Source organism: Ambystoma mexicanum, chromosome 8 (genome assembly GCF_040938575.1).
Source record: "Ambystoma mexicanum isolate Mex_15411 chromosome 8, UKY_AmexF1_1, whole genome shotgun sequence".
NCBI classification, from domain to species: domain Eukaryota; kingdom Metazoa; phylum Chordata; class Amphibia; order Caudata; family Ambystomatidae; genus Ambystoma; species Ambystoma mexicanum.
The window spans coordinates 479,846,902-479,918,990 of record NC_090929.1 but is presented as its reverse complement, the minus strand read 5'-3'; positions in this window follow the sequence as shown (position 1 = coordinate 479,918,990).

Sequence of the window (72,089 nt, the reverse complement as noted above, 5' to 3'; positions counted from 1 at the left end):
CAAACAACCCCATTTGAAAGGGGCCATGTGTTGATTACCAACATGCACTTTGTTGGTTAAGTGATTTTGCTATGTTGAGAAGATATTTTATCTTGTGATTTTATTCTATATATTTACACTTACATCTTTTTTTAGAAAGCTGTAATCTCTCTGATTTTAAGAGTGTACTCTTATTTCTTTAATTGAGATTGTGTTTTAGCTCTCAGGCCTAAATGCACAACCAGCTCAACCTCTATGGCTGATAACAGAGGGAGACATATTGTTTAAGTAGACACTCTTATACATCTGTAGTGTCACATTTAATCAACCACATGGGCACAATTGGATCCAGACCAGTGGTTCCTAATGGATCAATTCCATGGAGCCCCATTCATCATGTATTTCACCCCAGAAACCTTCTTACCTCTTCGCCCAAAGAAAGGGACTCTCCTCAGGGCATGGATATAAAAAATGTAAGTTTACCGGGGGCTTTCCATTCTGATATTCACCCTTTGTAACCTCTCTGAAAACATTAGTTTACGGTAAGCCCCTTGATGGATAAATGCAAAATGTTGCCAAATCTTTGACAAAAAATAGAAAAGAATGAGCCAGAGATATATTGCTTTTCACCACTACTTACTCAAGCCATGCATTTTAATATGTCATGATCTCTTCTACTCTCTTCTCTGTGAATGTCGAGTATGTGCTTAAATGGGTCTTTTATGAATACAATGTCTACTGTACATTTATTGATAACAAAAGATAATATTAATTTCTACTCCTTGGACCAGGCAATGGACCCTTGGAAGCTTGAAGAATAAAGAAATTGGTTTATTTGTTTAAGGATTAACCGATCATTTGCATGAGTGTTCTATAATCACCCATGATTCATGAAAACAATGCATGGCAATGATGTGTTATCTACATCAATGATTTCAATCCATACTTACTTAAAATGAACATGTATTGGCTTTCAGAAATACCAAACACTAATCCAACTTTGTAATGGTAATTCAAATGATTTAAATTTAGTTTAAACCGTTCTGCTTGTTGCATCTAGTTGCAAAATCAAGATATTAATTGGTACTTTTAAAAGCAATGTTCTATTTGTCTGTTCTCACTTTGTCAATCACTCTAATAAGAATTGTTGCTAAAATCAACTGTGTCTCAAGGCTTAAGGCTTATTAAGGGTGTAGATTAATCTCTGTCATGTTTCATGTTACGTATTGCCAAATTCTTGCTGCTTTAGATGACTGATGGCCTCAATCCTTTAATTAAAAAATCAAGGTTTAAGACAAGTTGTTTCAACACAACGTATGCAGACAAACTTCCCGATATCCTTTCAAAACTCAAACTTTAGGGAAAACAGAAACAAAAACGGTAGGCCCATATTTCCTATAATTTAACACCAAGACATGCAGACTCAAAATTCTAGACACGTAATATGTAGGATATGTAGAATTGAAATGCTAGGCCCCTGTGACTTTTCAAATGGAAAGGCAATGCTACTTTATGCACATTGCAGCAATTCCGTGCTTCAAAGCGACTTAACATGGCACACCTGACCTCCATCTAGGCCTTCATCTCTGGCTGAGTTCTTAATCAGTTTCTTGTTGTCATCTCCTGTACAACCCGTCATTTGCTCGGTGTCACAAGATTGCGTCGTGTCTAGACCGTGAATTCTACCAAAGACTCCTTTCTCTTATATACACTGGCGTAACAGGGGCCGCCACAGCCCCCGCGGTGTCGGGGGGCCTGCAAACACATGTTCTGGGAGGGGGCCCCACTTAGAGTTAAAAAAAAAGTATTTTTTCCAATTTCTTTTTTTTTTACATTTTCTTTTTGAATTCCCTCTGCATTCATAAAGAAATGATTTCTGTAACAGAAATAATTTCTTTATGAAGGCAGAGTGACTACAAAAAAGAACAATTTATTTTTGAAGTATTATGGCTGCCCTCAACCCCAGGATGTGTGCGTGTGTGAGTGTATGGTGAAATAGTGCACACAAATGTATGGGTGGCTGGGTGTGCGTGTACGGTGAAAGGATTCACACTTAAATGTATGGGTAGGTGCCTGGGTGTGTGTGCCTGTATGGTGAATGGTTGCACACTTAAATGTACGGGTGGCTGCCTGGGTGCGCCTCTATGGTGAAAGGGTGCACTCTTAAATATATGGATGGCTGGGTGTGCATGTGTATATATGGTGAATGGTGTGTGTGTGCTTGTGTTCAGGGGCGCAACAAAACCTACATTTCAGGGGGGCTAACCCATTAAATGTTGGCAGAGGCGCTAACTTCATGTGTGGTGGGGAGGAGCAAACTCATTTGTGTGGGGGCATGTAACTTCTTTACGCATTTTAATGACACTATGCTACTGCTGCTTCAATGTTACAAGCAGTTCACTCTCTCCTTGAAGTCTGAAAGCACCCACTTATGGGCTGCTGTGAGAATGACTGGTCTCCTATTCCCTCTCTACTCTTCCGATCACTCCCCTGGCATGCAAGTACTAAACCCACACCACAATTTCAATTGCTTAAAAAATTGGGCATTTGAATGCAGGTACATAGCCCACAATTTCAGTGGGGGGGGGGTGCAGGGGGGGAGTGCTGAAGCCCATTAAGCTCAATGGCGTTGCACCACTACTTGTGTTTAATGCCTTGATTACTTATTGGTAATCTTCATTACACCTAGCCCTATTCTTCCTCATTCCAGTACTTGTGTATGAAGCAGTACTTGTGTATGAGGCAGTATGCCTCATACACAAGTACTGGGATAAGGTAGAGGTACATGAAGGTAATGTCTGACTTAGCTACATGTAATCTTCATTACTCCTAGTCCCACTCTTCCTCATCCCAGTACTTACCAGTGAGGCAAGGAGCCTCATACGTAAGCACTGGGACAAGGAAGAGGATGTGGAGGTAATTCTGGGCCAATTAGCTGATTTTGGAAGTTGGGGTATGGAATGGGAGGGGGAAGGGAAGTGTGGGGGGGGTGGGGTTGTGCAATAAATCATAATGGTCATCCATGTCCATGCTAAGCAGGCGTGATATTTGGTATTAGTGGCTAGAGAGGCATTTGGGTGCAGCCAGTCTAGTCATTCCTCAGTTTGGTATGCCTTTTTTTAACTGGGCATTTCTGATAAAGCAGTCCTGCTAAGTGTAATTACCTGGCTACACTGGCATTTGGCTTCTGCCAGTCTAGCCGTGTCTTACTGCAGCACTGTATATTTTCCTGGGCATCTGTGATAAAATTATATGATATGATATGATAAGTCATATATAACGCACCTGTACACAAGTGTTTTTAGGCACGACAAGACAAGGGAAGGAAAACAGAGGGAGGACAAGACAAATGATCTTACTAAGCGCCTTGTGTCAATCAGATTGTGCAAGTGCGAGAACGAGAAGTGCAAGGGGAAAGGGAGGGGGGAAGTGCAAGGGAGAGGGCAGGGGAAAACAGGGCAGCCAGGGCAGCGCGGCTCTGGGTAGTGCAAGGAGAACAAGGGACTGTAGGGTTACAGATACAGACCCTAACTGCATGGTATGCCCATAGGCAGTGAAAGGGTGACTGATCAAGAAAGAGCCTGGACTCAGTGAGACTGAGGGTAGCCAAGCAACCAGTTGGTACAGCGGACAGGTAGGTCAGCAGGGGAGGGAGAGAGAGAAAGCAGAGGAGAAGAGGAACATTTTGAACTGCTTCCGGAACTTCGTGTGGTCCGGTTCAAGTTTGGGAGGGGTAGGGAGGCCATTCCAGAGGGAGGCACCTGCAGGGGAGAAGGATCTACCCCCCCCCCACTCTCTGCCTGGAGAAGCATCTAACCCTTCGGGCTCGAGAAGGAAGGTATTTTGAAAGAGAGCGTTAGATGTAGTGTGGATCTCAGCCCCAGAAAGCCTTGTGGAAAATGCAAAGAGTCTTGAACTTGATCCTTGCAGCCACTGAGAGCCAGTGGAGAGATTTTATGGCTGGAGAGATACGGTCCCTGGGCTTGAGGCCAAGGATAAGTCTTGCAGTCCTGTTCTGGATTAGTTGCAGAGGGCAGAGAGTAGATGAAGGCAGATTGAGAAAGTGGCTGTTGCAGTAGTCCAGCCTATAGAGAACCAGAGCCCTGGAGACAGTGAGCTTCTTGGGGAAAGTAAGAAAGGGAAGAGTCCCTTTGAGGAGGTGCAGCTGGTAGTGGGACTTCTTGGCAACGTCTTAGATGTGAGGAGAGAAAGAGAGAGCAGAGTTGAAGATGACACCAGGAATGAGCGAGAGAGGAGAGTAGGCTAAGGGGAGCCTGAAGGAAAGCTTGGTGTCATACGCATAACAATGTAAGTTAGAGGAGAAGGTAGAGATCAGGTGGGCCAAAGGGGCCAAGTAGAGGTTGAAAAACCAAGGTGAGAGGATAGAGCCCTGGAGAACGCCACATGTAGAAAGAGGTGGTGGAGTGAAAGGGACCAAGTTGGACCTGGGAGGGGCGGTCCAAGAGGAAGGAGGTCAGCCACTCCAGGGCCTGATCCAGGATCCCCAGGTTCTCACGGAGTCAATTTATCAGGATGGCGTGGTTGACCATGTCGAAAGCAGAGGAAAATTCCAGAAGGATGAGGACGGAAGGAATGCTGGAATCAAGGTTAGAGATCAGATCTTCAGAGGTGTTTAGGAGAGCAGTTTACGTGACTCTTGCAGATCTTAAGCCAGACTGATGGTTATGGAGACAACCAACAGATTCAGTGTGGAGAGTAAGCTGGCAGTTGGATCAAGGGTGTCAATGTGGTTCTTGATGGTTCTGGAGGAACAGGCGAGCACCTATTTCAACGACACTTCCATAGATGGGACTTGTCTAGAAACCTTGTCAGGTGTTTTTTAGAGAAAGAGGAGAAAGGAGGAGAGGGGTAGATGGCCAAAGGGGGCTGAGAGGTGAAGAGGGAGAGGAAGAGGAGATAGTTGACAGGATGTCGTGAGTTTTAGCGGAGAAGCGAGCGGCCAAAGTACAGAGGGCCTGTTGAGGGAACAGGAGAGGTAGAAACCGCAACAGGATTGGCCAGTTCCTTGCAGATTATAAAGAGTTTGGCTGTGTTAGTTGCCGCAGAGACACAGGCATGAATGTGTGCTCTCTTCTGGATGAGTCTCATTGCTTCGACTGGCATTTTGGTGCAACCAGTCTAGAAATGTCTTAATGCGGCCTGGCATGCTTTACTGATTATGTGTCTACACTGGTCTACATTGTGCAGCCAGTTGGACATGTTTTCATTGTGGCATGGCATTTTTCATAGCAAAGCATTAATGTTCATGTGCACTGTTGGTGACTTGCATGTATTGGATTGGTGTTACCGTACCCAACAATAGCAAACACTGTGGCTTTTTAGCCAATTTTTCTCAGAAAGTGTGTTGTATATTGCATTAAAACACATATTTATATCTTTCTCCTAGTGCAGTGTGCGGCATACCCCTTCAGCAACAAGTTTGTGCGTATTGCGCAAGCGTGGTAATCTAGGCTGACCCAGAGTCTGGCGCGACTCGTGATTTGTTGCCATGTTGGAGGGTGGGAAGCCTCAGCATGGCTCGCAGGGAGGCCCCCAGATCTTGTGTTACGCCACTGCTTATATACACGTCACTTTAATCAGATCTAGCTATTTATGTACTCACTGGACCGGTTGTTTATAATTTCTGTCCTTGGTAATTGGCTACGTCCAGCTTGTTTATTAAAACATTAACACAAGTTGCAACACGCTTTGTTTAAAAACGGACATTACTTAGTCTAGCATATGGTGATTCTCACGAGCTGCCCCATAGAGGCCCTATAGGTTTTATCTAAAACTACCCCTTGCAAAGTGCCCCACAGAAGTCATGTACTTTGGTTTTTCTCGATCTGCACAGTTTGCTCAGACTGTTTTGACTGATTATGACTTAGCTTTGCTGTAGCTCCTTCTGAGCTGAGAGTCAAAAATTTTCTTAATTGAACATTTCTGAATTCAATTCTAAATGCACTCTGTAAAATAGGCCTTTACCATTGTACAATGGTAATTGCACAAATATAAATCCAATACGTATTTACGCAATCTGCTTCTAACCACTGTTCTTAAACTCTAAACATTTGCAGCTGCTGTGTAGGGTCCCAGTTGCTCTAACTTCAAGTCTTCTATTTGCATGCAGTTAACATTGATGTTTTAAGGCACCCCCTTGTGTTTCTAAGTCTGCCTGGTTTGTGTTAAAAATATAAGAAAGAAATGTATATCATATTGTATACCATTTATCATATCATATACCATTTCTTTCTTCTGGTCTGACCTCTCTTTTCAATAACTCTTTGTCCACAATTCTTTTCCCTTCCATTTCAAGCTCGCTGCTAGTCTAGCTACCTTGACACCCTCTGACACAACAATAGCAAACACTGTGGCTTTTTAGCCAATTTTTCTCAGAAAGTGTGTTGTATATTGCATTAAAACACATATTTATATCTTTCTCCTAGTGCAGTGTGCGGCATATCCCTTCAGCAACACGTTTCCATTTCAAGCTCGCTGCTAGTCTACCTACCTTGACACCCTCTGATCTCGGCGCCACCTGCACTGCCCACCTGGCAACCCCCGCACTTGGGGACTGTTTCTGAAACCCTACAGTCCCCCTCCCAGCCCTTGACACCTGTTGCCTGCACTTATCCATGCACTTGCCACATGCTGGCTGCTACTTACTGATTGTTATCATCTTTGTCATATACTGCACTGTCCCTGCCCCCTTCCCACGCACTTGTGTGTCATTCTTGCGCTGATTTTTCTCATTTGTTTTACAAAACCATAAGTCATTAGTGATTTTGAGTAACTAAAGTAAATCCCAGAAAGAAATAGAGTATCCACCACATGAAGGGTTACTATGGCCACGTAACTGTGGAGATTCACGGGTGGCATTCTCTTCTTCATAGTCATAAATATAGTGTAATAAAACCAATCTGTCATTTTTAAAACCGAATTTCTGTTTTCATTTTTGCGCCTATTTTTCAAAAACACCTCTCACTAAAACCTCCATAACGTCTTCAATTTTATAGATAGAAACGAAATTTCAACTCTCACTGATCGCATAGTGAAATTTTGCAGCGACTTTGCAGTGTTCAAAAGTTTACACGTGTCTTTTTCCCATTCAAAGTGTTTCTTCAATCCTATCCTGATCTAAAGTGTGTACTGTTTTTTATCGTGTAGCTCATGTGTGTTAGGACCTGTTTAGTGTTTCTTTCCTAAGAATTTTTATCCATGTAAGCATTTTTAACCCGTTTGCATTATTTCACAAAGCCATTTTCACCTCTCATTTTAAAAATGTCAATTTCAAAAAACAGTTTTCTTTCTTGTTTGGGGAGGGAAGATTGCATTTAAACTCTAGACATTGTCTTTCATTCCTGAATACGTGCTGATTACTTATATCTGTGTAGGATTGCTCAATTGTACCTTAAGAACTTTGCAGGGGGGAAATATTAACCTAAACGCTAAACTGTCCTCTTTCCTGTGTTTTACATTCTGCATTATTATAAGTGAATTCAATTGCTTTACTTATATTTTGAATTGCATTGTCACCCCTTGCGATTTGAATTTAAAATAAATAAATACATATTTACCTTTAAAAACTAGCCTGATTCCTGGTCCAGTGTGACCTAGGAGGGTATTTTGAGAAGGGTGTGATATGAGTGGTATATCATTCAGAATATTGAACTTGTAGACACAAATAAATAAGTATTTAATTGCGCTCTACATGCTAGGTGAGACCTGGGTGTGTGTCTGATTAAAATCCTTAACACCATCCTCCCTTTGTTCCCCTCCCTTGCCTCGTCTCATCTGCTGTATCATAGGATAAGCATTCCTCTTATTCTCTTTTTGTTTTTGTTTTTCTGCCAAGCTCCATCATCACCCTTTGCTTTACATACTATCCATCTCTCTTCCATTATTCAGCTTTTTCTGTCACTTTCTGTTCTCACAACTCTCAGATCTTTTTTAATGTTATTCTTTTTTTGGCTGACAATATTCAGATATTTCTGGCTGTATGTCAGTTGTAAACCTCTGCATGCTCTCTCACTCTCCTCTGTTGAACTCTTATCAAACTGAGATTCTACTCTTTCTCCTTTTCCTCCTACCCTATCAATGACTTTTCATCCAGATTCTCTTCCTGTACATCTACTTCTACTTCTAATCTATGGTTAACCCTTCCCTTTCTTTTCCTCATCATATCTCCACTCTTGCTCAGCCCTGCTGCCACCAGCTCTTCAACATTTGTACAATTAGACCATTTTTGATTACTTAAACCCTTATTGTCGCTATGGTATTCTTACGTCTGTATTAGTGTTCTTCTCTTCCTGTTGGGTTGCCTGTTTATGTTCTTGCTCCCTTCAGTCTATTTTCAATTCTACTATATGCTTACTTTTTGCGCCTCCACCCTGCTCCAATATTGCCCCGTCGTTTGCCACATTTAACTGTTCTTTTTTTCCAGCCCCTCTTCAGATTGGTTTTCTCTGCCACATTTTTAATTGTATCCATGGACTCGCCCCTGCGTATCACTCACCTGTGGTTTCATTCTATGTCCTTCGCTGGCATCTGTTCTGCTTCTGCATTCTCTTGACTGTTTCTCACCCAGTTGGCCCCTAAACTCTGAAATTCACTTCCATTCTCTGTACGATCTTCCCTGGTGTGTTGTACTATTTGTTCCTCTCTTAAAACTCACTTCCTCTTGAATTAAATGTGTTCTTCAAATCTGATCATTTTGTAAATTCATATTTAACAGTGTATTTAATTCTGCACAGCATTTTGGAGAAAGTATTTCATAAATCTCAATAAATACATTTTAAAAAAATTGGAAAGTAGCTTAAAGATAGCCACAAAAAAGAGAGAGAAGGTACAAAGGCGAAAACGGAAAATTCACAACGAGACTAAAAGGAACCAACACATACAAACACAGGAAAAGAAAAAAACGACTCACCCAAGGAAAGGGTCAACAGTGAAGATTGTTCTACTAACATTGAACTAGGCCCAATAGAGACATCAGTTTAGCCTGAAACAAGAACAATTGAGTAAAATAGGGAAACCAATTACAGAGGCAAACACCTCTAGGAATGAACAAACACCACCATAAAGAAACATTGCAGCAAAGGCAGGAGATTGGACCTGAGCCAGAACACATGAAACCACTGCCCAAACAAAGTAATGTAACAGTTGGTAGAAAGACCCCAGCAAAAACATAGCGGTGACATTAACTAAGCAGTCACTGGACAAGGCCATGCCTACGTCCACCCCTTTCAGTTTGAATTTAACTTTTACACAGCACGATCCTACGGTTTCTTATAATACTCTGCACCGATTGCTCTTCACCAGCAAATGCCTCTACTTACACGTGCCACATAGACGGTAAAGCACTTGCACTTTTTTGTCCAGTTTACAGTGTCAACTTCAGTTTTATTTGATTGCTGGACAGTTTCTTATGATAAACTTCCCAAGTTGCTCCTTTCAAGCGGATGCCTTTATCTGCATGCTCCATATAGAAGGCAAAGCACATGGCTGATTTCAATTGACCACAGTGATTGTGTCCTCTGCCACAGCATGTTCACCGTCAGGGTTATCACAGAACCGGAACACATATCCTCTTTGGATTTGATGAAGAACCTGCACCATGTGCAGATTTTCATTCACATGAGGAGGGGCACCAAATAAGACTATGCAGTGGCAATGTCAGCTTCCCAAATAACCATGCCCTAGAATGAAAAGGTGTGGGCATTTTATTACACCCATATTGTTTTTGGCCAAACAATAGATCATCGAAAGTTCCCTTTTGTCAGGCCACCACATGCTGCAGACTCCCTGAAGAAAGCACACTTCTACAAAAGGACAGAAACATGTTGGGTTTAAACTACAGACCAGAGTTCACCAAACTATTTCTCTTCAAAACCATCTAACGTAAAATTGATTGGTGTTTTGTAATTCTTTGCAAAGAAAACATTCCTTAATTTTCCACATATGCTGTTTCCGATTTCAACGTATCTAATTCCTTGTGAAATATTGGATATTCACAATATGTCCAATCATTACCTTGGCAGAGGTGGTCTCTGACTTAGATTTGCTTTTAATATATGTTTATTGCCATTTTCTTAACAATAGCAATTCAGTACAAATACAACCATTTATATAGTATAGAATCCAGTTACCAAAAAACAACCCCTCCAACCCCAACATCTAACCCTCCCACCACACAGGTTCCTGACTTGAGCACAATTACAGACTATTGGATGTTTCCACCAGTATGTAGTTAGTATTGTATTGTATTGTATTTATTTACATAGCGCACCAAACCCTGAGGCAAATTAGCACTTTTCTTGAGTACAGAGGACATAGTTATATTTACAAATACAGGCATAGTAAAACACATCATTTATAATTACAGTCAGGGTAAAGCACATCATTTACAAGCCTAGATAGGCATATACAGGCGTAGATAGTACAAGGCAGTATGTATATGCAGTATAGGTAAATATCTAGATGCACGATTCTCTGAAACTAGGTGGTGTTTGTATGTTGGCAAAGAGACAGCTTAGCTTTCTTTCAGACAGAGCCAGGATTTGGCCATATGTCTGAATTTATGGAAGGAGTGTTCGGTCCTGATGTTGGGGGTAGTGCATTCCACGTTTTGGCTGCTAGGACTGGGAAGGACTGGGAAGCTTTCGCCCCCTGCCTTTTACAATTTGAACTTAGGTATAGTGAGAAGGTTGGAATTGGAGGATCTCATTTGTCTTAATGAAGATAGGAATTTGAATTTGTTGCAGAGACAAGTCGGTGCTCGATTGTGTGTACATTTGTGTAAAAGGGAGAGCGTTTTGAGTTTGATTCTTTTGTTGATAAAGAGCCAGTGAACACTACATCTCAGCTTTGAGATGTGTAGTTTTCTGGGGAAGTTGTGGCTGCTCTTAAGGCGCTGTTTTGAAAGATTTGTCATTTATTTAGATTGTGCTGACTGCTGCCTAGGTAAAGTGCATTGCAGTAGTCTAGTTTGGTTAGTACTAGAGCCCTAGCTAGGGTGATGCAATTTGCAGTTGTCAGGAAAGGTCTGCATGTGTTGATGAGCTTACATGTGTAAGCTATAGTAGATGCATTAGCACTAATTTGTTTACCAAGCAAGATGGAGGAGTCTATGTACGAGTTTTGTACACGTGTTAGCATCCACCCCAACCATCTCATTATATGCGACTTTAATCCCGGGAGGATAGCTCAGTGGCAACGTGCGCGCCTTGGAAGCAAGCCGACACGAAGCAGCACAGGTTCGATCTCCGGGTCCGCGCTTAGAAACCTCTGGGTGTTTAAGCGTGTTACAAATAACGCAACTAAGACAGAAAAAAAAGAAACAATTACGCAATTAAAAAACAAACAATTCCTGTAACAGCACCTCGATGCCCGTGGGCTGTGTGAGCGCTTTAAAAATGCTAAAAATAAATAAATATATATGTGTAAAGTAGTTCCAATTGGGGTTTGTAATTGGAGGGATACAGTAATCCATCAAGCAAGATAGCCCATTCCATCTTGCCGGACAAGTCAGTTTATTTTTTATTTTATTTTATTGTTATAGACTTGATTTTTCGAATGTATTCACTAATGAACATTTTAGAGTAGCTCACAACGACTACATATAGAAACAGATTGTTGCATTTAGTATGCAACAAGAGGATATTTAATGTTCGAAGTATTTAGAGCTGTTTTTTGATTACTAGTTCCCTGGAGTGCTCTACGTCTGTCCACACTACCTGGACCCCTTTCTTATGTTTCTTACAAAGTGACCGCGGATCAGAAGGGGGTGGGGGGATTAGGTCCAAGGCATGAAGAAGGTTCACCGACACTAGATAATCAAATCAACCGCTTGATTGCACTAAAAACATACTAGGAAGAGATCATTGCTTAGGAGAGTGGATATCGCAACATCCTGGCTGGCTTTGGCAGGCTTTCAGTGCAAAATGAAATAACCCAGCGTTCAACGAATTCTTACAGGATGTCACCTGTGCAGGGCGGCACACCAGCAGTACTCTCCCTATGCAAACACTGCCCACCCACCCCTTCGCTTTGCCAAATGTGATTTGCAACACAGAGTAAAAGACTGAATATGGAGGAATGTAATCAAGGGAGGAGCATGCCACGCTTTCAATTTGGACAGTCCAGGGTCACAGGCTTGTCGTTGCATTTACAGCAAGGTTGCCAGGTGGAAGGTTACATGATTTTAAGGTTCATGATCAGAGAGGAATTTAACACAGGAATCTTAAGAAGGCACCACCATACCTGCACAGTTTATGATCCACCACGATTGTTTTTCAGAGGGAAAGCGGGAGAACTGAGTTTGTCCATTGACTTGCATAGGAATTAGTGCTATTTCAGGAGGGAAAAGTACACATTTATGAAAATCTATGAAAAATAGCAACATGTATGTCAAAACAAATCAGGGGTCTCCCCTCCTGAACAGACAGGGTAGTGCATATGCCCCACTGACATCAGACAATGAGGTGCAGTGAAGGGCAGTGGGTAGGTTAAAGTGGAACTTGAATCTCTTATGTGTAAGAAGGTGAAAAGACCTGAGGAGCGACTGAGTTCTAGGAAGTTATCAAATGAAAGGTGGAGATGGGTCCTGGTGGGAAACCTGAAAGATGAGTGCGGGCTGATGGCATAAGTGGGAGAAGAGAGGTCTGTGGGAAGGAGCCACGAGGCCAACGAGGGTAGGTTATTATTGTTCGTGGAAGGAGGAGGAAGAACACGAAACGTTATGTAACGTTATGTGTGAGCATGTTGATAAGGTCATTCTAGTTTGTATGCTGTGTGATGCTTGTTGCTTTTGTAAGGCTTACAGAGCTTCCCTGGAGGTTTGCTATGTGTGTACGGTCCAAGGATGCAGATCGTGTACATTCAAACCTTCGTTCATTAATAATGCGCCGTTTTACCACAACTGAGTTTGTTATGTGTGCGCTGTTGTCCAACTCACATCCAATACGAAGTTCAGAAATCTTCGCGCCTTTGCTCCAAGTGGTCGATTACTTGGTGGTAGGGTGACAAGATTTAAAAAGTTTTAAAAAAACTGGATGGGCAACTAACATAAAAGTAGGACTAAGTCTTGAAAGTGGCTGTCAAACCACTACAACTTCAGTAGCGTTTGGAGGAGAAGGTGGTTTAAGTGTTACTGTTCAAAGAGACACATATTATAATTAAGTTTAACAAACTAATACCATGTTAAGTTGTAAAATGCAGCATTTCTTCTGTGTGATCCTTGCCTGCCAGCTATGAAGACCTACTACCAAAAATTGGGAGCACAGCAGTTTCCAATGGAAACATAATCTTGACAAAGGGGGACAGAGCTCCAATTTCCGGGACAGACCCGGCAAAACTGGGACGTCTGCTCACCCTACTTGGTGGTCCTCGCCTCCCAATGCTGTGTTTCACTGCCTGTTGGTCTCATTCTTGAAGCAGATGACATGCTGTTTTCAGAGTTCCCGAATGCTAAACTCATCTCACCCCCTACGTTATGCAAACAGTGTGTTCCTGCTCCTTCTGTCACGTGTCTTTGGGCGGCCTGTCAAGGAAAAACAAAGAACGAAGCGAAAAACCCAATAAACCTCATTGAGTCAGATTTACAGCTCCCAGAGTAGAAACAAACATGTATTGCACAATGAGGCCACATCTGAACTCTGTTACAGCATTCGAAGAAATACGGATTTTGCAGCGAGAAAATGACTTCTCACATATCATCCAGCTCGTGTACTCCTGCTTCGTCAAAACGTTTTTTTAAACGGGATCCAGTGGTCAGGCGTACGAGTATCCTGTATATTTACACACATGAGCCATATACTTTTCAAACACCTTCAAAATGTACCATTGATACCAGAGTGGAGAGGGCATGGGTCCTTGACAATGGGGTGAGAGAATGAGACTTGAAGACCAGATGTGGCAGGAGAAGGTAGAAACAAACTAGGGATGAGGACAGGACAGAATAACATAGGGAAAGGATGGTGAATGAAGAGCAAAATTAAGGATGGGGGTGGCAGGAAAAGTGCCTGTAAGGAGAGAGGAAAGCTGGGAGATGGAGTATCGGAGAGTGACAGGAAACAGGTTCTTCAGGAGAGAGGAGGGCTTTAAGGTTGGATTTAAATAGTGGTAGAGTTGGAGTAGGACGGAGCGGGATAGGAAGAGCATTCCAAAGTAGCGAGAACGAGCGGAAACAAGGGGGAATGCAGGGGGCTCGAGTAGTAGTAAGGAGGTCAGCTGAAGATGATCGTAATGAGCGAGGGGGAATGTAGGGAGTGAGATGAGCAGATAGGTAGGGTGGGGCAAGTCCATGGTTAGTTTTGAAGATGATGAGAGGAGGTTTATACTTAGCTCTTTGTTTCATAGATACCAAGCACTCTGGCGACGAAAGCAGAGCAAGTAAAGGTAAAGCGAGAAAAAGGTTGAAATGTGTGCGAACCGCAAAGTTGAGGACTTTGTTCAGAGGTGAAAAACATAGTTGGGAAGGCCATAGAGGAGACTGGCAAAGTAGTCAGATCTGGAAAGGACTAAGGAGGAGATTAGCTGTTTATCAGTATTTAAAGGAAGAAGATGACAGATTTTGCTGATATTGATGAGGTTGCATCTGGCTGCAGTGACGGATATGGCGATTAAGAGCAAGAAGTTGTGAGATGGGTCAAAGATGATACCAAGGTTATGAGTGTAACCAGAGTAAGGAAGGTAGTCAGGAGAGAAGAGAAGAAGAAGGGGAGAGGGGGGGAAGAGATAGTCTGTTAGGCTGGGAAGTAGAAAGCTTCAGTCTTAGTGAAGTTGAGCATGTACGAGTGAGGAACCATCCAATATTTGATGGCAGAGAGACAGTTTGACATTTTTGACAACATCTCATCAGTTATGTAGGGAAAGGAGAAAAGATCTGAGTGCCATCAGAAAAGAGTTGTTCGGAGAAGCCGTAAGAGCAGATCAGGGTGCCAAGAGCAGAAGTATAGAGAGGGAAGAGAAGTGGACCAATCACACACCCTTATGGAACTCCAATAGTAAGGGAGTTGAGTGGGTACGTAAGGCTCCTCCAGGACACCATACTGTCTAGGGGCAAGGTATGAAGCCAACCACGTAAGGGCCTTATCTCTGATGTCAAGGAGAGATAATGTAGATAGAAAGTCAGAATGGTCGACAGTATCAAAAGCAACAGAGAAGTCGAGAAGAATAAGAATAGATTAACAGTTTGCATTACGTGCAGAAGAGATGAAGTTGCTGACATTGATGAGAGCTGTGTCGGTAGAATGAAGAGGTGAGTATCAAGGAACTCAGTGAGTCAATTGAATACTTCTCACTCTAGGACTTTGGAATAGTGTGGTACAGAGACAGGACCAAAAATGGCAGAAACGTTAGGATCGATACCAGGTTTCCTAGGAGAGGGATGACAGTAGCTGACGTATAGGATGAAAGAAAAGTAGCATTATCAAGAGAGGAGTTGAAGAGGGAGGTAAGATATGGATCAACACTGGGAGCTATTTGCTTCACAATGTGCAGCGACAGTGCGGGACTAGGAATGGTTAGCCATGAGGAATAAAGCACAAATCTCATCAGGGCTGGTAACGGCAAAGAAGGGATTGTAGCTGGAGAGGAGAGTAGGATGGTGGGGAACAGTGAGCAGGATGAGGGTACAGAAGGTAAGTAATGACGGTACTGCTAATGGCAGAAATTTTAGAAGCAAAGACGATCATTTCAGTAAGAGTGGAGGAGATGGAGGAGGATTCATGAGGTGAGAGAATTGAACCGAGGTATTTCTGGAGGCCCCTGGGTGGGAGAATTGAGATGAAATGAGAGAGATATAAGTCGGTTTTGGCAGAGTCAAGTGCCAAGGAGTAGTTTTGAAGAGCAGCGAGGTAAAGTTGGTGAGCTGAGGAGTGTCTTGACCTTTGACAAGTTACTAAGTTGTATGCCAGCACCTCAGAATGAACCTCTGAGCTCCTGCATGGAGTGACGGACTGGCCTAAAGGGAACTCTGGAGATTTTCCAGTGGGCCTCTGCACCATGTACATCTTTTGTGTGGATACCCTGGTTTTCTGCTCTCTCCCATGCACCCTGCCTCCTTCTTCCCATCTCTCTGCATCTAACACATTCATTATAAGTAAATAATGGGATAAGAAAGCTTCCAGTTTTTTATTCCCACTCATAAAAAAAATGTTATGTCTGAGCTTTTTTATGTTGAACTACTTTTTAATAACTATATCGGGACAAATGCACTTAAAACTGAAACTTTGAATCCATTTTTCCAGGTGTTCTTGTGGTAGAACCACCAATACTTACTTATAGGAGTCGGGCTAGCTTGAACAGTGTAATATTGGGCCACTTTGAAAAACATTACTATGGCTGCTTTTGGTTCCCAGTCTCCATTCCTTCCTGCTACCCACTCATGACAAGTCCTGTGTGTGCGAGTCTCTCTTGCATCAACAGATGTTGCTCGAATTGCCAGGAGGGAGAGGGACATGCTGATAGGATGTGGATAGGGAGACTCTACATCATCTCCCCTTTTAGGGAAAGTGTTGTGTCCTTTCTCTGCAGTCTTGTACAGTGTCATATGTTGCCGATCTTTAGTTGATGTTGTGGTGTTGTTTCCAAAACACTTTATAATGGCATTCCTGTCAACATTTGGCTTTGCTGCCTTTCTGTGCAGAGTGTGTTTCATGGTCCTTATGCTGTGTCGCTTTGTTCAATAAATTATGTCTGTCTTGTTCAAGTGGACTTGAACCTTTTAGATTTTTAGAAATAAATGATGTTGGTATTTGTGTTTCTGAAAGGGAGGTTAGCTAATCAGAACCCCCCTTTCATAATGTTGCATGCCAAAAACAGAGTGCCAGAAGTTCTGTGGTGATGTGATGTATGACACAAGGAACCAGCCCAACTCCTGTCCAAATGGGTACTGGACTGGAGGTGAACCAGCTCCCAACGCCACGGGTTCGCTCACCCCTGATTATCGTGGCGTCAGGACAGTGCAAGCACTGGCAGGGGGAGCCTGATAGTCTTTGGCTTGAAGTTCTCTGAAGACAACTGGATCAAGATGAAGATGCGAGCCGAATCCAGTGGCAGGAATCCAGGAAGTAGCTGACAGCAAGGGAAGGCAGGCAAGAGGCAAGGGAAACCAGGGAGGACCAAGGAAACCAAAAGTAATCAGAGAACAACAGAGAAGGGGGAACCACCCCAGGCAGGAAGGAGGGAACCAAGAGCAAGGAAACAGGGAGACCCCCTACCCGGGCAGGGAAGGACAGATCCCAGGACCAGGGGAAGGAACAGGGAACAGGCAAGGCAGAGCGGGAATCAGGACAATGGCAAGAACAAGGAGCGAAAACCAACGATCCGGATCAAACCACGTTGAGACGCGATTTGACCGAACCGCCGGGCTCCTTAAGTAGGGCCTCCCACACCTGGGAGGCTTGCAACGCAAGCCGTGCTGTTTCCCAGGTCCTGGGAGGCCCAAAGTGAGGCTTGGACCGCTGACCCGCCATAGCCGAGGGTATTGTACACCGCGCATGCGCGGAAAGCGGGAAGCCGTCAGCCGCGCATGCGCGTAACGGCACGCCCCGGGAACCCAGAAGCGCCCGGAACCCGGAGCGGCCGACCGCGCACGCGCGAGTCCACGCGTCCTGAAGAGCCGGGAGTAACTGATGCCCAAGATCGCCCCATACCTCCCAGGCGAAAGCGGGGGTAAATCCTCCAAGGCGTGGCACGTCGCAACAGGTAAGTGGGCTGGAACGAGCCTGGGTTAGACGGCGTGACACCATGCCCCCTCCCAGAAAGACCCGGGGCCCCAGGCTTCCAGGGAAAACGGAGAAAAAAGTCACAGACAAGGCGAGGTGCATGCACGAAGCCGTGCACCTCCCAGGTACGGTCAGAAGCAGGGTAACCCTTCCAATCAACCAGAAACTGGAGCACACCTCGACGAATCCTGCACCTCAAATTCCGGAACCCCCTGAACTTGGATCGAGGCTGGATGTGGACTGGAACGCCCAAAATTGTCTTTCACAAAGGGCTTTAACAGGGAAACGTGAAAGACAGGGTGTACTCGCCAAGATTGGGGCAATACCAATCGAAAAGCCACTACAGATATGCACTTGGAGATCTTGAAAGGCCCAAAAAAACGGGGTGCCAGTTTAGTGGGCCGATTGCGTACGGGTAAGTTCTTGGACGACAACCAAAACAATTCTCCCACCTGAATACTAGGTTCTATGGTCCAACCCCGGTTAGCCTGCTCCCTCATACGCTGTTGTGCTTCTGCAAGGGCACTCCGAGCCAAGTCATGTTGCTTCTGGATAACATGGATCAATTGGTCAGCCGATGGAACGGTACTGGGTGGCACAGGACAAAAAGGAAACAGCTTGGGATGTTGTCCGGTAGAGCAAAAATACGGACTGGCACCAGTGGTAGCATGGTTTGCATTGTTGTAGGAAACTTCCGCCAAATCCAGATACTTCATCTAGTTGGATTGGGTGGCGTTAGCATAGCAACGTAAGTACTGCTCCAAGGTCTGATTCGTTCTTTCAGTCTGCCCGTTAGTCTGTGGGTGATAACCCGAACTCAGAGCTCTGTGTATTCCAAGGTGACTGCACAGCTGATGCCAAAAGGAAGAGAGGAACTGAGATCCACGATCCGAGATTATCTTCTCCGGTAGCCCATGTAAGCGGTAGATGTGATGTAGGGATGCCAAAGCCATTTGAGAGGAAGTAGGAATCTTGGAAAAAGGAATGAAATGCGCAGACTTTGTGAAACAATCTACCACTACCATGATGCAAGTGTGTCCATCTGAAGGTGGAAGCTCGACGATAAAGTCTGTGGCTATGGTATGCCAGGGATAGGGCGGTAGTTCAGTGGGTTTAAGCAATCCCAAGGGTCTTCTCCTGGGCGTCTTGGTCTGGGCGCAAACTGGACAACTCTCCACATATTGTTTGATCTCCTTAGCCCAACCCGGCCACCAGAACTGCCTGGCAATCAACTCCTGGGTCACCTTGATGCCACGATGACCTCCTACTTGCGAATCATGAAACCCATGGAGAATGTCCAAGCGAAGAGATCTGGAGGGTATGTACAACCGGTTTAGGAAGAACAGGAAACCCTCAGGTTCCGTGATTTGTGGACGTTTCAATAGGTTTGCGCGATCTGGGTCTATCTGAGTCTCTTGGAGGATCTTCTGCAAATGAGGAGATATTGTGAGAAGAAAGTGCTTGGGGGATATCAATGGAATGGCTTGATCGACATCCTCCACCTCTCTTTCCAGGTGCTGGGAGGCCCAAAGCGAGGCTTGGACCGCTGACCCGCCAGAGCCGAGGGCATCGTACACCGCGGATGCGCGGAAAGCAGGAAGCGGTCAGCCGCGCATGCGCGGAACGGCACGCCCCGGGAACCCGGAAGCGCCGGGAGTAACCGATGCCCAAGACCGCCCCGTACCTCCCAGGCGAAAGCGGGGGTAAACCCTCCAAGGCGTGGCACGCCGCATCAGGTAAGTGGGCTGGAACGAGCCCGGGTTAGACGGCGTGACAATATGCCAGCTAACAACCCTCCTAAAGATTATAGCCTGCCCTCAGCCCACCTTACCAAAGGAGGTGAATGAGGTATACATGTCAGGATGCGCCTCTTTCACCTTTATGATTGGGATCAATGCTTGTTTATTAGTACTGTGGAGCTGAGTAGGCGCTTTAGCCTACATCGGTCAAATGAAGGACCATTTCACTCATGGCACAACCAAACTCATTTGATTCCACATAACTATGGACTAGGCGGGGCACCTAGTCATGGCCTCCCCCTTTGTAAAGTAGCCACGTTTTCTGCAGAAAGAGCAGTCTGGATGTTTTGGGGGGCAGACTTTGTTGCCAGTCAAACGGGTTAAGCTGCCACAATGGAACCATTCTCTCATGTGGTCTTTTTGTTGTTAGGCCTGGATTGCTTTCACCTGGGCTCACTTCTTTGTCTGAGTGTCAATTTCCATCTGTCTTTGCAATTTAATTGATGTCCGACTCTGCAGACCTCCTCCTTGCATTCAGGTGACTGTCTTCTTTCGCACACCTCATGGAGCGCTTGAATCCTTTCGATGGTGAAGGCTCCATCTGGCGTGGGATCCCTGCTGTGCCAGAGTGCCCCTTCAACGTTGGTGTCCCTGCAGTGGATTAATAGTTGGTCTTTAATGAACTGATCATAAATTTCTCTGGATACAGATCTGCTCACCTGTTTCTGCACAGCAGTAAAAACCTCACTAATCGTCTGCACTGAGGATTACTGACTTGTATATACTGTCTGACGTCCCAGAATCTCAATGGCTTTCACACTAAATGTGTATTCGACTCTCTGTACCATCCCTGGACCGTCATTATCCCACGCACAGAACCGTCAGGTTTCTTGGACATTGGGGTCATCAAGGATCATCTCTTTCAGTGCCCAGTGGCTGGATGAAAAGCAGCTTGTGTGGGTTTGGGGGAAATAAGACCATCCAGTGCTTCCAGGTAGTTGTCAAACGTGATACGTCATTGTGCCAATTGCATCAGTGGCACTGCTGGAGTAGGCAGAAAGAACAGAGAATGGGACACGCCATGCATGGTCTAACCTCAACAAGAATCAGAAACCATGGCGAGTGGAAATAATGAAGGTGACGGCATGAGTGATGTTCAAGTGACTCAGTGGCTTTGCAGCAGATACAGAGCATGCACGAATGACGAATGACGGGTGCAGCGGGTGGAGCACCGGTTTATATAAGCTATAACACGTTTCCCAGCCTCGTCGCCTTTGTAATGTCCCAAATGTAGGATTTACCTGGGCACACATGGGAGGAATACCTAGGAAAGTTTCAACTATTGCAAAGGAAAAAGCGAATACCTCGGAGTTGAGATCTGAACTCATCCCTGCCCCCTCTTTCCCGACTGCTGCTCGTGCATGCACAGTCAGGTGCTCACGTCTCTCTCTCTCTCTCTCTCTCTCTCTCTCTCTCTCTCACACACACATGAAGGGATGCGTATGTACATACGGGAGCCAGGAGGGGTCAGACGTACAGGAATAATTAGTGGAGAGAGGTACTAACGTCAGTCTTAGTGCTTTAAATGGGCCGGTTCTACCTTGCCCTCAGTACTTGTACTTGATAGTTTTACCAAGAAAAGGACCAGGACTTCTCCAAGCTGACAGACAATATCAGCACTCACCTATGTGCAGTGAGCAAGATGTTAACAATTTATTAAACTTTGCCGAATGCACTGCTCTTTCAGTCTTTTTGCAAGCCGTGCTGTGTAGTCTTTTTCCCCTCTATCCCATGCTGCGTCCCAGTTTTTAACCTCCTCCTCCCAACACTGCATATTAAGGGTAGCCATGGAATCTGTGCCTGTCAGAGCCATTGCCTGCTGACCTAACAGCACACATCTCCCACTTCTCACCTCCTATGAATGAAGAGTGCTGAGGCTAGGCTTTTAAAGTACCTTCCTATAGAATATTTTCTATGAAGGCTAATCTCCACAGCCACTCTATAGAATGAACTGGGTTACATGTCTCTTTAACTGTTATGGTGGGTAAGAAGGATCAGACAGACTAGGGTTCGCCATGCTTTAACTTTACTTTAATCAAAATAAAGAGAAAAGGCCTAGATTTCCCTAATCTAAGGCTTGCCCTGCCTAACACAACTAAAACTAGGGTACTTGTCAGGGTGGAAGTCCAAAATCAAATGTCTTTCCCAAGTCCCAAAACGAACCTGTTCTGACCCTACCACTAACACTAACCAACTAAAGACCAGAAGAATGACTCCCTTCTCCTGGGGTGGAAAGATTTCTTTCCAAAGTAAGTGTTCCACTTCAATAGGTAAGCTTTAAATAGTGTTCAGCTATTTTTTCATCAGTTCTTTCCTAGAAGTTGTCCATATCTTATTTTGTCATCCTCTTGGCTTCGTTAAAGTTTTCTTCTCTGGGGTATTGACCCTCATCTTCATCTGTGCCTTTTAATGGTCAATGAACAGTCTCACTTTCTCCTTAGGTATTATTGTTTCTTCCTCTATGCGACTAAGTCTTAGGTCTCTGGATATATCTCCATCTCTCTTGCCTTCTTCACTGCTACTGGGATGAGTAAGAGGAGTCCCGTAGCTATCTTCACTCTCTTTAATACTTGTGGTATTACTGGGACGAGTACAATTGGTCCCGTAGTCAGGTTCACTCTTTTGCCAGCTAAGGTATGCCTTTCGACACAGCCGCCCTCTCCCTGGGGCTCCCGCTCTTCTCGTTACCGTCTTGGTTTGGGCTTGCGTCACCGGGTTGGCGTCTCCCCCCTTGGTTCTTTGTTTCGTCTCTGCAGGATCTTCCTGGCTTCCTTTCAGGTTACCTTCAGGTACCAGACTGTGTGCTGTGGTAACAGTTTGCAGAGGATTTCTCTCTCTCTCAGCTCCTCCCTGTTACAGTACGGTAGGTATCCTTCACTTCTCTTGGTTACTTCCATCATCAGTACAGTTCAGGGTACGACCATCTTGATGGATTCAGTATGCAGACTGTTCTCCTCTCTCTCCATTCTTTGGTTGCTACTTCCTATGAGCAAATTCCTCTGGGAATGCTTGTTCTGGACAGAGCCTCTTTGTAGGCTCTCTGCCACTGATGTTACTCTGACACCCTCTTCTCTGCTCTTCTTGTCACCCGGGAGGCCAACGTCTCGGTCTCTGCACAACCCGGTTGAAACTCCCCGTTCTCTCTCCATTTTTGCCCAGCTCCTCCCAATTTTATAAGATCAGACTGAGGCTTCCACAAGTTCCAGAAATAGTCCTTTCTTTGTGTTTGAGTCAGGCCTAATTCATTAGGCTTCCTCGTCTCAGTGTCAGGCAACTGTTAATTCTTTCCTACTCCTTGATCTTTACTCGTCTTGGTATCATATAGACTTTCTTCAGGACAACTACTGCAGTAGCACATATGAGAGGATGCTGGTTTTATAAATCTTTCTTTGGCTCTTTTATGAGATAAAAAGGGAGTTCCTTCTCGGAATGGGAGTCCTTATAGTTCCTTCTCGGAATGGGAGTCCATATCCCCAAGAGGGGAGTCTCTCCCTTGAGGTCCCGCTTTACGCCTCCCTTAGGGGGAATATTGCCTAGGGGGCTGACCACCCTAGTTTCACAAGAAGAGGCTCCTCTCTGGGGAGAAGTTTCTGAATCCCATGATTCGTGTCACTGTCTATATTGCAATTTTTTATGGTGCACCATTCCTCTCCTCAGATAACGAGGGATTTGCACAGAGAAAGTATGATTGGAGGACGAGAGAGAGTGGATTGACTTTCCCCAATACCTGCCTATATTGTACAGTACATGCACCCTTTTTTCCATTTCAAGCACTGGCGAAACCCCACCTCTATACCCTTTTCGAGAACACTATCCCCAGTTTCGTTAGTAACCCTTACCGGTCTACTGAAAATCTGACTATCTCTGATTACACATAATGCACTGGAAATTGCTAATTACCGTTCGATAACCTTTCCAAATGTGAGGAGATAGCATCTATATTGTGAGCAGTGTTTAAACCATAGTCTACCCTATTGAACAAATTGTTTGATCCTAGATGTGCATGTCTATGTTAAAGGTGTTTTGCATAGCACAGCACGGTCATCATTATGGCTTCTCAGCACTGTATCCTTGCACGACATTGCAGTCACTGTGCAGCTCAGGGATTGATAATACTGGAGTCAGGCATCTAGATGAGTTATGGCTTGGATGCGTATCACCTACAATTCATGACTATCGGGTGTAGGGTAGGGTCGGAAAGGTGCTCTAAACACGTTCTGTGAGTTTGTCGTGGGAGTAGGTGGTGCGGCGTGCAGAAATCAATAGACACAGTTGACTAAACATTTAACATTCTAAATAACTCAAGGCCCAGGGAAGAGTACTTATAATAATTATATATAATAACACTGTTTTCATTGAATCACTGTGCATTAAAATTAAAAAGCCAGGAAGAGGAAGCAGATCTGAAATAACCTTTATAGTGCTTTCCGGTCAATAGAGCACTCCCTCATAGAGTTCCCTTTCTGGGATGCAGAACAAATTGAATGGTCAGAGCGTTTTATTTTAAAAGTAGCACTCATCCCCGCTTAAAGGGGTGTTCAGGGCCATTATCAGCCCTCTATGCCCCCTAAAGGCAGGTGATTGCTATTCGCACCCCAGGATTCGTCTCACTTGGCCCCAACCCAAAAGAGTCAGTTCAGCCCCAACTATTAGATCAAATCCATTCTGCACAAGACCAGAGGCAACACCAGCGTGTTTGCACCTCATTAGGAATCTTCAGTGAGGTGTAGCTTGGGTATTGAGAAAAAGCAATGTCAGGACCCACATTTGGGCATACCAGTCCCACTTGAGGTGACTTTTGCAAAACTGAAGAGTGATGGATGGAATGTTTTGAATGAATCATAACCACTGGTGTGTGGGGGACTGGTCTGGGCTACAAATGCTTTCAGCCCAACAGAAACATGGTATGTGTTTGTGATGTTCAGATGAGATCATGAAATTGACCCAAGGTTGAGGACTTCGACTGCAAGAGGAGGTTGATCAATCAAAGACCACTATCATGACTTGCATTTGCTCAAGAGGATTGAGCAACAAAGTCTAAGAGCTCTGGTAAATGTTGCAGGATGCCATTGGACACCAAAAGAGGTATGCAGTCAGTGGGTCCACTCTAAAAAGGTGCATGCTTGTAGGTTGCTGTGTTTGAGGGGCAGATTTAAGTTGTGATTGCTCACTAGCACAACTCTCTTGGTAAGTTAATTGTGGGCACATTTTAGTGGCAGCCTGTAGGTGCATCTTTCTGGTTGTGCATGGTTGGGGGTTCTCATGTGCAGATCAGCTCTTGGAAAGCTCACAGTCGCGGTCACTGGGATGCACTAGAGCAGCTCTGGTGGAGCACAGAACTAGATCCTGCCAAGAGTTACTACTCCCACCCCCAAAAACCGGGTGTATATCTGCCCAAGTGGTGTCAAAGACTCTGATGGGCATCTTCACTTGTGTGAGTTTCCTCAAACAAGTGTTTTCAACAGAGGCATGAACTTCATGCCCTCATACAAGAAGGACTTGCAGGAATGTGTGTGGAATTAACCACCCGTTCTCAATTTCTTTCAATCCTCATGAAGTCTTGTACCCACAGGCAGGCCCATCCAAGCCCAAGATGTCACCAGTGTCGGGGTGACCGTTACCTCTTCTGAGTGATTTTTACTTGAATGCTCATGCACTTCTCCTCAAGGACACATAGCATCGGCACAATTTGACAATATAGTTGAGGGCCTGTCACATCCTAGGCTCGTGCTTGTCTCGCTCGGCCTGACCAGCGTGAGCCACGGGATGTTCTGATGAATGACGGTTGGCTGACATAGAGGCTCTCACTCTGCTGCCTCGCCACCTCTGACCCTCCACTCCTTACTGTTAATAAAGTGTATTCATATATCTTCTTCTCCGGCTATTCATTCCCCTTCACAAGATGCAACGAGGATCCAAGAACCAAAGGCACGTCTGCGGTGGTAACTGAGCTGAGTGTTTACACACGTTGCTCTACATACTGAAGTGCGCAATCACTGCCTTTTCTCTGGAGATAAAGGAGAATAAAAAAAGAATACAGGAACGTTAACTCCGTGAGTGCCGGGTGGACTGGAATTATTGGAAAATGAGCTGAAGGTCGGAAAGGAGCATCCGGAGGGGAAGAGAGGCTGATATTATTAAAATAAAATCGAAGTAAAGGAGAATAAAAACACCATCCGCCATTTCTTACATGGTGTTAATGAGGATCTGAAGCAAGCTATTGTGGCTGGTTTTCATTTTTTTGTCCATGGTGAGGTATATAAAACAAAGAAGGAAGGCACAACAGAGAAATTTATATCGCAAATTAACATGGAGGAAGACAGAGCATATGGGAGGAGAAACTTTAATATGGCTGTACAACTGCCAATACCATTGTAACTGTCTCCAGGGAGCAACAGCATGAAATGGGAATTGTTGAAAGAATTGTTTGAGGCCAACTTAGAAGAACAGAACGGTGAAGAGTTATTAGCTTCCAAAAACTGTCATTATTGCAAACAGTGATTGGAGTTGAAGCTGTGAGGCTCATGAAACATCTGCAGGTCGGGAGGAGGAAGATAAAGATTAACATTTGGATGTTGAGGCAAAAGAACGGTTTGCAGAGAAACTAGTGTGGTTCTTGAACGGTTTAATTTTCATTCAAGAAAACAGATGCCTGGAGAATGTATTGATGACTATATGGGAGCATTCAGAGGTTTGGTGGCAAAATGTGAATTTGAAGAAATAACTCCAGATCAGGCGCTGTAGGATCAGATATTGATGAATGCGCTGAACAAGAAGATTAGAGAAAGACTGCACAGGTGCCAATCCGGAATTCACACTATACAATAGAGATAGCAAGGAGCATAGCGGCATCAGAGCGAAGCATTAAAGCACTCGAAGGAGAGAAGAATGTTGATTTGTATACGATTGCACCAGTGAAGAAAGTGATACAAAGAGGAAGACGGGATGTGCAAAGTTCATATGTGCACCAACCAAGAGGAGAGAAGAGACATTGCTTTAGGTGTGGGATGGAGGATCATCTCGCTAACAATAAGAGCTGTCCTGCCTTGGAGAAAGACTGTTTGAATTGAGGTCGCAAGGGACATTTCTCAAGGATGTGTTCTATGAGGCCTAATAACAAGGTGCCTTACATTGAAGGGAATGCCGTCAGCAATAGGAATGGAGCAGCTGATTATGTTTTGATGGTGAATGGAGGTCTTTATTAGGACGATCGTGAAAGACCTTGGTGCTGGTTCTCATTTGATAGACACAAGAAGAGAGTAATGGTCGACTCATGTTCGAACTTTTTTGGGGTTGGAGGACTTTAAGAATGTTGTTGGGGAATGTAAATTGTTCAAACCGGACATCAATCCAGGAGGATTTGGTGGTGGTAAAATTGACATTGTAGGTTATGTGCCCTGCGACATCGAATACAATGGCAGGAAAACAAGGGCTGAAGTATATATGGTGGAATCCAGAGCACCTATTCTAGGATGGATTCAGCAAGGAGAGTTAGAGATGAAGTTTCATCCTGGGGAAGATGAAGAAGTTTTATGTATTGGGGCATAAAAGAGAAAAGATATGATTTATGCCTATCCAATATTGTTTAAGAAACTGGATTTGTTGAGCAAATTTGTTCAAGAGATAAGGTTGAAGGAGGGTGCTGTGCCCATGAGAAGCAAGGTGTGCAAGGTGCCCATTACAATAAGGAAAGATTTGGATTTACTATTAGAGGAGATGGTGAAAGATTATGTTATAGAACCCATTGACTGTTCAAAATGGGTTTCCTCATTGGTTCTGGCAAGAAAATCGAATTGAAGGATCAGGTTATGTGTGGATTTGAGGAATGTGAATGTGTTTGTGGTGGCTGATCGTCAACCTCTACCTAATTTGCAAGAGATGTTAATGTTATTGGGTGAGGCAAGAGTTTTCAGCACCTTGAATATGAGTGCATATCATGATGTGAAGTTGCATAAAGACTCAAAACATTTGACAGCTTTCAGAACACCGAATGGTTTGTATCAATTTAAGAGGATGCCATACGGTTTGGTGAGTGCCTCTTCTGTCTTCCAGAGAATTATGCACAATCTATTCAAGGGATTACAAGGTGTGGTGGAATTTCACTATGACATTTTTATCTGTGGTAAGAATGAGTAGGAGCATGACCGGAATCTCAAGGAAGTTTTAACAATATTGGAAGGTAGTGACCCTAAAAGGGGAAAAATGCAAGTTTGGTGTGAATGAAGTCGAATATTTAGGCCACTGCATTTCAGGGAACGGCATCAAACCAAACAAAAATCATATTGATGCAATACAAGGAGCACCTGCTCCAGTGAACATAGAACAGTTGGTCATTTCGGGGGTTGACAGAACTTTACTCGAGATTTGTGGATCTTTTGCAGACAAAACAGAGCCCTTGAAGAAATTAATTAGAAAGGGCACAGTGTTTGAGTGGACTGAAGTGGAAGAGAGATTCTTTCAAGATATTAAAGAAGCAATTAAAACGGCTTTACCACTCAAAAACTGAGAGTGGGAAAAGATGTGTGTTGAATGTGGATGCGAGCAGTAACACTTCGAGTAATATCCTATTGCAGAAGGATAATGGACAGTTACGGGTGGTAGCACATGCGTCTAGAACAGTATCTGGGAGTGAACTGAAGTTTTCAGTTATTGAAAAGGAGATCCAGGCATGTACCTCGGCAGTGGAACATTTAAGGATGTTATTGTGAGGGACAGAATTCACTATCAAAACAGATCATAAGCCATTGTTACATGTATTGCCACCAGGAGGGGGACTAACATATCAGTGAGATTGCAGAGACTTGTATTCAAACTTATTATACATTTTATACATTTAAAATAGAATACATCCCAGGTAGGAACAATGTGCAAGCCGATGTTCTGTCGAGATTACAAATGGAGCTATCTGAAGTTTTTATTGAGGAAGATTGTGAAGTGCCATGGATAGAGGATGAAGAGCAGATAAACATTGAAGGGGGGTTGTTTGGTGAGAAAGCAATTACACGAGATGAATGGCATGAAGAAGGAAAGAAAGATGAGGTGTTAAGGCAAGCAAAGGAGTATTGTGTCAAGGGTTGGCCTACAGAGAAATTTGAGAGTTGATCTAAGCTCTATGATGAAAATTGCAGATGTATTCAAGGAGATTGCATTGTGAGGGGTGAGGTGTTGATTCCGCCCAAGTCATTGAGAGCGAGAATAATCAGAGTCGTGCATGAAGGCCATATGGGAATTTTGGCTACCAAGAGAAGAATGAGGGCTGATTTTTGGTGGTAGAGTATGGACTCTGAATTAGAAAAAGTTGTAAGATTATGCATTCTGTGTCAAAACAGTGACAAGGGCCTAACTACAAGAGTGAGTCTGATAACTTCTCTGGATTTGCCTACAGGGCTGTGGAACAAATAGTGATAGACATGGCAGGTCCCTTCTAAGTATTGCCAGAGGATTGCAAATATTTGGTGTACGTGATGGACTACTACTCAAAGTGGCCTGTTGTTCAACCCACGAGGGTGGTGAATACTATTCATGTGCTGACCCTCTTAGAGAAACTATTTGCAAATGAAAATGCACCAGAGAAAATTGTGTCAGACAGCGGTGTACAGTTTCAATCGTGAGAGATGGAGACATTTTTGAGTGAACATAATGTGGAACATGTGTGTACATCCTTATATCATCCCCAATATAACAGTATGATTGAAAGATTTAACAATAGAGTGAAGGAGTTGGTCCAGATGTGTGTGTGTAGACTAACTGGAACTTCAAGCGAGAGCTGATGAAAATCCGTGTGTCTTACCAAACTACTCCCCACGATGTAAAGGAAGTCTCTCATTTCCAATGAATGCAAGGAAGACTGCCCTGCAGTTGGTTGTGTCCTGGATGGGTGAGAGATGAAGAAAGACAGCACAAGTAGTGCAAACTAATGCAGAGAGAGTTATGAGAGAGAGTATAAGTTAAACAGGGTGAGCAGAAGAAGTATACAGATGTTAAACGAGGTGGGCAAATACTTGGTATAATAAAAGGAGATTGTGTCAGAATAAAGTTGCCAGGGAAAACCATCAAGGGGTTGTCGAGATTTTCAAGTCCCAAAAGAGTGAGCGTGTGTAGGGGTTTGTGCATGCAGTTGGAAAATGGGGAATATGGAATACGAATACGATTGCATCTAGTAAGGATATAAGAAGTGCATGGATGAAGAAATGTGCGGTTCATGGCAAGAGTTGGTGGACGATCACAGAGAAAATGAGCAGAAGGACATTCCTGTTGAGGAGGATCATGTACAAGGTAATGGTAGTGAGGCTGTATCAGATGAAGGGAATGATTAAGATGGATCGCAATTCAGAGGAGATCAAAATCCTTGTTGAGGGGTAAACCTGTGAAGTTTAAAGATTATGTAATGTGCTAAATTCTGTTCTTACTTGTTGTTCATCTAAAAGAGGAACATGTGTCACAAGGATTGTTCTGATGAAAGATGGTTGGGCTTACAGAGACTCCCGCTCTGCCACCTCAACACCTCTGCCCCTGCGCTCCTTACCGTTAAAAATGTTTTTCATATATCTTCTTCTCCCACCCTTCATTAGCCTCAACAGGGCCTACGTAGTTCTGTGGTATTTTGAATGAAGGGAAGTCATACATTCCAAATAAAGCATATAATCATGGATTACCAGGTGTTTTATCTGAATTTGTGGCAGTGTGATGTCATTAATTCAAGATGGCTGCTGCTACAAATTATGAATCAGAATTTGATCTGTGACTCCATTCAGAGTGATCATATCAAATATTTTCTAAGGAACTTTTTGGGTCATCATAAAAACTGATTAAAGAAGGTCCTTAAAAGAATTTGATCTATTATTGTTTAGAAGTTTCTGCTCGAAGTTTTTAATGATTCCAAAAACAATTTTCCTTCTATTTTGTTACAGGTTCTGGAAATTAAAATTAGAACATTATTTAAGTGCAGTTGAAGCCTGAAATTAGATTCTATCTTCCAGTAAAATCAGTTCTTTCAAAATGTCGATGCCTCCAGGTATTGAAATTCATTTAAAAGTAGAACTTCCACTATCATCCAAAAAAAGAAAATGGATAACAGACTTTTCCTTGTGTATCTTATGTCAACAAAGAAAGAAATCTCCCCTGGTTAATCCAAAATGTTATGAACAGTTTTTAAGTGTATTAAGAAGAGAGCTGAGAGGAACAATAAAGAATTTTTGAACATAAGTCTATGATTAGGCAACTTAACAACTGAAGAACTGAAAAATGAAAAGGCATCAAGGCCTTCGGAATGCTACAAGCAATGTACTCACAAGGAAAACATGGATCGAAGCAAAAGATTGTATGGAGACCAGTTATGTGAGCCAAAACTGTCTGTCTCCAGCCATGAAGAAGAGGGAGAAGTAGAACAAAGCTACACTACAAGATCAAAAATAACTATGTACAAAAGAAATAAATGCTTCATTTGCAATAAAGAAGGAAAAAGAAGAAATCAATTATATGTGATAGGAACTGATTCAGCAGCATCCGTTTGAAGAGAGTAGTAGAACTGTCTAAAAATGTCACATTGAAGATTTGTCTTAGCAATTGTACGGCTCCTGGACACCCTCACACAAGGGAAATTGCATATCACAAGCTATGTTGGAACACACATGTAATGAATGTCTTACAACACAAGCCTACAATACGTTGAAAGATGCAGCCAAATTCACTGTTTTATGAAGCAACAAACTTTGAGTTTGTATCTTCAATCAGTGATTTGCTCTTTGAAAGAAACATCAAAATGGGGGAAATTGAAAAGCTTTGCAGGAAAATTGCAGATAACAATGGTTTAGAAGAAGGACAGATGAAAACAAGAAAATAAATCAAATGTTTCATAGAAAAAGGGTTTGAATGTATTGGCATTATTTGTAGTAAGCCGAAAAGGGTAAATGAACCACAATGAGTCTCACTGAAAGTACAAGCAGATGCTGCACTATCTCATGAAGAAGAGGAATTTAAGGATATTGAGAAAAATATGAAAACCCTTCTTGAAGCAGCTACGATTTTACAGAGAGCGCTACTAACTTGTGTTAAATGGAAATTCACTAGACATTTTGTAGAAGTGAATTTGGCAGATGCTGCTCCAAAAGAAGTTATTTTTTACAATTGGTGCTGTCAAGGATAGATGGATACGAGAAGTTCAGAAAGGTGGGATGCCACTGTAATGAACAGGGCTCATAAATTGTCACAGATGTTTATATATGAAAGGCTATCACCACGACAAGCTTCCTACATGAGCACTTCTACCACAAGACATACCCACGAAATGTCGTTACAAGTGGCCGTTGGGCTCACAATGCACACAGCTACCCACAGCAAATTCATCATTCAATTTCTGCACAGCATGGGAGCTCCTTCGGTTTGAGACACAGATAGCCACAGAGGTAATAAAGCGCATGGATGAGTGTGGAGAATCTTACGTTGGTCAGAGGCAGATTTGTCTAGTGTGCTGCTGACAACATTGACTTCCTCGAGCATACTCAGAATGGTGAAGGAACTTTGCATGGTACAGTTATGGTGGTCTATCAGGATAATGAGAAGTCAGATGTCCTAGGCCCAATTGAAATATCAGGACCATCATCACTTCGATCACTGCAGAAGATTCCTCAGTCCCTGCCTAAGGTCATGTTTTGCAACGTTCCCAAATTGTGTAGACCACAGAATCCTGCAAGCAGTCACATCACTGATTATACAGAGAGGCATAAGGTTATTTTAGATTCCAACAGGCTTGAAGAACTTCCTTGGATGATGGTGGAAGTATCTGTATTTATATTTATTTATTTGTATAGCGCGCCAAGCCCTCAGGCTTCTGGGCGCATTACTTGTGTTACACAGGTACATAGTTACATTGTCATTGTACATAAGCAGAAGGGAAAATACGGAACAATACAGAAAAATAGTATACAGTCAAGGCAAGGTGCAATAATTACAACTGTGCCGCAGAGAGAATATATACAGTTAGGCGAGACAGGTTGGTAGTGGGCTAGTCGGTTTCCTGGGAGGTGAGCCAGTTTTTTGCTTTGATTTTGAATGTTGTGAATGATGGTTCTGATCTTAGGTTAGTAGGTAAGGAGTTCCACATTTTGGAAACAAGGACAGGGAAGCTGCTGCCTCCAGATTTGTGTCTGTTATATCTCGCGATTGAGAGACAGTTCAGTTGCGCTGACCTAGTCGGTCAGTTGGATTGCCTTCTGGCGAATTTGCACGCAAGGTAGTTCGATGCCTAGTTGGTTAAGCACTTATGCGTGAGGGTCATGGTTTTAAGCGAGATTCTGTTAGTAATTGATAGCCAACGGGAGTTACGCCTTGTTTCCGAAATGTGATGAGATCTGGGTATGTTGAAGGCCGCTCTCAGGGCATTATTTGGAAGCACCTAAAGTTTATTCAAATTGCGTTTGCTGGTGCCTAGGTAGAGTGTGTTACAGTAATCCAATTTGGATAATATAAGTGCCCTCGCTAGTGTGGAGCAGCTTGCTGGTGAGAGGAAGGGTCTACATGAGTTTATAAGCTTACACGTGTATGCTGTGGTTGAGGCAGTAGTGTTCACTTGTTTTGTTAGGGTGAGAGTGGAATCAAGATAAACGCCAAGCGTCTTGACCTTTTTAGAAACCGGGATTATACCGTCTATGGTGAAGGATTTGAAGATAGTGTCTAGTTTGTTTAAATTAGCTTGTGAGCCGACAAGTAGCAATTCGGTCTTCTCATCATTGAGGCAGAGGCGAAGAGTGGCCATCCATGCCTGAATGATGAGATAGATTTTGTTTAGTAGCTTGGAGTCATTATGGTGGTTGCCCGATATGGGGATGAGGACCTGGGTGTCATCCGCATAGTTAGTATAGGTGAGACCCAGGTGATCCAAATCATCGAACAGTGGCTTGGTAAATATATTATAGAGTGTTGTGGACACCGATGACCCTTGTGGAACTCCACACGTCAGTGGTGCTCGATCAGCCGATGCTGTGTGAGAGAAGACTTGTTGTTCGTTTGTCTAGAAATGATTGAAACCAGGCTGTGCCTTTCTCCGAGAAGTAGGCTGCAGAGGTGAGGTGGTTGCAAAGCACTTTTTGGCTGACAAGGTCAAACGCCGCTGATAAGTCTAACAAGAGGAGGAGGGTTATGTTGCCTTTGTCCTTTTGGTCATCGATCTGCGTTTTAATGTCAATTAGAGCATTTTCCGTCCCATGTCTGGGTCTGAACCCGGATTGTCGCAGGCCTAAGAGGTTATTTGTTTTGAGATGAGTCTGTATTTGCAGGCAGGCTGCCCTGTCCAGAATTTTCAGCAAGAATGGCACTGTGGTGTTAGGCCTATAATTAGTAGGGATGTCAGGGTCTAGGTTAGGCTTTTTTTAAGAGTGGGAGGACCCAGGCATCTTTTAGGTTGGTAGCTACTGTGCTTGTCTCAAAGGAGGAATTTATAAAGGATGTGATGGCTGGTGCCAGTTCTTTTGCTGCCTCTTTAATGATAGTTGCAGGACAAGAGTCTCCCTGGCAGCTTGATGATTTTAGGCCAAGGATTATTTTCTCCACATCAGGGATGGATAAATGTGTGATTTTTAAAGGGATGCAATGTTTCCTTGTTGGATTTTTGGGTTTTGGAAGGCTTGTGTCAGGGCTAATGTCTAGTTTTTTCTTTTCTATCTTAGATTGTAGCAGCGATATTTTGTCAAGTAAAGCTGCTTGTATTTTGGAGAACCATGTTTTGTCTTTGGTGCAGGTCTCAGTACGGGGGATAGGTGATTCCAGCTCTCTGAGAATGTTGAATAATTCTTTAGTGCCAGATTTGGCATTAGAGCTTCTGTTGTTAAAGGATTCACTTTTGGAATTTAGGGTGGCTTGTTTGTATTCCTTTGCAGATTTTAAGAAGGTGTCTCTATTGGAGGTAGAGGGGTGTTTTTTCCAATCAGATTCTGCCTTTCTTTTGTTATCACGTATGACTTTAAGGCTGGGGGTGAACCAATTGTTGAGTTGCGCTGGCAGTTTGGCTTTCTGTGCTTTCAATGGAGCAATAGCGTCTATGTCTTGGTGAAGCGTCTGGTTGTAGAAGTTCACAAAGGTGGATGGGTCTGCTTCAGTTTTGGAGTAGTTAAAGATTGGTTGAAGGAATGGAAGTATATTTTTTAGTGTAATGTTTTTGTTATTTCTTGTTATTGCTGGAGGAGCCAGGACTTTGGCTATGTGAGGTTGTGCGCCAGATTGTATGGTGAATATTATGGAATGGTGGTCCATCCAAGCACAAGGTGAGTTGGAGATGATGTTGGTTTTGCAGTTGAGGTCGGCAATCTAATCAAGGATTCTGCCTTTCTTATGCATAGGTTTAGTGACGCGATGGGAGAAAACTAGTTCAGAGATAGAGTTTGCTAAGGTGTTGGCCACGCTATCATTAGGGTCTGGAAAGCTAAGGTTGAGGTCACCTAGTAGCATGATTTGGGAGTCAGGTTTGGAATCGGTTGCTAGGAGTTGTAACATGTCATCTTCAAATGAGGATATGGGACCAGGTGGTCTGTAGACCAATATATTTTTTAAAGTGCGTGTGACTGAGAGCAGGAGTTTCAGAGAGAGTACTTCCGCAGATGGGAGAGGGTGGTGGGGGAGCGCTCTTAGGCCGAGGGCAGTCTTGCAAATGATAGCTATGCCGCCGCCTTTGGATGTTTCTCTGTCAAGTCTTATAATCATGTAGTTGTCTGGAATGGCTAGTGCGAGTGAAGGTCCTGCTGATGCATGAAGCCAGGTCTCTGTCACCGCTAGGAAGTCAAGTTGATTGGAAGTAATGAGGTCAGCCACGTCTAGGGTGTGTGCTGTCAGAATCTGGCATTGATAAGTGCTACTTTGATCAGGGTGATCTTGTTGCGGGGCATGGTGAGGTTGGCTATGGTCTTGTTAAGGGTAGGAGAGCTAGGAGTCATGGGAGTCTTGTATGGCTTACATATTTTACTAGTTAACGTTATGGCCTTAATTGGCGATTTGCTGGTGTGGGAATGGAGGTAGTATAATTTGAGTCTAGATCCTAGTCTAAGGTTTCTAGTGGTTAAGGAGCAAGGTTGATTGGGCATTGGTCTCGAGGCGTAGTGTTGGATCCAGAGGCTAGGTGAGAGAGTATTGGTGCCTTTAGCTGAACTTGGGGGTTAGAACAGTTGTCGAGGTAGAAACTGGGTAGGAGCTATGGTGTCATGTCAAGGTAAAGGAGCCACCATGCCTACGGAGACCGTGCTTTTGCCGTTGAGTGATTTTCAAGAATGTTTTGATAAAGAGTTGCTGGATACACATTGTAATCTCACTGAAGAAACCGAGCCTAATGAATGTGAGACAGAGTCAGAACCACTCACTACCGTTCTGACTTGGTCAGCTTACAATTCCGTAATAAGTGATACTCCAACTCCCACTAAAGAAGCTAGAGTCTGTGTACTCCCACTCATAGATGCCAGCCCAACAAGCACACAAACTCAGCTCACATTCATGAAGAAGTTGGAGAAAATAACATCTCTTATCACCCCAGAATCAAAAACAGTTGTAAGATTCGATCATGGCCTTTACAGCCTGGTTTAAAATTAGCTATGGTTAAAAAAGACTTGTCAAAGAAATGGATGGATAGACCAGGTGAGCTACATATAATAATGGTGATGGTTTGAGCTATTGGTTCTTCCTTGGATGGTACATGAATTAAGGTCACTTTAACTGTACTTTATGATGCAAATGTTGTGGCAAAGATTCTATCAGGGAAGTGCGTAAGGAGAGCAGTTGAAGCACACATCACTAAGTCTTGCACTTGTCAAATGCATCATCAAGAGCATGTTGAAATCAAGAAAAGGATGGAACCTGAGCTTAAGAAGTTACTTAAAGGTTTATAAGTGGATGATTCCCAGGAAACAAAATCACTTTGGACAAATTTGAATGTGATGGCCAAAATGGAAGCATTTGAGGCTAAGTCTTCATTGGAAAAAACCATCCCCATTCCCATTTGAGCCCCCATAGTCTCGGGAGGATAGCTCAGGGGCAACGTGCTCGCCTTGGGAGCAATACGACACGCAGCACCACAGGTTCGATCCCTGGGTCAGCGCTTAGAAACCTCTGGGTATTAAGCGCATTATAAATAACCTATCATATCATATATCGTATCATATCAATGGGAATGGGCAGGCTGGGGCGTGGCCAGCGCCGATGGTGTAAAGACGTGTCTGTGAGGAGCTCCCGTCTCGATCCTGGCCTAGATCCTTAATTCGATCGAAAATTTTGACCTGAACAAGTTCCAAGCCCATACTCCGGTGGGGGAAGCGATTCTGGCCCTGCCCGGCGCAGGAACGAAGAGAAACGGAGCCGGCGTCCCTGAAAACGCAGCATCCGAACTGATACCCCCGGGAGAAACAAGATGGCGGACGGCGCCGAGGCCTGACGGAAGAGCAGTTTAAGCCGGCAGCGAGGCAGCAGGGAGAAGGTCGCGTCGAAGGAGTCCCTGTGAGTAGAGCGGAAAGACCCCAGTGGAAACCAGGCGCAGGACCGGCCGCCCTTAGATCTCCCTCCCCCCCAGAAGCCCCTGAGCGCACAGGAGAGCCTCCGCATTACCCAGGGGAGCGAACGGAACTACATCCGAGGCCCTGGGACCGCTGCAGAGGAGACACAGGGGGTAAGCGGACCGCTGCCATTTCGAGGGAGACCCGTCGGTGAACTGCCAGCCGCGAGTGCGGTGGGGCTCCGTGGGCCAGAGAGGCAGCAGAGTAAACGGACCCTTGCCGCTGTCGTTACAGCGTACTGCACGGGGCCCTCCTCCCTCCCTGAACAGGCAACCGCGCGGTTGAAGAGGGAACGGTCCACGCTCAGATGAACCGGAAGACTTGCAGACCCTAACCCAACACCGGGGAGCAGGAACTCGCCCGTGCCGCAGACAGCAGGGCCTAGCAGGGTTACAGGACAGCGGCAGAGCACTCCATTGCCCAACCGGGAGAATACCCTGCGCAGGAGCGTATACTTAATTGCACCCCCCCTGTGTTCTCCGGTGCCATCACGGACTAACACTGTGCATCACTGCATAACGCTCGCCTTGTTACTCACTGTCTAAGGGCTCGTATCTGCCTCCACAACATTAAGAGGGACTAATGTCTACCTCACGAAACAAAAACAGGGGTGCAACAATCATGGACTCGTTCTCAGGGGCTAAACCTAAACAGTCCAGCCAATATGAGATCCCCACACAGACGGAACCCCCTGCAACAGTTGACGACCCCAGCAACGCCCAAGTGCTGCAGGCCATTGCTACACTCCAAACGTGCATGGAGACCAGGATAGATGAACTTAAGGTAGACATGCAGCTCATCCGCCAAGATGCCCGCAACCTAGCGGAAAGAATAAACACGGTGGAAATAAAACTGCAGGACACCACAGACACTGCCAAGGACTTAAAGCACAAAGTTATCGCACTTGAGAAACAAGTGGCTCATCTCGAGGCGAGGTCTGAGGAAGCAGAGGGAAGGGCCCGCCGCAGTAACATCCGAGTCCTTGGCGTTCCGGAAGGGATGGAAGGTACCGACCCCACGGAATTCATTGAATCCCTATTAATACAAGAGGTGGGAGCTGGCAAGCTTACACAGGGATTCTCCGTCGAGAGAGCCCACCGCTCCCTACAAAAACGACCCCCACCGGGATCACACCCACGCCCGATGATAGCCAAGATTTTAAACTTTCGCGATAGAGAGACGATCCTCAAATTCTCGAGGGACGGAGGCGAGATCAGACGCAATGACTCCAAGATCGTTATCTACCCGGATTATACCCCACAAGTGCAGCGTGCCAGGAACTCATTTATACCTGTCAAAGCCCAACTGCGGAAGCTGGATCTCAAATACATGCTCCTGTACCCCTCGCGCCTTAAGATACTATACAAAGGCAAAGCTGTCTTCATGGAGACTCCGGCAGCAGCCACTATGTGGATGGAGCACAATAATTTGGCTGAGGGAGAGGATCACGCCCTGACGCCCAACGGCTGATCACGAACAGATCTCTTTGCTGTAATGATCAATTGGTTCTTTCAAGGACGGGAGCTATAAGGACTACCCATGGACATTGTCACAACCCACCCCACCCCAAGCATGGCTGGCCTATGGCCAACACCACATCCGCACCTCACGACCCGGATCGGCCCATGGGTAGCGGAAGCCCCCGAGCGTTGTCCTCCCAGAACGACTGCTGGGGGCAACACACAGTTATCTTTCATATTCGATCCACCTGTTCGAGTGGAAGTTAAATTTGTTCATAAGTCTCCGTTTAATATATCAACACAACAATCATGGGCAACAGGAAGATTACAATGCGCATTGCTGACGGCCGACCCAGGGGGCATTTGTTCAGCACACGAAGCTGGCTTGAAGACGGTTGAGACCACCATGAGTTCAGCGCTCCAACTCCTCTGCCACCATCATGTCTACACGCCTTAAGATCGCCACTTGGAATGTGAGAGGTTTGGGTACCTACTTACGCCGCAACAGAGTTAAATCCTTTCTACACAGGAAGAAGATAGGGCTGGCCCTATTACAAGAAACCCACTTAACCAAGGAATCCACCGCGACGCTCCAATCATACTGGGGTGGACAGGGGTTCGGGTCCGCCTATTCTAAATTCGCAAGAGGGGTGTTCACTTGGATCAGCCCTCACATCCCCTTCCAGCTCAAAAAAGCCGAACAGGACCCGGAAGGAAGGTACGTGATACTCTGGGGCCACATCGAACAAACTGAGGTATGCATTGTCAATTCATACCTCCCCAACAACAATATCCCCGCGCACCTTGCTATGTTGTACACAAAGATTACACTGTATAGAGACACATTCTTTATCTGGGGAGGCGATTTTAATTGCGTCAGTGACTCAGTGCTTGACAGATCTGCTCCTCCCTTGGGGGGCCCGTCGACCGCTACCACCGCCATGAATGTCATGCTGAACCGCCTAGACCTGGTAGACATCTGGCGGGAGCAACACCCAGGGGATCGAGGCTATTCCTTCTACTCCTCGCCACATAATCTTCACACCAGAATTGACTACCTCTTTACTGGCAGAGAAAGCTTTCCCCAGATTGCTTCTTCCAATTATTTGGGCCGTACCATCTCTGATCACTCCCCCCTGGTAATTGAATGGAACATTACGGGCCCCAGACCTCCTATACCTACATGGAGGATGCCCACCGAGGCACTTAAAGATTCGGAGTTCAGGGAAGATCTCAGGGAATCCCTAGAGGACTACATTCGTGAGAATAAAGACAGCGTTGACCACCTAAGCACAGTCTGGGATGCTCTCAAAGTGGTTGTAAGGGGAGAGGTCATAGCAAAGGCTGGAGGAATGAGAAAACGCCTAAGATCTGAACTTGAATTACTAGAGACTGAAATAGAACAGCTAGAATCCAACACCCTGGACCCCCAACCGCAGGAAGACAGGCTTGCCAGTACAAGGGCCACCTGCAAGGAAGCTTGGGACAGACTGGCCAAATTTGATTATATCACCAGAACCAATAAAGCACACGCCCACGCTGATAAACCTGGTAGACTGCTCGCCTGGCTGTGTAGGAAAGAACACCCTAAACATCCGACTACAGCCTTAAGAGATGCTGATGGCACATTACATCGGACCCAACATGGGATTAACGACACTTTCGGGCAGTTTTATGCCCAACTATACTCCCATAATGACGTGGTGCCCCCTGAGGAAATTTCAAACACCTTGGATGAAATTGGCCTGCCCCTACTCCCGCCGTCACATAAGGAGGCTTTGGATGCTGATATCACCATAGATGACATAACCGATGCCATCAAGTCTCTGGCCACTTGTAAGGCCCCGGGCAGTGATGGGCTACCTGCCGAATTTTACAAAACCTACGAGCCGGAATTGACTCCGCTGCTGCACGAGGTGTTCCTAGAGGCCTACGAGACGGGTATCCTGCCTGGGAGCATGCGTGAGACTTTGGTGGTTCCGCTCCTCAAGCCAGGTAAACCTGCAGATGACTGTGACTCCTATCGCCCTCTCGCGATGCTCAATTATGATGTCAAAATTCTTACAACCATTCTGGCTAAGCGGCTGTCCAGGGTGATCGGAGGAGTGGTGCACCCCGACCAGAGCGGCTTTGTGCCGGGCCGCAACACCACTGCCAACCTTCGTAGGCTACAACATGTATTATCACATTCCACTCATGTAGGGGAATCTTATGCCTTGCTCTCTTTGGACGCCATCAAGGCGTTCGATTCTATTTTCTGGGAATGGCTAATTGCGGTGCTCCGGGAGTTCGGCTTTGGAGAACGATTCGTTAGATGGATCACAGTTCTCTACACTAAACCACGAGCACGAGTAAAATCTGGCCGGCTCATCTCCACGGCATGGGACATACAAAGGGGCACGAGGCAGGGCTGCCCGCTCTCCCCTATGTTATATATACTTGGGCTCGAACCCATCGCCATCTTTTTTAGGAAACAGTTCTTCGATGCTGGTATAAGGCTAGACGGGGTGGACCACATAATTTCCCTGTATGCAGATGATGTCCTCCTTTATGTGAGGGACCCGCAGTTGAATGTCCCGACCATGCTGGAGGTCCTCGGCAACTTTGCCAAGGTATCAGGCATACACTTCAGCAGACATAAGTCTTGTCTGTTTCCGTTAGGCGCCCTCCAAAACACACACGTCGATGACCTCCCCTTGCTGGGTATAAGTTGGCGCCCCATCACGTTCCGCTATCTGGGCATTAATATTTATCACACGCCTGAGCTTATGCACGTCAACAACACGGCAGCGGCGCTGCCTCCCTTGCGCAGGTCGATTAAGTTTTGGGCTCGCCTCCCCCTATCCATGATGGGCAGGGCTTCCATCATCAAGATGATTGTTCTCCCCAGATTTCTTTATGGTTTCCAAAACATTTTTTATTATATTAGGACACCCTTCTTTCGCCTTTTGGGGAAGATACTTAAAGACTTCCTGTGGGGAATTAGTAGGCACAAATTTGCATTATCCACGCTGACCCTACCCTATGAGCAGGGAGGCATTCGGCTCCCTGATCTGGAGCGATACTACCTGGCTGCCCAACTAAGCTTCGTGGCTAAATGGCTAGCTGATGATGACACCCCCGAAACAGCGCTTTTACAACGCTCAATTGCTCCGATCCGGCTAAACGAACTCATCTGGGCCCCTCAATGTCTTGTGGATGGGATCCCATATTTAGCTACCCTGGGTCGTCAGATATGGCAAAGGGTTAAAATTCTTCTCCACTTGAAACATAGATATACTCCGGACACACCGCTCCTGGCCGACCTGTGTCAGAACTCTGTAGACCTTGCTTCCATTAGATACTGGGAAAGGCTGGGAGTGTACACTTGGGGGGATCTATATAACGAGGGCTCCTTCCGGGATTTCTCCTCCTTGCAGTCAGTAGATGGCGTCCCGGCTGGCCAATTCCTTTGGTACTTAAAGATCCGTAAATTTGCTCGGACCAAATGGGACGCGTGGCCAGAAGAACCTGAAACTGACCCCTTCATAACACTCCTATATAGTTTGGGAGATGGATGGAGGCCTGTGTCCCGTATATACAGCCACCTAATCGATAGGCCCAATCCCCGCAGTCAGGATCTCAAACTCAAATGGGAAGGAGACTTGGGGCATGAATTGTCTGAAGCAGAATGGGGCAGAGCACTAGCGTTTCCCAACGTGGTATCTAGAAACTCTAGATTTAAATTGATTCAGCTTAATATGTTATATCGCTCGTACCTGACACCACTTAGAATAGCCAAAATATATGGGCTACCCCAACATAACTGCCCTTGGTGCGGCAGAGATGAAGCAAATCTTTTACACATGTTCTGGGGATGTGTCCAGGTCCGGCAACTCTGGGCGAAGGTGGAACTCCTCTGTAGCGAGGCAGGCATGACCAGATATGAGTGGACCCCAAAGGAGTGCCTTCTCGGAACGTATCCCAGACTGGCCAAGTTCAAACACTCAGTTAAGCTCATGGACCTAGTATGCATTCTGGTCAAAAGGACCATTGCTATGGCCTGGAAGCGACCTGGAGGCCCACGATACCAGGTATGGCGTAACGAACTGGAGCGCTGGATAGGGGCAGAAACCTCTGCTTGGGAGGATGGGGTCACCACATCCCCCGAAGACACGAGCTTGGCACTTTCTGCCTGGAAAACTCTCACCTGGGCCTTACTTAACCCCCCCAATGACGATAAACCCCCTTGAGTAACTTGCCACTATCGAAACATGCTATCTGACACAGAACATTTGCGCAGTCCATAACTTGAACTTATTTGTTGCCTGATCTTCCTACGTTGCTTACGCCACTGACCATACGGAGACTTGTTAATGTTGTTTACGTTTTGTTGTTTCTGTTTAATTGTTAATTTCTATTTGGCCTATCTTGATTAATCCTGACTCATACCAATGTGATCGCACAATGTTACGATGCAACTGTCTCTTATATAAATGCCAATAAAGAAATTTGAAAATAAAATAAATCAATGGGAATGGGCAGGGAGCTAATAACGGGCCCGTTAACAAACGGGCCCGTTATTAGCTCCCTGGTCCCCTCGCGGGACCCGCTAAGGACGACTGGTTTTACCAGGCATCCTTACCGGGTCCCGCAAAGGGAACCTCATGATAGGGCATCCAGTAATGAAGGAGCGCCTACCTCGTAATGAGGCCCTCAGAGTTGCTCTCTAGAACATTCATATGGTAGGCACAATGCTTTTAATTAATCAGATCCGTCCAAACTGCAAACTGCGATTTACACCTTGCAGCACATGAAGAGTTTGTTAAGTACTTTTTCACCCTTGATTTGATAAACTACACAAGTATGATAGCATGTTACTTAGCAGAAAGGAAACAGCTTGAAAGCAAACCTGTGGAGTGAGTTTCAGAAAGGCAATTGGGTAAGAAGCCAGACAAAAGTACTGTGTTGTGATTTAGGTTCAGATGACGCTCTGGGACATCAAAACAGGCAATGAAAGTGCTTGGTGGTGTGGTTAATATTACTCAAAAGATACAGGCTCAAGAATGATTCTTTTTAGTGTCTGAGAAGCTGTCAAGGCTGTCTACAGAAGCAAAAGAAATTGTAGTATTCACAGATTATGAACAATCAAAACATCACAACCTACCAGCATCCAAAGCAACCCGCCAAAAGGAAGATGTTCAACAGATCTACAACTCAGTCATGACATTGACTAATCCTGTGAATTAAGATGGAAAAGAACTCATCATCTAGTTAAAGGGCATTTTTGCTGAGAAAATTCAGGACGACACATCAAGAATGAGAGAAAAAGGTTGCCAAATGAACAACAGCTTTAAAGAAGACAGGATTCAATCAGACAGTTGTAGCCTGGGGATACCAATTAAGAAAGAGAACTTTCTGCTGTGTAAAGGTGCACGCAAAGTTATTTAGACAAAAATATCAGACACTATAGTGCAGTTGAAGGCAGATCATTTTTTGTTCACACATTTGCTGATTGCTTCATGAAGCTAAACTAACACTGATCTACAGGAATGCTTGAGTAATTCTCTGCAGTACCTCTTTCAATATTCAACTTAAATGGTACACATGATTTTAGTGGCAAACAAAAGCAAGCTAATGAAGATACTGGTAGAGGAACAACATACAGAGGTTTCCTCAATTGTTACTGAGGACAGATTATCTATACCAGAGCAAACATATTCAGTAGCTGTCCTTGATGGAATGGCAGAATTGCAAGCATTGCAGAAACCGTCATGTGAAGACATTCTATGACATTTGTGAAGGCATCATGAAGCAAGACACAGACAACAGATTCAAAGTTCAAACAGAAATCATTTTTTTTAATCAAATGTCAGGATGGTAGAAGGACTCACTTGCCCTATGCTAATGTGGGATTTCCCTATCTGAACGAAACTAAGGAAAGTCTGAGTCAAAGAGTTCAACTTAAAAGTCTGACTGTGGTCAAAACCTATGCTTGCCCTCATAACTAAAGCCAAACAATGCATAGGGATGGCAATAATCAAAGGGCTTCTTCCAGTTCTTAGCTTCCTTCTCAGCCCCTCTTCCCCAAGTTCAGGAAAGTTCCATAAAAAGTCTCAAGGTTATCTTTCCCAAGCTCCAGGTAATATAGCTCCACACAATTCTTGGGGTTCCCTTCCCCAAGTTCAACAGTTGAAATGAAAAGGCTTGGGGTTCCCTTGCCCAAGTTCAATGCAACACAGTTGAAAGGAAAAGGATCTTGAGGCTCCGTCCTCAAGACATCATTTGTGGTTCATGTCTCAGGGTTCCCTTCCCCAAGACTTCAACGTAGCGACTGGTATTTGCTTTAGTCTTTTCAAAAAGGTTAAACACCACTCTTGGCTTTTTCACAATTGGGGTCATTACGACCCAGGCGGTAAGTACACCAACTTTACCACCATGGTGTAAACTATGTTTACACCATGGTGGATGGCGGATTTACCGCCCCATTCCAAGGTGAGTGGGGCGGTAAATCCCCATTTCCCATTTACCCTTCCCCATTCCCATGTTTGCCCCATAGGGCATAATGGGAGTGGGGAAGGCGCTTATTACGGCATCGTAAAATACGGTGCCGTAATTAGCACCAAGGCGGTTTAGCGCCATGGGTTTTAACGCCTGCTAAAATCAGCCGTTAAAATTGGAATCAGGCGTTAAGGGTTAACGACGGCGTTAACCCTTAACGCCTGAGTTGTAATGAGGCCCAATGTCTTTAATTTTCACAATTTAGGGCTCACTGGTCTAGACTTTTGTTACGCTCACCTGACTCCCACGGAGGCGCAGGCCTGGTTTGGAGTGCTGTTGCCTCTTCTATGGTGAAGCGCAGGACTCGGAAGATGGACAGGACCGGGCCCTCAAATCTGGCTTGTCTGTCTCGCAGAAATATCCTTCTGTGTGTGAAAAGGGAGTATTAACAATCTGCGGGATAATGTGTAAGCCTCCCACTCCCTTCTCACCCTCCACGAAACCCTTCTGCGATTCCCCGTGAAGTCTCACCTTAGGGTCTGAAAGGACGAGCTCTCCATTCTGCTTCTGATGCAGGGGCGCGTTGTAATCCAGTTACTTCACTGGATCATGGATTGTAGAGAGTTCAAGTTTGCTTGACCTTCCCGGTAAAGTACTGTGAGAATTCTGTTTATAAGTATGAGCACGAAATAATAATTGTCCGTTGTCTCTATTTCAGGTGCAGAACAAAGATTCCAAGATGAGCAATGGAACCGACGAAGGAAACTCAGGTGAGTTGTTTGATGAGAGGTTCCTTTAGTGTCCTTGCATTAATGCACTAATGCTTGTGTCTTTTTCCCCATAGGGGCCGGGGTTCGGAAATGCCGGAGATATGGCACCGACCCGAAGTGAGAGGTGCAGTTCCAGTAGATATCAGGTAAGTCTTTAATGAGCGTTCAGGTAATGTCTTAGCATTCGCTCACTAACGCTGATGTCTCTTTTTTCCCCTTAGGGGCCGGGGTCCGGAAATGCCAGGATGCGGCACCGACCCGAAATGAAGTGGGAATGACCCAACAGGTAAGTCTTATGATGGCAAATTAAGGTTTTCTTATTCTCTTCCCTAGCTCACCTTTGTTCTTGTCTTTTTCTCCCTAGGCGCTGAAATTTGGCTGTGGATCCAGATGGTCGCTGATGAACATGGAGGCGCCTAGTAAAGGTGAGTGGAATGCGGCGCTGCAGCGATCGATGCGATATGCTTTTAAAATGAATGTCTTCCTTTTCAGGATCGTCGGCGAAATGTCTCCGGAATGCGGTGTTTTGCAGGTAAGGACTCTTCTTTCTCCTATTCTCTTCTCTTCTCCCTTTGCAGGTGTTCCAGGATGCTGGCGGGCGTGGCAGAAGTCAGGATGCAGGAGCAGACACGGTGAGCGTCCAGCTGCTAGATGCAGAACAACGCAAAGCGTGAGTTGCTGCTTGGGCGTGGCTTAAATAGCCTTCAAAGTAGTTCCAGGTATGTATCCTTCCTCTCAGGTATGTATTCTTCCTCCAGCCACACCCGCGTGGTTAAGTAGTCCCCAAAGATAAAGTAGTCCCATTCAGGCCTCTAGATGGCCCGGATGTTGCAGCATGGTCTGCATCAGGTAAGTTTACACCAAGCACCTTTAAACACAAAGTCATCTTTTATGAGCCTGGCGCCTATGGCGCCAGGACTGTTGTCCAATATGAGCCTGGCGCCAAAGGCGCCAGGACTGAGTTCAAAGGGCCCCTACTTGGGGCTGCTGAGACTTCCCTCGGGGACATGATGTCTGCCTCTGGGGTAGCTGGGCCTGGTCTGGCTCCTTGGAGGTAGGCATCATGACAACTTTCCTTAGTTTTGTTCAGGAGCGCCATGATCTAGTGTGGCTCTCCCAAACACTCGCTGGTCCTCTGTGTCCTCCCTGGTGGCTCCAACTGCTTCTTCCTGCTCTCCGGTCAACGGACCGGCTCCTGCGGACCCTGCTTGTGTGCCAGCTGCAGCTCTGCACACGCCAGCAGCAGCTCTGCACATGCCAGCAATTCCGTTGTTTCAGCAGGGACACAGATGGTGTCCCCTCTTCTGTCCTGCTAGTCCACAGCTCCAGCTGTTTGTATTGTAATATGGAGGCTCCCACACATGTGATCAACTCACGGCTTCCCTTGCCTTGGGTCTCCAGGTCCTGCAGGATCTCGGCTGGTGTCCTGAATCCTTCTCCGGTCCCACCACGGCTGCCTCCTCTCAGTAAGTGTCATGGCCACTAGTCAAGGGCCATTATCCTGATCCTCCAAAGGGTCCAAATGGACCAAGACCAGGCTCCTTTGGCACCAGGCTCATAAGAAAGTTTGCTCTGCACACTTTGTGTCTAGGGCACGTGCATTCAGGCAGGGCGTGGCCATTGAAAAGCATTGGAAGGCACGTGCAGGAGTCTTTGGGAGTGGCAAGGTGGAGCCACAAGGCGGGGCTAAAGAGGAGTGGCTTTTGCCAGCCTATTTAAGCCAGCCCCACCCGCATGCAGGCGCTTAGCTCTGCTGTGTATAGCGTAACACTCATCGCCGTCTGAAGCTCTCTTACCTGTCTCCAACTCAGCTCTCATTCCATCAGGTTCTGGAACATCGTCTTCAGCGCGCAACTATCTGATTCCAGCTACACCATCGCTCGGAGCGCAGCTTACCTGATTCCAGCTCTGCATCTTCAGCGCGCATCTTACCTGACTGCAACCACACCATCGCTAGAAGCGCAGCTTATCTGATTCCAACTCTACATCTTCAGCGCGCATTTTACCTGACTCCAGCCACACCATCACTCGAAGCGCAGCTTATCTGATCCTAACCTGCATCTCCAGCGTGCAGCTTACCTGTCTCTGCAAATCCATCGCCTGCAGCGCGTAGAGCCTTACCTGATTTCCAGAGACATCGGAGTCAGGTCGCATCCTCACCTGCTCCGAGCACCCAACTACGCGGGAGTCTTCTTTTCGCCCAGCATCCTCATGGAACCATCCATCTGGCAACCACGGACAGGTCCTCGGATAGACGCTCTCCATCAGTCGCCAGCAGGCCATCCCTGCAAGAGAAAAGGATCGCACAAGGTTAGATTTGCATAAAACATCTTACTCTTGGTCGCGCAACACATAAGCCTTGCATACTACCTTGAAACCATACTTACCTTCCGGTGGGGACTGCTCAATTACCTCTGGATCCATTTGTACTCGCCTTCAATACTGCGACTCCGCCTGGCCATCTTCACACCTATTGGGGAGAGAAAAAACATTGTAAGAATTACAGACAATAATCATTGGGAAAGACATTGCAACAGGATACGGACAAAAGTCATTGATACGAACAGTTACCTTCAACATGGATTGTTCGCTGCCGGTCTGGGCCGCCACGCACACAGACCAGTGAAGCAACTAGGTCCATCAATGGCACTCCTGCTGAAGAGAAGCAGGACAGAGAGCTCATCCTTACAAAATAACAGGTGAGGCCATATGGGAAAACACATGCTCACCTCATTCTGGAACTAAGGTTTCGAGGGGGATCGCAATAAAACCGCAGCATTGTCACTGCCTCTTACCTTCTCCCAAGGGTTGTGCCAGAAACCAGAGCAGTCCACACTACAGCAGCTGGGGGTAGAGGCTGATCCGGGGGAGCCAAGTCCAGGGAGGGCTCCAACCGTGCCCCAACGTCCCCGCAGAGACCAGGTGAGCATAACAGTAAGGTTCCCCTGCTAGTCTCTCCCACACATGCCTCCCTGTGCTGTTCTCCGGTACTCCATTTATACACCTGCAACCACTTGACAGGTTGCAGGTGGGCATTCTCAATGGGGCATGCCCAGGGACGTCATTTCACCAAAATGCCAGGGGTAGCGGAAGTGACATCACATGACCCTTGACTCCTAGTGACATCACTGGAAGTGATGTCATTTGATCCCACCCCGAAGTGATATCGCGGGATGCGATGGAACGTGACCTTTCACCCGTTGACAAAACAGGAAGTGCTATCGCATAGCATTGTACACTACAAAAAAATATGGTTACAATATCACTATAATGTGATGTACATTTCATACAATATTGGATCGCCGTATATATCGTTAAGATCAGTGTGTATAGGCCCATATTACCAAATTACTGTGAATGCAAGCACCATGACCAAATGATAATGATGTGTTGTTATATAGCACTTACGCTTAAGCCCTTTATATAGAATAAATATACACCCAATATCACCCAACCTGTGTTGGTACTCATGTATCGACCTCAGAAGGATGAAAGGCTGAATTGAGGCGTTAAAGAACAGACTAAATCAGTAAACGCCTGAAGTGTCCCTGAAATAAACCTTTAATGAGTCTATCAATTATTGTATAGAATTCCAGAAAGACACACACAGCCCATGAGCTTGCATTACAAAAAAAGAAATGGTTTAAAAAAAAAAAATCTTTTTTTTCTATTTTTTTCTAGACCTCTGGCGACCCCTGAATGATGTCCCTGGGCATGCTTGACTATCACTGTACGCTTCAGGCATCTTCCTTGTTCCAGTGGTAAAATGTGGTTTTAGTGTTCATTACTCTATGTCGCCTCTTCCTCATCTCAGCACAGTTAGATACAAAATTTGGGGAAATGAGGGAGAAGTTTTTCAGTAGCCTATAAAGGCATGCGGGGAGGGTTAGGTTGCTCTTCAATAGGGAAAGTGGGATACCATGTCCCTCCTGTGGGTCCCCCAATTCCAATCCCGAGAACCTTCCACTGAGGTGATCCTCCCTCGCTTCTCCACCCCCACGGTCAGGATCCAAGAGCGATGGCCTTTCCCTGGCCACCTGAGAAGAGGATCCAGGGGGAGTAGGTTTGAGGATACACTCAGGTTTCTCACACCTTGCAATTGAATTCAACAAGCACATAGAACCTCATCTGCTCAAGTAAGATGAAACACATTTAGTATTTATTATCTACCAAGAACATTCACTCAAGAACTTCATATGAATGAAAAGAGCAGAAAAAGCAACACCTGTTGAGTACAAAATCACAGATTCTACAAATATTGAAAATGTTTCCATGAGAACACTTCTATTGAATTCTACATGCACAGAGGATAAAGAGAAGACTTTTAGCCAGTTGGAGAAATGAAGCCAAGTCATCAGATGAAAATTATGTTGGAGATATTGAAAGCATGCATGAGGAGGCAGACACAAAGATAATTCTTCACTTTCCCGTATCACATCATCATGCTACTACCCTCCACATGTTTCACCTGATACTTATGTTTTTGTCCTTACACTGTGGTGGACACCATATTTCCCATTTGACAGCATGTTTGTCACAGGAATTGGAACTAATAGAAGATTTATAGATCTCAAAAATGCGTTCTCCTGCTTAGGACGTGCAAAGGTGCTGACCTTATTAGGCGTTCATGCTCTTTCGGGGTGTGATGTTACTGGGTGCTTTACGAAGAAAAGAAAACTATCTTTCTGGAAGTTTTTCAAGACTTCAGAAAAAGAAACCTGGAAGCTTTGGGAAGGCTTTGATGTCTAGAAGAATTTGAGAAGGAAGATGAGTGATTCATTTGTCAAGTCTACTCACCAGGAGCAAAGATTTTGGAGATTAGTCAACTGCATTGGTGGATGTTCACACAAAAAGAGTTGTAAACTGAAAATCAAGATACTCTCTAATACCATAAATCTTAAGGACTCACTACCATGTGATGGAGTGGTGACGCGCTGATCTTCAACATCCAAACCTCCCAGAGCCATCATAATTTGGGTGGGAGAAGGCATATAATCAATATTCTTGAACCCAGGGTTCCTTAAATCAGTAACATGTCACGCATTGTTGGGATGCAGAATAACTCTTACACAAAATAATAAGACCGACTCAGGAAGTTGGCAAAAAGTCTCATCCGACTGTTTTATTATTAATTGTCTAAAACAGGGAGTTACAACGGACATCAACAGACTTTGCTCGAAGTTCCCTCAAACATTTTGCCTAAAAAACACATTTATATACACAGAATTAATCATACATGACATCATACTACGTGGCAAATAAGAGAAACCTAGGGGTGTTGTGATACGCTCAAGGGGAACATCTAAGTATACTTTCTATATAGGCACGGGTTGTGATTGGGTCTCTAATGTCATTTGGGCAATTTATGCCCACCCCTAGTCCAAGTCATCTTCATCAGTTATTAGATACACAGTATTCCATTGGCTCTCAAAATATAAGGCCCTTTGTTATATTGTCCCCTATAATTGGTTGCCATGTTTGTACCCTTCTGGGACATTCGGCTGAATAGCAGTATGTAAGCTAGAGCCCCAGATGTCAGTGGGTGGATTTTGACCATGTCTCTCCACCCAATTAGCCCAACATCTCTCATCGCTCATGCCTTCTGCCATTCAGATTGTCTTTGACTTGGCCTTGCAAAGTATCCTTGCTCCTGGGAATAAAAGAGTCCGAGCACACGCTATCTCAAGTCTAGAGCAGCATGACCACCTTCTATTTCTATCCATAGCACACGTAACAGGAGACCATATACGGCCTGTTTTGCAGCATTTAATTGTTAATTAACAAACTTGGCACTCATAATTTTCTTTCCTTGTACCTTAACACGAGATGATTCAGCGTCTCACCCTTACTGTTCTTCAAGGAAAGATAGCCAGTATTTGGCCGCTCTATCCTTTGACACCAGGCCAGATGCTCTTCCAGGTCTTTCCATGCTCTTTGCTTCATGTTGCTGTGACACAGTTTTCCAATCCCGCTTTCTCCGTGGGTCTGAGCTTACTAAATATGTGATACCAATGTCCAGCTTCTATATAATGGTGGCCGAGCCTGCAGTCTATTCATTATGTGTAGCTAGCCTTTAAGATTACTTAGTCTACTTGCATTGCTGTGTCTGTACAGTTATTAAACGGCTTGCATTTTCTGCAGTGCTCTTCACACATGCAATCTTCATTCCGCATATGAAAGTTTACTCAATTCTTTATTTCATCAGATTCAATAAAGTCTATACATCCTCTTCTTTAGCCACTCTTCTCAGTGTGTCACGCTAGTTTCTTGTGATGTCAGCAACTTCGCTTTCTCTCATCTTCATATTCTTTTTGAGGATCTCCTCCAAGAGATTGTCATCTCTACGGTGATGCATCAAATAGGTTTTTTCTCAATGGATACCTTTTCTCGAAGGCTGTTCGTAGAATTGACACAATCACTGGTGTCGTGCATGGCGCGATTTCTGGTTCCAGCATATAGGAAGTATGGGGTGGGACTTCCTGAAGAGGCATTAATTTGCTCCTCTACATTTTCCTACTATGAATTAGGTCAATTGCCCATTGAGACTATGATTGACTGGGGGAAGCTGCAGATGTTTGCAAGCATTTTGGTCCCACCAGCTGCATCAATTTATGAAGGTTTGAATGCCTTGTGGAATAAAGGCTCATGTCCGGTTTTAGTAGATTGGGCCTCTGAATGCTTAAAAATATTACAAATAATAGGAGCATCCAAGGAAGAATTGGGAATTACACCCAAAACAGTTAAGACAAAATTATCCATACATGTGTGGGTTAACTTAGAGAATCCTTGCTGCAATATCAATGATTTTGGTGTGGATAGTTAAAAATGTGAATAATGTCTCCTCTTATTTGAAAAAGCATCCATCAGGGCATTTTAGGTTTCAAATAATGTTAAGACCCAGGCTAAAGTTAGTGCCAACACAAGAAATTTTGGGCCGCCTAAATAATGTTGCTCGGGAACAGAGACTTTGTCGCCATTGTCACAAGCAAATAGAGACTTTAGAGCACCTTTGTGTACAGTGCCCTAGGCTGTGGACTTTGCGGACTCAAATTGTATCTATGAATTTTATCCCTACAGAGCAAGAGTTGTGGAGGAGGATCTTAAAGTGTAATGAATTGTTTTTATCCATATGTATTTTGGAGTTTTTAAAGGCTAGTGGAGTGGATTTTTAACAGACTGATGTTAGGATGATGAGAATGATATTTAGGTTGGTAATTTTAAGAAGAATATGTTGTTGTCTTTTATTCATGCGATGTTGTATTGTGATGAATTTTTAATATTGTTTTGTGTTAAAAGTACAATTTGTACTGTATGACACATTCAATACATTAAATTAATTCTCCTAGGTGTACAATTCTATGTGCACCACAATCAATCATACAGCTGGTACAGTGTGCATGTGTCAAAGGACAGTGTGCTGTGCATTGCAAAAGTCGAGCTCAGTCACCAAGGTGCACAGAACGGTGTAAATGTGGTGGCGACAAAGAGCTCTGTGATAACACCAATTTTATAGTTGATGAAAAGGAACCCTGAGACTCAGAAGATGACCTTTAAACCCTTAATTTCTCTCTTCAAATGAAAATAGCTATTGTAGTTTTAATAAATATTATATTTTGAGGAGAAAGTTGCAAACTAGCAACAATTTATGAGGTTATATCTCAAAAACTGTAAAATATATCAATAATTCCTTATATGAACTTTTCTATTCATTTGATCATGTTTAACAAAAGAACCTACTTAGCACAAATTTCATAGAACCACCCTAAAAGTAGTTATAGCTCATTAAAGAACATTAGTATCCGTAACAGCGGCCATCTTGGATTAATGACATCACACAGGCCCTCTGCCACAAAATCAGGCAAAACACCTGGTAGTACATGATTGTATGCTTCATTATCAATGCATCCCCAGTAGGCATAACTTCCCTTCATTCAAATTCCCACACACTTGACTATTGTAAAAGATGCCCCATAACTACTAAATGCAGCTGTGGCACTGAGAACACAGTAGCAGGGAATTTAACTCTCAGGTGACGAGAGACTCTCTTCATGAGCTCTTCTGGGACATTATTCCAGAGATCCAGACAGCTCTCATTTGCCTCCCAAACTGAGGGGTGAGGGTCAAAACGAGTAGGATTGTGTTGCAGGGATTTGTGGTTCTTGATCTTCTCCAGGTCTCCAATGGATGGCATCCGATTTCACTAGCCTGGCGATTGCCAAGGGCATGTGTTACATGGATTTGGTTGCAATTTCGAGACCTGCAGCTCGGTAGCAGGTGATTTTATTGTTTCATATTCAACACACATATTTTCAGTGCAGAAATTCAACAATAAAATGCAATGAGCATTTTAAAAAATATGGTTGGTTTGGGGCAAGTATGCCCACACATTATGCCTGAGTTGATAGGTGGGGGTGCATGCAAAATGCTGTTGAAATGCATTAAAAGAAAGGTGGTAAAATAAACTGTGGTGGAAAATGTGTGGTAAAAACTAATTTAACCATCAGCTCTTGGAAAAGATTCCCCTTTAAAAAGGATACAAAGCTGGAAGTGCCACAGCTGATATTTACAATAGATTGGGGGTACATCATTGGTGCATTTACTATCCTCTGTAACAAGGCAAGCTATTTTCTTCATTATCCTGGGACTCACCCTCTTTCAGTGTAAGGTGTCACCCACCAACTCCCGCGCTACTTCAATTTATGCCACCCCCATTTCAAAGACAACTTATCTTGCTATCAACATCCTAAAGGTAGGAGGTCTCCTCTGTATCTCGTTTAGGTCAGCTTACTTTAAAGGGAACACTCCTCCTTGGTGGCCAATGCTTATTTTTAACAGTACTCCAATGAAGGATACAAATGCTGCTTATAATGCAATTGGGTGTAGGCATACTTGGTTAAGACATTCTTATTATTCAAGTAGTGCATTTACAGCTTCAATTAAGCCATTAACTCTTAGAAGACTGCTTTGAAAGAATACTTGCAAGAAGTTCCAGCAAAATGTTTGTTATTACTGTTTGCTAAAGCTACCTTAAAGAGACGTAGGGTGGGCTTTGGGGAGAGGGCCTAAGTGGTGACCCATCTTCTACTGGCTGCCAAATTGACATTGGCTACCGCATGGAAATTACCAGGAGGCATGATTATGCCACAGTGTAGGGCAAGGGTCTGGACCTTGATAGCCATGGAGAAAATAACCGACATACTCAATAACTCATATCAAGCCTTCTGTGGTGCCTGGCTTCTGGTAATCCAGTTTTTAAGCACCACTGAGCACTTGACCCACAGGCCACAGCTACTTCGAAATTTTAATTTACTGTGATGTGTAACACTGTTGTAATTGGAATGAAAAGAGGGTTTCTTTTGTGTTATTTCATCATTAACTCTGTTGACAACCTTCGACCTTTGGGATATAACTTGCAGAAAATGTCAAATAAAGCTTGGCAAAAAAAATCAAAGCTTTCATCCTGATTCCTTTGTGGGTTTTGTTTGGGTGTTCAATTAGGAGTGAACAGAACATGCTCACAAACTGGTGTTTTTAGCAATGTTTTGGAGTGCTTCTGGTGGGTTTAGGTGAGTGAGAGGTTGCCACAGACGTTCAAGGGGACAAGGAACAGAGGACAAAGGTGGTGGTGCTGCAGGAGCCTGAAAATCAGAAGTAGAAGCAGCCAGAGATGGTGCCTCAGCATATATGGCTCAGAAGGAGGAGAATCGGGCCACTGCACCATTGAATAGGGCTTGGCGAAATATCGAGTTTTGGAGATATAGCGATATATTTCCCAAATTGATATAGGATGAGACAATATCGTTAACATCAAGATAATATATATATATATATATATATATATATATATATATATATATATATATATATATATATATATATTATATATATTTATATATATATTCATTATTACAAATAGAATTTTGTATTTGCATTTCGATATTTACACAGCTGTGTTTATTCTCAAACAGAAGGAGGAACCCTGTATTTCTACTTTATTTTGATGAATGTCTCATAAATAAAGGTGTTTGTGACATCTCACATGTAGTTGGCAGCTTACAACTGAGCATTTAACCCATATAAACAATACCGAGATATATATCGTATATTGCCATTCAGCCCAAAAATATCAAGATCTGACATTTGCTCCATATAGCCCAGCCCTACCATGGAAAGTCAACTCGGATGGGCCTGAGCAGGCACAGGCTGTTCCCAAAAGGGTGAAGTCGGACCAGGCTACAGGCCTCATTACAAGTCCGGCAGTAACCCTTAAAAGCGGCAGTAATGGGAATTAGCAAAGGCAATACAACTCTGCCGGATCATGAGCTGGCGCAAATACAGCCGACTGCAAAAGCAGCCGGTGCTATTACAGCCGGACACACGAGGTGTAAACTTAGCTGCATCACCCGTCCATGATCAGTGTAATTAGTGCCGAAAAACCAGAGCTAATACCTCCGAAAACACGGCACAGTTACCTCCAGCTTGCAGCTGGGGGTAAATGAACACATGTGCCTGAAATGAATCCACAGGTGAACCCAATCCATGCCAGAGGGCTGCATAAGGCACACCCTTACCCCAAACACTGTTACCAACACCATGCTGCCACTAGCCGCTAGCCACTGTGAACTGGGACAGGCAGCTGCTCATCCTGCGCCTGGAAGTAGAGAAGCAGGACAACCAGGCCAGGGTACATGGAGTACAGGGGGAGTGGTCGGGAGGAGGAGGAGAGCCCAAGCAAGGCATGCACCGATCCCCATGGTTAGTCCCTCACCCTGGACCCTCATCGACAGCCAGTTGGTCACAATGTACCCCCTCAACAGGGAGACCATAACAGAGCTGCTCACCACAATACAGGACGGCATAGGGAGCAGGATCGACATCCGGACAGCTGCGCCCCCACTGCTGAAGCTAGTGTCAGTCTTACAATTTCTTAGAACTGGCACCTTCCAGCACTCGGTGGCCATGATGCACGGCATGGCACAGCCCACGTTCTGTGCAGCGTTGGGCCAGGTGCTTGAAGCCCTCCTGCGGCAAGTGCAACCCCACATCTCACTGCCTACCACCCCAGCCCAGGTCATTGCCCAAATGCCAAATGTGATCGCTGCCCTGGACTGTACCCATGTTGTGCTGATGACCCCCAGACCCATGAAGCAGTGTACCTAAACCGCAGGCACTACCACTCCCTGAATGATATGATATGATAGTTTATTTATATAGCGCCTATACACAATGTGTTTCCAAGCAACTTGGGACCCCAACCTGTACATCACCCACTGCTGTACCCGCTACCCTGGTTCCACCCACGATGCCATGATCCTATGGAACAGCACACTGCCAGGATACATGGAGAGGCACAGAGGACAACAGACATGGATAGTGGATGAGTAGAAAAGCCAGCACACATGCACCGCAAAGCACATGGCCAAATAGGGGGTGGGAGGGGCTATGAATGACTACACAAAGTGTTGTGAAGTGCTTGCTTGTGAATGAGAGACCCTGTGATGTCATGTGGAATGCTGATCTGTGAATGATGTATGAGTGTTCTACCTGAGGTCAGTTAAGCCTGGGTGATGGGACCCAGTGGTTATCCTTATATGTAGCTTAATGTAACTATGTAATAAAGTATATGTAAGAAGCCCAAGAAGACCCCCGAAGTTACATTATTACACTGGCAACGAGGATGGGATACGAACCCAAGTGAAGTAAACACCAAGAGAGGAGTGGGCCCCAGATGTAGAAGTGGGAGGAAGTGGTATATTCCACCATAAGACGAGAAGAGGGAAGTTGCACCTACCGAAGGAAAAGAAGGGTCCGTATGATGGAGAATGGGAATGTATCCCACAAGCAGGAGAATGGGGCATAGCAGAAGTAAAGTGAATGGAAATGCCCCAGTAGCATAGCAGAAGTAAAGTGAATGGAGCTGGCCCACGAGCGCAGTCAAAAAAAGTAAAGAAAAGCATGTCTGGGTTTTTGTGCAGATGTTTGAAGAACTGTTAATAAAGCCTCTTAGATGTAACCTAAGTAAGCCTGGAACCTGCTTTAAAATATCACAGCGCAGGTGCTTATCTTCATAACACTGCACCCTGCCTCTTACACAAAGAACGGCATGACAAGTGAATGCAAAATCTGTACTTCACCTACTACCGCACTATCAACACAGTACAGGCCAGGGAGCATGAACATGTCAGACTTACCTGTAAGTAGAAGCAGTAGTACACATACAGTAGCAACCATTTACACCAACTACATGTACCACAATGCAACATGCACTTACCAAACCAATGCTGACACGCCTACTTAGTCACCATAGGTCACTCAGACTCATCTCTCCTTTCTAATGTTGAGCTATTGAGTGCCTGTGGGTGAGATAATAATGGCAACTCCTCCAGTTCTCAGTGTTTCAAATTTTGTGATAGGGAACCTGTCCATTGCATTAGGTAAATCATTGGGCTACATTGATCCTACATTACTGAGTGTATTCATTCCCCACAGAGCGAAACAATTAAATCAACTGGCAGTTTTATTTTCCTTGAGAAATTGAATCTGTGGTTTCAGATCCCAGATCCACCAGAGAATATCTTGGCTTCCTTAATCGTGGCTGGATTCACTCCACACGTTGCATTGCTCCAGCCAGCATTGGCAATCCATCATTTCATGGATCACTGTACAGATGAACCATTGTGGCTCATGTTGGAAATCCAGATTCTGCTTTTTGGGGTGCTGGTGAGCACAAGGTTGGTTACCTCTGAGTCATGCATTGTAAGTATAGGGGTGCTGAGGGAGCATAATGTGTTGGGTGATAAGGCCTATGATGATGTGGTCATTTATCATGCAGATTTCCGTCTTATAGAGAGTGAGAGAGAGAAAAAAATATATAGAGAGAGAGAGATAGAGAGAGAGAGAAAAGGAGACAGAGAGCAGGGAGAGAGAGATAAAAGGGGAATAGGCCTGAATGCTCACTGTGTAAAACGCCCTAACAACGTTTGTGTCATCCTTTGTCACGTAGATAATTATTGTATCTTGATGGCAGTTCTGCCAAAAGAGGACTCAACAATTTGGCTGAGTCTAGCGTTGAATCCTTTGTGGCAAATGCTCTACCCACCAGGGATTGGTTTTTCAGTTTACCATGATGTTCACCTCAAAGGTGAATATTTTCTCAAGGTCTGGTCACAAGCTATTGACGAGCTTTTGTGTATATGGGATGAATGCTCTTTCTGTTCAAGCCTAGAAGTCCAATATGAATGTGTCCCACTCCTTGGTTCGGAAAGCTTCCTCCATATGGCTGGGAATCTGGGGTACTCCTGGTGGGTTAGCAGTAGCTGGCTCTGAGTGCTCTGGAGTTGCCGCCATTTTCCATCTCATGATCAACAATCAATTTTACCTCCATCTTCAGCCCTCTTAGCTGTTAATGCATTTGGGAGATTTCTGGTGAATATGCAATTATGGCTAGTGAATTTTTTAATTGGAGTGTTGTTAATTTTTTCCGCAAATATGCTGGAGAACCCAGTACAGTGAGGGAGCCCAAACCACGAAGGGTTTCATGGGGAGTTTCTCCCCTGAGAAATCTTTAAAAATAATCTGTTAAAATTGTTCATTTTACAGCACACTTTCTGTGAACAATTGGGTGAAAAGCCACACAGTTCAGTGCACAGGAGCATTTTCCTATGCATTTTCAAGATGCCTTGGTCCACAATATGTGCCAGTATAAACAACATTTACATGCTGGTTGTGCCCATAAATGCCGAGTAAAATATGACATGCTACAGCAAGAAAATATGTCCAGACTAACTGCACCAATATAGGCCAGTACAGACACATAAGAATACTAATCATGTTGGGTTTACCCTTGAAGTGGATTAAAAAATCCTATGCCACAGTAAGAAAATATTTCAAGACTGGCTCCACCAATATAGACCAGTATGGCCACGCAAGAACACTCATTGTGTTGGCTTTACCCTTGACACCCAGTAAGAATGCCATGCCACAGTAAGAATGTGTGTCTAGACAGGCTGCCACTGCACAAATGCAGCTCCCATGCCCCCAAATCAGAGGCCTGCTCCGTGGCCTGGCACACACCCAAGTACAGGCATTCATACAGCGTTTATACATTCATTCACCTGCACGCCCATACATCATTCATACAGTCTCTTTTTCACCTATATACACAGAAAGCATTCATTCACTGCCTCATTCACCCACTCACAAATATAACATACTACCTCTCATTCATACATGCACCCAAACTTCATTCACATGTGCACTTCAGACCCAAACTGTTGCATGCACTCATGCACGTTGAAACACATTGTGTATAGGTGCTATATAAATAAACCATCATATCATATCATGCATGCATACATGCATGTTTTTTTTTTCTTCCTTGAAGACCTGTTGAAACACCCTCCGGCTCCTCTGCAGCACGCTATAGGAACCAGGAAGACAGAAAAGCTTTCTGATTCCTGCACATACATGGTGGACCCGAAGCATCTGCATCTTGCCGACCCTGGTCCTCTGAATGCGTGGGGAGGGGCAGGGGCACACCCTTTGCACATTCTGCTCTTCAGTACCACAGCATGCATCCCCAATGGGCCATGCAATGCTGGGGAAGCAAAATGCCTCATTGGGTATGCACTCTGATGGTACTGAAAAAACTGTTCAAGGGAGACCACGTTCCTTTTGACAGCTAAAAGCAGCCTAGGAGTGCTCCCTCAGCTGCTTGGTGCAGCTAGGGGGAGCGCTCAATGTTTTCACTAGGCTTGCTTGGCTCATCCATAATGGGCGAAGGATTGGCACGCCATCACCCGTTAAGTACAAGCAACCTTTGAAGATAGGCAATATACTACTTATTTGAACATTGTCTATTTCCAGTCCCAGAGGCTGCGCACATGGAAATAGGCTTCATTAATCCCCTCTTGTGGTTTAGGACATTCTCGGGTCTTCATTTGCTGATTAGTAGTTGGTTTGTGATTCCCGCTTAGGATCCGTAGATCTCTAAATATAAGGCAGATGATGTGGAAGTGATGAGATTCTTCTTGGGAGCGGAATTCCTCTGTTTGTCGGTGAAACAGTCTCTGCTTTTAAATTTGGGAGACAAGGCCTCATTCCGAGTATGGCGGTAAGGGATAGCGGCCACCGCTAACGAGAGCGGTGGCGGTAATCCCTTACCGCCATACTCCGAGTTCCCTTAGCGCCATGGTGCTTTTAACACCTGCTTTTAGCAGGCGTTAAATACCATGGCGCTAAGGGACCTTGATGTTAATTACGCCACCGTAATTTACGGTGGCGTAATTGACGCCTTCCCCACTCCCATTATGCCCTATGGGGCAAGAATGGGAATGGGGAAGGGTAAATGGGGATTGGGGAATTACCGCCCCGCCAACCTTGGAATGGGGCGGTAATTCCGCCAACCACCAAGGCGCTGCCGGTCCGGGTACGGCGTCAACCAAGGCGTTAATAGCGCCATTGGTTAGCGCCGTACTCGGAAGGAGGCCCAAGGTACTCTTTGCATAGTTGTAGTTCATGCTGGCCATCCTTGGTGTTCATCATTGCAGGTGTAGGCTCTGTGGGCCTTCCAAAGGTCTAACCCTCAAAAGAGGTTTGGGCCATTAGACAGTGTCCCTCTTGCTGTCTCAGTCATCATGTTGCACACCATATTTTACCTGTCACCCACTAATCCTGCTGTCATTCTAGCATAGCCAGAGCATTTGGGGTTGCCGGGGCGCTGGTTCCTGAGCATTCTGGTAGGTAGGACCATTGCCGCAGGTCTGTAGGCAGTAGCCCGACACATCCCCGTAGAATAAAGACGGTGGCAAGGAAAATGGATCAAGTGATGATGGCTTGATTACTTACTGGTAATGTTTATCACTCCAAGTCCAAGTCGTTTTTGCTTTTAAAGGGCGAGGATTCCACTGATGGAGTAAGGACTGTGAAGTGAAAGACTTGGAGTTAGACTCAGTGTAACGAACATTGCCAGTAAGTGATTGGCCCTTTGATAAAGCCATAGCTGTCAGGAGCTGCTTTCTTCCACCCCCTTTTCTTGTTCTCCATGTGCCGGTGATTCTCCCATCATGTTATGAATATAAAAGAGATGGGATTTGGCCTACAGTTACCTTGTATTGTGCCTTCTAGGTAAAATGAGAGAGACCAATGCGTAGTGACGAGCTGCGAAAAGGTTTGATTCAAACAACCGTGAGAAGCACTTCCGGATCCCACCACTAGCTTACAGAGCATCCGGCACATTGCGAATTGGAAGGAACAGTGCAATAGCCACAACAGGTGCAGCATAACTTTAGTCTTTTTAATACTGTAGCACATTACATTCTGGGTTTTTTTTCTCGTGGAGTTGTTTTTTTCTCGTACACAGTACTCACTGCTTATGGGATTATCTTAGTTATGTTAAGTGTGCCAGCCCTCTCTCTTGGAGAGGGGCCCTATGCTGGTCCGCCTGCGGGAAAGCACCACGCAAGTAAGCCGGGAGAGGCCAGGAGTTCTGAAAGTCGTCGCTCCCACCTTGCGTTTGTTGTGAGAAGGTAGTTGGCAACCTACTGACATCAGACTACATTTCACAATGTGGTGAATCTTTCTCCAATGTATGTATTGCTAAGAGCCAAGCCACCTCCTACCTCTGCAATTAACACCACCCCGAATGCAGCCGTTTACTTCACTTTATTTATTTGTATTGTGCACCACTGACCCGAAGGCTTAAAAACACTAACACGGGACACAGACGAAGACAATACACGGAGGGATACCATTAGTCAGGCAAGAGGTTAACGATGATCAAAAAAAAGTGTGAGAACAGGAGATCAGAAAAGAGATCTAACTAAACAGGGTGGTCTTTAATTTCTTCCTGAAACCGGATGTAGACATTTCTTCTCTAAGGTTCACATGAATTGTGTTCCACACAGAGGGGGATACCACAAAGGCTGTCATCAAAAGGGGGAGGCAGGCCATTAGTCACAAAGCCTCCCCCTCGGTTACTCTCTACCTCACCTCCTCCTTTGATTTCTGGAACAGCCTAATACAATTCCAGGCAAGTAAACAGCGTTGTCAACACTCCCTTTGGACTGCCAAGAGGTCCGGACCGTATGCTCATTTTCTGAAAAAAATGAAATTGTATTCATGCTGTCAACACTGTCAAGGGCTGAATGTGCTTTAAGGTTATTTCAATTCGCAGCTGCTACCATGCACAACTCGGGGCACAACTCCTAAAATAAAAATCATAAATAAGGAAACCCATTCCTCATCTCACCCCTGTCTGGCAGTTCCTAATCTCTCTCCTAATCTCACTACATTTCCATGTTACTTTTCCCTTGTTCTCCCAATGTGGTCGTCACTAAAACCACATGCCCCACTCTCCCTTATTTGTTCTTCTTTGTTCTAAGTACTCTCTCTCTCACAGTTTCCTCCTTCCTCCCTCACTTGGTTATGTCATGTTAGGTGTTACTTTTTATAAAGCGTATTTTTGCCATGAGTGGCTTCTTGGTGTTACTTAGGGTGAACCACTGGTGAGATGTGGGATTGAAGGCTGTGAAAGGGTGCATGGTACAGGCCCGAAAGTTAGCGCCTCTGTCTCTGTCTAAACAGATGGAAGAGTGAGATCTGTCCGAGAGACATTGGGATGGCGTTCCAGAGGCAAGGTACCAGGACAGAGAAAGCCCTACCTCTTAGTGTATTTTTACATTTTGAGCTCAAGCGAAAGATAAAGTTCGATGCTCTAGGTTACTTGGTTGGGCGTTATTGTTTAATGATGTCCTGGGTAAATGTGGCAAGGATGCCATAGAAGACATGGTGACACAAAGTCTACCATAGCTGTGACCGGTAGCCAGGGCATGGCAGAGGGTGTGAGGGTGATGTGGCCTCGGGGAGATGTCACCTACTGTGGGGGAAGGAGTAGAGGGAGTCGATCAACTTGAAGGCCCAACTAAAGGCCACAGTCGATCTTTGAAAGCACTAATGCTACGATTGCAGACCTTTTTGCTCAAGCTCGAATAAGGGAAGGGTAGTTCTTAAGGCACAAAACGCCTGTTTGAATAACCTCTGGCAATGGTGGTTTTGCCTCATCCTTTCTCTTGCCCGCTCTCTTCTTCACCAGTCTTTCTGGTTCCTTCCCTGTTTGTATTCCCTTAACCTTGCTATCACCACTTCTCCCCTCAATCTGTTTAATAGTGTAATCTCTTTTTCTTTCCTTGCTCACATTCTCTCTCTCTCTCTCTCTCTCTCTCTCTGTCTCTCAACTTTCATTAATTTATTTTCCTGCCACACTTTTATGTCTCCTCTTTTTCTAACATCTTCTCTCTCTTCCTTACTCAGTCTATTGTGTTCTTCCCTTTCTTCAGAGGTGTTTCTAGGTCTGAAAAGGATCTGCGGCTATGCTCATTTTTGGACTGTCGGGACTGGGGGCTAGTTATCCTTGTTGGTTGTAACCCCTCAGCTTCTATCCGGGGCTACAACCAAAGGACCGGGGCTATAGCCCTCTCAGCCCCCTCACCCCCCTAGCAACGCCTCTGCCTTTCTTGCTCACATTGTTCCTCACATACACTCCCCTCCGCTGTCTCGCTCTTTCTCACTTCCTCTGTCCTGGGAATTTCCTAGCCAATTTGGTGCCCAAGGCGAAACACTACAATACACCCTCCCTCCCAAACCACACATCCCACCACCCCTCTGGCCTCACCTATGGACGGGCAGATGCCACTCCCAAACTACACCCTTATGCCATGTGACAACCCCTTCTCAATATTAATACATCACTGCTCTATACATGAGCCTGGTTTTATTGCATTGTAATTCAAGTACTTTACAGAAGAAAACATGCAGAGCAAAGTACACATCAATGGATCAATCTTGACTCTTCTCTAGGCAGTGATGTACGGATACTTTGCCACTGCAGCTGAAGAACTCCTACTCCCAAATCCATCTCTCCTCTCTCCGTGGATTGCTCTCTGACTCCCCCATGCAGCAGTCATGGATCCCGTCCCCCAGGGCAAGTGGCAGGAAGAAACAAATCTGTTCCTACCATTGTGATTGTATTTTCTAATTGAATCCCCACTATCATATCGGATTCCTCTGTTATTCTGGACCTTGGAAAACAAGTTACTAGGCAATTATTCATTGTGCACCTGTGTTCACTAAACACAATAGCAATGTTTCTTTGGCCAACCTCTGAATCTCCTCCATCGTCTGCAGCTCCAAACTACGCTGCATGGATTTGTACTGGTACCCCTTATGGTGCCCATGTCGCTCCCATCCTAGATCTTTGAACTGGCTCCCGGTTCTCCAACGGGTCCAATTTAAATCATTGGTAGTAGTGCACCTGGCATTTTATGGTTCAGAGGCTGAATACCTCCAGGACAAATGTTGTCCCTACATGCCCTTTCGTGAACTGCGGTCTAGGGGCTCCTGCCTCCTTGTGATTCCTCGCTATCCGTTTGAACGGGTGCGGGGGCCGCTCCTTTTCTGTGGCAGCTACCAAAATGTGGAACTCCCTGCTGATTCCACTTACGGCTACAAAAGATCTTCTTGTGTTTTCTCGATTGTTAAAAACGTATTTGTTCTAATACCCTTTTTTGTTGTTAGGCAGCTTTCAAATCCTCCCGGTTACCTCAGCGGCAAGATGCTTCGGTGTGTGTGTGCGCTTTACAAAAGTAATTAACATAGCATAACAACATAACACAGACAGACGTCTCTAAGGTTTGTTGAGTTGAGTTATTTTCGTTGCTTGTATAGCGTCTTTACATCAATGACAGGTCGTTTCAAATCTCTCATTGTGAAGAGAAGCGTGGTAGAAAGAAGGAGATAGACACACTGGAAAGGTGACAACATGTCAATTGAAGAGTGGGAGGAGAAATAGAGGGAGGGAGGGAGGGAGACAACCTACTGTTCTTATGCCTTCTTGTATACAGTCGTCATTCTATTGTCGGTGATCGGGATGGGAACATAAATCATCACAGTCAGAGTCATTCAAACTTAACCAGTAACATTTACCTTGCTGAGAAAAGCCACAGGGATTGGGTACTTTTCAAGCATGTGGTCAAGTGTTCTTTCTGCTCTGGTTGTGTAACCGCCTTCCTTGCTCACCAGATGATCAGGAGTGGCTGCAACGGGAAGGGCACCTGACAGTGCACATGGTCGTCTTTGTTTTGAAACAATGCTGCCCCACTGCCTCAGATTAGGGCGTTTGGGCTAATCATTCCACCTGTTTGTGTAGTGTTTCTTTTACTGTTGGAATTATTCAGAAGCAGCAGGGCCTTACCGTTCAAACTGTTGATTGAATTACCGGTTTCATTGGAGCATTTTAGATGGTTACAATACAAGACGAACCAAAGCCCAGCGCCTTTAATGTGACGTTGTCCCTGATCCATCCTCTCTGTGGTCCCTTTAGAAAAAAGTGAAAGAAATAAGATGTGGGGAGTGCCCTGCTAAGGATCCTTCAAGTTCAAAGTATTATGTTTAAACGTCTCCAGGTGCAGTTCAGTGTTTCCCATAGCTCGATGGGAAAACAAAGACAAAATCACAACAAAAGTTCTCGTTAAGCAAAACGTGTCTCCCAATTGTACTCCTATGGGGGGAAATACCTCACCAATTTAATAAATTGATACCCTACACAGTTGATCATTAAACAATGACTTTCTTTATAATGGTCTTTTAAAAGATTTTAAAATTCAAAATTCAAACAAAAAATATTCAACAAAAAGTTTTTTTACAAAGAATTTTTCATGCCATATACACAATAGCCCATAGCATTTATATATTCAAGGAAAAAAGAAAGGCCAATAATGATTTACCTCACTACCTCTCTGTACTTATATTTTCACTATGTATGGCTTTAGAGTAATCCATTAGCACTTATATTTAGGATTCTCAATGCGTTTCGGACATTCATCTATCCTTTATCAAGGGCGCCAGCTCCGTGCCTCACTCCCCCCCGTTGAGGGCTCGACTGCTGAATTGCAATATGTATGTGTTGAATACCTAAATACTGTGTGCTATTATGTATATCACGTGAACAATTATTTGAAAAAAAACATTTTCTTGAATATTTTTTGTTTGAATTTTGAATGACATAATGCTTGCGACAAGAGTTGTCTCAATGCACAAAAAGCAACTGTGTTTACTCAGTTGCGAGCAGAACTATTCTCTGACTAAGCATCTACATTCCTTGCAGTGGAGTAACTTTGCTGAAAATGTTGGGGGGGGATGACATCTAAAGGAAAGGGGCCCCTGCCAAATGAGGGGGATGAAATGGTGTGCCAAGAAAGTTGGGAGGGGCAAACACTCTTGCCACCCCTTAAAATTACACCCGTGATTCCTTGCCTTGATACCTTTATATTGGACTAAAACTATCAATTATGCTCTAGCAGCGCAGAAGCACACACACACACACACACACAAAGCGATCAGATTGATGCATGGAATGTTCGAGTGTAAAACAATGGGCCTCATACTACGACCTGGCGTGCAGAGAGGTACCCGCAAGCACAACATGCTGTATTCACCGGCACCATTCATGAATGGTGCCGGTGCATGCGACTTCCCCATTCCCATTGAGCCCCATGGGGCTCATTTGGGAATGGGGACTGACAGGCAACGGCACCCGGCAATGTAGGAATCACTGGGCCCGTCAATGTCGGAATTACCCAGTGATTCCTCATTGACAGGCGCCAGAAAAAATCCAACTCCGGCTGCAGCCGGGCTACCGCCAGGGTTATAATGAGGCCCCATGTCTTGTTAAATGAGCCATCACTTACAAATAGCCCCTACTTTAAATGCTCTGTCAAGGCAAAGAGCGATTACCAGGGAAGTAAGGACTTGTGATGCCCTAGAAGGGCTTATGGCTACTGCTTGGCAGCTGGAGAGGTGTAGGGTGGGGTCTCTTGGGCACCATAGGGGGTTAGAGATAACAGCAGCTTGGTCTGGATGGACCAGGCAGGGAAAAAATTAACTTGACCGAAAGCATCACATGACAGGCTTAACCAGGATGCAAGTGACAGAAACCGCACTGAACGCGAGTTGCAGCCTCGTAGAAGGAAATGTTGACTTTTCATAAGTGGCGGGTGCTTAGGGGCTGCTGTCCTTGTGGGCTGCTTCCTGCATCCCTCGCCAAGCACCCCAAGCTTAGGCGCCCCGGGCAGCCGCTTGCCCTGCCCCCCAGTCGCGTAGCCAGGGGGCAATAAAGGGGGGTGGCCTCTCTCCCTGGCTCCTCCTTTCGGTGCCCAGTGCTCCCCCCCAGCCTCCCACTGGCGCACTATTAGCCGCCCCGCACCAAAAGCTGCGTCTGCTACTCCGCCTGCCCTGCCTTTGTCTCATTCCCCTCTCTACCCACAGACTTTCTTATTCACCATCTCTCTCTTTCACGAGTCTTCATTTTCACTCCTCTCTATTTACAGGTTCCTCCATTTTCACCCTCTTCCTTCTTCTGGAATAGCTTCTGATCTGTTGTTAATTCAATCAGCTTCCTTTCTGTTTGTTGTCTCTCTTCCAGCCACATTTAGCTCCTCCCCGCCCCACCCACCCCTTCTCTGCTTACCAATTTTCTGAGCACCTGTCTTTTTCTTTTTAATCCTTGATTCTCGAAGTGTTATCACCTCCACTCTCTACCTTAAATACTTACTCCCTGTGTCTCTTACTGTGCCGCAGCCTTACACTTTTTCTGGTTCCCTGCCCCTCTCTCTTATTGTCTCGCAGGCTCAGTTCTTTTCCCGCCAGCACGCGCTCCAGTTCGCTCGCTTCTCGGCTTGCCCCAAAGAAAGCCAAGGGCTTGCTTTGAATCCTCCCTGTCAGGAAATAGCTGCTCCATTACAGCACCGACCGCCGGAGTGCGGCCGTCAGACCCAGTCACGAGGCTCTCAGCAAGTGGGCCTCGCTGCCAAGAAAAGGGCCGAAGGAAGAAGGAAAACAAGTTTAAGTAGAAACCCAGGGCGTCCTTCCGAACGGATGCAGACAGAGGTCCTGGGAGTATTAACAAGTCGTTGCCTCTCAAAAAACACGCTCCCTTTGACCTGCGCCGCTTTTCAAGGGTCTCTGCCGTCTCTGAGGCCTTGTTGTGCGGATCATCAGCCGGAAAAGGCAAGATTGTTTTAGTATATTCAGTGGTAGTATTGCTCTATATATCTTGTCTGCCCCTCGGAGGTTTATCCGGTGTTAATCTGAGAAATTATCGCAGCTGGCACTTTTCCTTGTGTCAATCGTGACATCTCGGGGGGAAGTCCAGTCCTGGTTTTTCGTCTTGCATGCAGGGACTTGCATCTGAAAAACTTGGAATGGCTCCAGACATCACGCATGCCACAGGGCAACTTGGCAACTTTAAAAAAAAAGCTGATGGGGCTGGGTTAAGTGTCACCCACATGAGAAACGTTAGGAGCAGCCGTGAAACCATCGCAATGCACATTGGGACTATCAGACTCTTTGAGCCTGTCCATTGAAACACCATCGCACCTACCTAGTCTCTAGTTCTCTCCTTGCTCTCCTATTTTGATTATGCGTTTCTGTCTAAACCTTTTTAGGGGCCCATGGCTGGCCCACGGCTTGTTGAGGAAGGCCCTCTTACAATTTTTTTTTAACTGGTCCATCGCTGGTGTGGTACCACCAACAGCAGGTGAGAGATATCTACTTTGAGCTTATGGATGGAGGAACCTGAATTTGGTTTGTTATTATGACTGGAAATACTGTAAAAAAACAAAGCGATGAGGAAGCCAACAATCAAGTCACAGCCTACAAATGTCAATCAGCACCGTGAGATACCATCCAACACCAATAGCCAGTTCCCGGGTGGGACTGGAATGAACTCAGGTCATTTTAAAATGGGTGGAGTGGTGCCACAAGGCATACAACCAATGCATAAACGGGGTTTACATCTTGCTATACCACTCTGGGAGATTTTACAAAGGTTTCTGCAGACAGGAGGGTATATACATTTCCTCCTTGTACTTCCCACTCAGCCTGCAAAACCTCTCCACTTTACGCCAGGAGATTTTCATGCAGGATCCTCTTGCATTTAGTTCCCACTAAGTGGTGGCAGATTCCAAAACTGATGTAAAAGTAAAACGCAAAGGCAATTTCGCCTGTTTTTACTCTTCACTTTTAGACTCTGTTTTGCAAAAGTAGAACATTTCATGCATGGGATACAACAGCATGTAAGTGCCAAGGTGTGTTGTCTCTTGTATGCAATTTGCAATTTTTGGAAAACACCTCAATCTGTGTCTCCATGGTAGTGCAGAAAATGCAAAAAACATTAAAATGTGCTACTCTCCTTTAAGGTGGACTAGGTGGAATAGCCAGTTCACATACCTTTGGGTTCCTGTATTTGGGCTGAGACAAGGTTCCAGATGCTTTCTGTGGTTCTAGGTCATTTCATCGACACCCACTTTAATGATGGGTGTTTTTACAAACAGTTTTTGCTGAAAAAACTCATCACATTTAAAAAAAATATTTTTGGGGGTCCTCCCCTAAAACCACCATCCTCTACCTATTTTTTGTTATTACTGACCCACCCCAAACCTTTATATGCCCTTTGCCACCCCACAAAAAAAGTCTGAATTTTTTCGGCAAAAACTCTTCGTAAAAACACCTGTCGTAAAAATGGGTGTCGATGAAAGGACGTTGTACCCTTTCTGCAGTCAAGCTGGCATTGAAACAGTCGACTCGTGGTTTCCCAATGGTGAGTTGGCATAGACAGGCGTGGGCTCTCAGTGGATGAAGTAGGTGTTTGAGACAGGTCGAGTTGATGGCTTTCAGCAGTTCGAGTTGGAAGCCGAGTCGGCAGTGAAACAATGTTTTTGTGGGTCGTTTCAGCGTTCGAGATTGGCGTGGATTCCAGTATATTCTGTCTGCGTTCGATTCAGTTGCTTTCATGGAGGTGAGCCAGAGAGGGTCTTGAATCGAAGTGGTCCACTTCAAAGGGACTGCTCGAAGAACAGGTATGCCGTTCGAAGTTTGTAGAGTACCAAAAGCAGCACTGCAGGTACTAGAGCAGCTCATAGCGAGTCCACTGAGATTGAGATGGCTCAAAGATGTCCCATGGTGGTAAATAGAGTTCTGAGCTGCTACTGGACTTCTGAATTGCAGTAAGGCCCAATTCAGGGTCTCCAGGGACATGGTGAGTCCTTTGTTTAAAACTTTCACTCTAGAAAGATTGCCTGGCACCTACAGGGATCATTTACCTCCAGTGAGCAGGGTCCCGGTTACAGTGCACAGGCAGCAGAGAGGCCTTGGTTCATCCAAGCCCCACTCTGTTGTACTGGAACCAACGAGGTTCAACATTTTTCAAAATGAGCAAAATAAAACTCCATATACGCAATAATGTTGACATCAATGATAATACACATTTCTGTCAAAAGACTGATGGGTCAAAACACACAAATTAATAAAAAATTCTCTTGTTAAGGTATATCAAGCAAAAACAATGTCATAAGTCATTTGGGTTAGAGCATAGTTGACCCACTAGTAGTTACAATCACTACATGAGTATTGCATTAACAAAGTACTCCTATTGAGGACCAAACAAGAAATCCCTTCATGTTTCGGGTAGTAGTTCCTACAAATAGAGGCGGGCATCCTACATCAATGCCCACTGACGGCACGCCAGCATTCAGACCATCATGTTAGACAGCGAGTATTACAAAAACAGAGCGCCATATTGGAAAACATTTGTGCTATTATTTACCTATAAATGATTGTGCTGTTAGTGAAGTATCCAAAGACTATCATCAGTCTAAGTGCAATAGTGTCCATTAAAACAAAACAAAAATCCCAATTTCTTAATTTTAATTTTTATTGTTCAATGTGCGCACCTAGCTCTAGAGCAGCAGAGCGTTGTACAGAGTGTGAGTAACCAGCATTGGGGCTGGCATCTTTTAATAGTAGCAGTACTGTGAGTTCTGTGCGTTGGTGTGTGCGTCAATTGTAATTCGTCCTTGGTCAGGTGCTGTTGAAAGGGCCATGTTTTGAGAGATTTGCGAAAGTGGAGAATTCTGGGGGCATTCCGAGCCGACACGGTGATCGAGTTGCAGAGGGTGGGGGTATGACTAGAGAAGGACTGTTTGCGGGTCCTCTCTTTGCAGACGAATTGTGATTCAAGCCAGCTGGTCGATTTGCTGCGACGAGTGTGTGCCACCAGATATATGGAGCTTAGCCACCATGTACGCTGGTGTGCTGCTCGTGACTGCTTTGTATATTATACATGCAGTCTTGAACAGTATCCTGGATTGGAGTGGACGCCAATGTAGTTCGCATAGGGTGGGGGTAATACGGTCATAACCATCACACTAAAAATTAATGTAAAGGTGAAATAAAAATAACCATCACAAATATGAAAGGAAGAAAAACAGATCCACTAAACCACCCATATTCCTAC